Source organism: Marmota flaviventris, chromosome 2 (assembly GCF_047511675.1).
Source record: "Marmota flaviventris isolate mMarFla1 chromosome 2, mMarFla1.hap1, whole genome shotgun sequence".
Taxonomy (NCBI): Eukaryota; Metazoa; Chordata; class Mammalia; order Rodentia; family Sciuridae; genus Marmota; species Marmota flaviventris.
Window position 1 is genome coordinate 541,333 of NC_092499.1, and position 72,089 is coordinate 613,421.

Here is a 72,089-nt window from a genome sequence, read left to right on the forward strand (position 1 = left end):
AGCTGAGTGAGATATTGGGGAGAAAGGGGATCCCTTGGCAAAGACCCAGGATAAAGCATGGACTGTGGGAACTGCAGGTCTGCTCTGCCACTGGCCTCAGGAACCTGAAGACACACTGTGTCCAGCGACATTGTGACCCCACCTTGGTGTGGGTTGCCTATAAGCCTGAGAAGCCCCAGGACACCTGGCATCTGGGAGGCAGCGTGGAGCCTGCCTGGGTTTCCAGCCCCTGTGGCTGCATTGCAGGGTCACAGAGAGGGACACCTGGGCTTTGTCCCTGCTCACGTCAGTGCCCACCATCCTGAGTCCAGCTCCAGCCTGGGTGAGGATGAGCAGTGGAAATGTTTATATACAGGTGGTCTAAGGTGCTCCTGGTTCATCTCAGAATATTAAATCACTGGGAGTATTTTAAAAATATGTGCTGGTTGAGAGCTAGGCACTGATTTTAGATATGAAATTTGGAAGTGCGTAAAATCCATAGTACTAAATTTTGTAACAATGCTTGTCACTTCTATTTCTATCATTAATAATTTCATGTTTTTATTTTTTATTATTTTATTTGTGCATGGTAAAAATAAATTTTTGTGGTTTTTTGATGTAATTATAGATGCATACATAATTTTATAGCAGAGCAATATTTCCTCTGTATCTTGTATATCTTAAACTTCTCTACCTGTCATCATCTCCTCGATTTATCATATATGTTTTGTCATACTAAATACAAATACAACGAGTTTCCTTTGTTGTATGGCTATGATGTCCTTATAACTACCTAACTAATAATTGTACACTGTACAAATTGTTGGTGTCTTAATTCACAAAAACCTATTGCTTCTGCATTCAGATAGCATTTTCTGAGGAGTTAATTTTCCCCAGTGGTTTGGTTTCTGTCTCCTTTTCCTCAGGACACTTTAGAACTTGCTCTTGGGGTCTCACTCAGCTCCTTCCAGCCCCAGATAGATGCAGGATCACTTTACCTAAACATGATGCCCCTCATTTGCAGACACACTATATTTGATAGCTTAAGCTTGCTTTTCTGAGTATAATATTTGGTCTTATATAAATTAGACATATGACTTGGGACATTAATACATTTTAAAGGACCTGGAAAAGTACTGATGTCTTGTATGCTGTTGTCTTTCTCATGTGAGTGTGCTTGATCACCAACAAAACTACGAATGTCAGCATCTCTCTCCATCAGACAACAGCTGGCCATTCCTGCTGTATTTTCATACTTACACTGAAACCTAGCTCTAGTGAGGCAGAGGACAGCACTCTGACACAGGGGTGCCAGGCGTCATGATGGGTCCCAGGCTGTGCACACCCAGCTGTCCATCACCTGTCCCTCCTGGGTGTGGGGAGCCACCAGCTGCTCTGCCCCAGTCACTGTGAAGCACAGCCTGGCTGTGGGCCACAGGTGCCCTGTGAGCTGCAGAGCCCCAGGACAGGGCCCTCTCTGCACGTGGCCCTCACCACCCACCCTCACCCTCACCCTCTCTGCACCTTCCCATCTCCAGGGGCCACTTTCCTCTCTCTTTCCAGGACCTGCTGCAGTAGCTTCCCCACATGAGTGATGGTGTGGTGATGGTCTCCCTCTGCTTGACCCATTTCAGCTAGGTCCATGGGCTCCAGGGCCATGCCCAGGGACAGCAGAGACAGGATGCCATTCTTGTTAAATAACTTTATTCTTCACCTGTGGACAGCATATTTTCCACATCTCATTTAAAGGACAACATGGTGATCATGAAAAGGTCCTCAAAACACATGGAACTTTAGTTCAGGACAGGCCTCATGAACTCCACTTCCCACCTGATGTGCACACTGGGCAGAGGTCCTGTCCCCAAGCCTCAGGCTGACCCACACCATGTGTTTGCTCATCTCAGGCCACACTGCACAGGGTGGGCAGCCTGACTGCTGCTCTCCACACTGGCCCTGCAGCTGGCAGACCACCACTGCTGGGCCTTAAACGTCATGCTCCCAGGCTCCACTACCATGGCAAATGGGGACGTTAGGGGCCACACCTACAAAGCTCTTCCAGAACCGAGGCCTACCCAGGGCATTCCCTGGAATGTAGGTGGAGATGAAACACCTCCACACTCTGGCACCCTGTGTGCTGCAGGGTGAGCTTCATGGGTGCTGACAGGTTAGCTCCTTGGTGACTACCTCAGGTCCCAGATCAGAGTTGGCACAGACCAACCCTTTACCCAGCCCCAGGGCTGCATCCACCACTTTAGATGTTCACTATGATCACCTCAGACCCCAGAACCTGTGAGGCTGAGTCCAGTCTGTGCTGCTCTGAGCAGCTCCTGAGGGTTCACAAGGAGAGAGCTGTGCTGCAGCAGGTTCTGGAGACCAGGGTGCAAACACCCAGGTGTTGCTCCTGACCAGGGCTCCTGAGGCTGCAGCACCACATGGCAGGAGGCAGGAGGCAAAGAGAGGCAGATGGGGCTGGACTTCTGAGTGGTGCTGGGGTCCCACTGGGGCTCAGGGTGCCAGGAAGGCTCTACCAGCCCTGGGGGAACCCAGGTGACCAGGACCAGGGAGTCAGCTGTCCTCTACATTCTGGGACCATGTGGATATGTGAAGAGTGACAGGGCAGCAGTACTGAGGACATGTGGCTGTGATTACAGGAAGATTCCAAGACACTTGATCCAGACAGAGAGTCCCTGCTTCCCCTGGTTCTTCAGGGCACAGGAGGAGGATGGGAGGTCTGGATCACAGATGATAAATTAGACCAAGCCCATGGAGACACTGGCTGGTCCTTCACAAGAGTTGGATATATGTGGCCACCTGTGGACACAGCTCATGACAACTAAAAATCAGGACAGAGCCTGGGTTTCTCCCTGCCTACACTTGTGCCCTGTGCCCATGACAGATGGCAGCAGCATGTGTACCTGAGGGCTCTGTGCCAACTGGATGCTCCTGAGCTGAAGGAGGCCCTCACAGCGAGGCACAGCCTTCCCCCTGCAGGGAGCCTCTGAGGCCCTCAGCTGGATGCCTCCCTGGAGAGCAGGTGGCAGCAGAGGGGAGAAGACACACAGCACATTTCCAATGCAGGACGGTTCTGAGCACCTCACCAGGTGTGTGCACCTGGGAGCTGGAGGAGGGTCAGGGCAGCAGTCGTGTCCAGGGTGAGAGCAAAAGACCAGATACTTGGTCACTCTTGCCACACATGAGCTGTTGGACACAGTGAACCAGCACTCAGGCTTCTGTGTATGATTTTACACTTGCATCAGGGTGTTAACACTTATAAAACCATCATATGATTTTGTGTTTATATTAAATAAATTAAGATTAAGTTCAATAAGATCATAGCAGAAGCAATTGTACCTTCCTGAATTCTCCTCTGTCCACCATGCTGCCCCATTACCCTCTGATCTGCTCTCTGTGCTGCTCTACCTGGGCCTCCACCCAGAGCTGCTATATAGCAGGAGCACATGCAAATAGGGCCTCCCTCTGCTCATGAAAACCAGCCCACCTGACCCTGCAGCTCTGCACAGGAGCCCAGCCCTGGTCTCCCAGCTCAGCCCACTCAGTGATCAGGACTGAACACAGCTGCTCACCATGGACAGTGTGCTCAGCTGGGTTTTCCTGGTGGCTGTTTTCAAAGGTAATGAATGGAGAACCAGAGATCCTGAGTATGTGAGTGGACAGGAGTGAGAGGAAGAGTGGATGAGTGCCAGTGTCCTGACCAGGCTGCCTCTGTGTTTGCAGGTGTCCAGTGTGAGGTGCAGCTGGTGGAGTCTGGGGGAGGCCTGGTGCAGCCTGGGGCTTCCCTGCAACTCTCCTGTGCAGCCTCTGGATTCACCTTCAGTAGCTATGGGATGAGCTGGGTCCGCCAGGCTCCAGGGAAGGGGCTGGAGTGGATTGCAGTTATATGGTATGATGCAAGTCAGAAATACTATGCTGACTCTGTGAAGGGCCGATTCACCATCTCCAGAGACAACTCCAAGAACATGCTGTACCTGCAAATGAGCAGTCTGAGAGCTGAGGACACAGCCACCTATTACTGTGCTACAGACACAGTGAGGGGACCTCCATGTGAGCCCAGACACAAACCTCCTGCAGGGTGCTGAGGGCCAGCAGAGGGCGCTCATCACACAGGGAGCTCAGGGTCACCCAGGAGCAGGAGCAGAGCTGGGGGGCGGGGAGGGCTGGATTCCTGCATCTGGGGGCCTCTTCATAAACCAGCTTCCCCAGGGATCTCTGTGGACTTCTTGTCTCTACTATTCCATGATGTCTCTGAAAGTAAAATTCTTTGTTTTCATGATGTATTTTTCCCTTTTTTCTTCATGTCTCACACATAATATTGGGTTTATTTTAACATAATTTCATAATCTTACATTATAATATACTGCATTTTTCTTTGTAGTACTTCTTGCCCTCCTCTTTACCTTCACATTTTCCTTCTATTGTGCTGATCTTACTTCTGTTTGTTTAAAGTTTTTCTTTACACTGGTGACAACTATTTACATGAAATTTACTGCAGTGTGTTCATAACTGCACATGGACTGTTTGGGTAAATTTCCCTCCACCTTCCTCCTTTCCCTCCCTTCTAATTCACCCTCCATTTCCTTCCTCTACCCCTCTGCTATCCATTCTATTTTGATGTCCCTCTTTTCCCTTATTTTGCTGTATCCTCCATGTTTAAGAGAAAGCCTCAGCCCTTGATTCTCTGAGTCTGAGTTATTCCATTTCCCATGAGGTTTTCAATACTGATGATTTACCAGAAATATTCCCAATTAATTCCTCCTTATGGAAATACTATGCTCTCTATATAAACCATATTTTCTCTATCCATTAGTCTGGTGATGGGTATCTGGGCTGGTTCCATCACTTGGTTGCTGTGGGTTTGCTTCAGTAAACATCACTGTGGCTGTGTCACTACAGAATGCTTAGTTTTATCCTTTGTATCTGTAGCAAATTGTGGAAAACCTGAGTCATATGTTGGTGTAGTAGTCAGCTTGTTTGCTGTTGTGATAAAAATTTCTAGCCAGAAAAATTTTAGGGGAAGAAAAGTTTATTGGAGGGCTCACAGTGTCAGAGGTCTCAGTGCATGGACAGCAGGCTCCATTCCTCAGATCTCAAGGTGAGGATGAACATCATGGTGGAAGACTGTGGAGGAGGGAAGCTGCTCACATGATGATCAGGAAGCAGAGAGAGACCCTCACCAGATACAAATATATACCCCAAAGCCAACCCCCGTGCCCCACCTCCTCCAGCCTCACCTGCCCACCTTCAGTCACCACCCAGTTAATCCATTACAGGGAATTAATTCACTGATGAGTTAACATTCACTTAAACCAATCATTTCAACTCTGAACAAAATCAACAAAATGAGACATAAAATAGAAGGAATTGTGAGAGACACTTCTGAAGTTGAGAAGATTATTGGAAATATTTGAAAATGTATCCTCCAGTAAACTAGAAAAAATTCAAAATAGAGACAAAATTCTAAACTCTTGTGACCTACAGAAATGGACACACAAGAGTATACAAATCTAAATGAGAAAAATATCAAAGAATGAAGGAGACCAGGCATTAAAGTCATTTGAAGACAGAAAAGCCCAGGATCAGTGGATTATGAGTTGAAAAGATCTAAGGCAAAATTCCTCATATTACTATATAAGAAGGAAAAAGAGAAAACACTGAAAAGACATTCTATAAAGCTAGTATCCACTTAATGTCCAATCAAGAACAGGCACATCCAGGAAAGCCAGCAAACCTAACCCTATCCTTAACCCTAATCCTAACCCTAACACTAGTGGAACCATAAAATCTTGATCAGAATAGTAATGCAGGACACAGCCTCAGTGAGGGAGGAGCTGGACATACATCAGGTAGGGCCATATGAAGCATAGACTCGCTGGAGCTCACTAGCTCACACCCAGCACAGGTCACGTAAGAAAGAATCATATGAAAGGCCCAAGGTCCCCGGGTGAAGAGCTGATATAATTAAAAATGTCTCTACTTTCACCTATCTGGAAGAACAGTAATATAAATCAGATGATTTGCTAGGAATAGGAAACTTCACTCAGGTGCTCACCTGGATTTGCATGTGCTGAAAACATGGAGACCAGCAGGTCTTACCTGAGCCACCCCAGGACCAGGAGGTGGGTGCTGCAGGCTCAGTGTTTGCAGGGAGTTCATGGTCAACACCACAGGGAACAAGGAGAGGAGCCACATGTCTTATTAGTGTGCTGTGCTCACTCAGTTAGGCAGGAGGTCAATTCCTGAACCTCATCAGGAAGTCAGCAACTACACCTGCCCTCTCAGTGACCCCACCTCACTAAAGACAGTGTCCACTGTTCTCTCCAAATGCTGGGCTGTGGGCAAGGCAGGTCTCACTGCAGGGATGCTGCACAGGGAAGGGGACTGGGCCTCCTCCCTCACCCAGCCTGCCCTGCATGCCATCCTGTCTGCTGTCAGCCTGGCTCTGCTGCTCTGGGGGACTCAGGGGCTCTCAGCCTCAGGCTGCAGCTGAGAGCTGCCTCTGCTCCCAGGACTCTCCCCTGGCCCAGCACCTCCATCCTGTCCTCTCCTGGTGGAGACCAGAGGGCAGGACAGGTGAGGGGAAGAGCTCAGGGCAGATTCCCACCCACTGCTGTCCACAGGCATTGGCTGGACAGTCAGGAGGACAAGGAGGGCAGAGGGTGGGGAGGGCAGTGGGCACACAGCAGGAAGCTCCTCCCCTCCTGAGACCCTGCTCCCTCCTCTCCTGCTCAGTCTACAGCCCCCAAATCTCACAGAGATGAAAGAGAAGAACTAGTCCTGAGAACAAAGGGGGGCTCTTCTCCTGGATGTGGGGATCCCCATCCTCAGCCCTGGGCTCTGTTCAGTCATCACTGAGGGCTTCTCCTTCAGGGCTGGGAGGTGAACCTGGGCCTCTTGCATGCTGGGCATGTTCCTGCCACTCTGACACCCTCCCAGGAGCAGGGAGGAAGGGCTTGGAGGAGGCAGGGCTGGGCTCAGGAGGGTGGGCTCCCCCTCTGACAGCCTTCCAGCACCCCTGAAACCACCTGCTCTCCTCTCACAGGTAAAGCTCCACTTGGGTTCAAGACAGGGACACATCTCAGGTGCACAGAGGACCTGGGCAGCCTGACCTCAGCCTCTCCAGATATCAGAAGAGCCTCACCCCCATGCAAATTCCTCCTGCTGCTCTGGGTTCAAAGGCCCTCTGGGCTGTGGGAGCTCCCAGCTCTCTGCTCAGACAGGGCTGAGGTCTCTGGGAAGACAGGTGTGGTCCAGAAGATGAGGCTGCTGGGTTTTGTCCTGTGCCTGGTCACAGCTCCCCAAGGTGAGTGTCCCCAGTATCAGACCTGGGTCCATGGGAAGGTTGTGGCTGCAGGTGACTGACAGGGTATGACTGTCCTTGTCCCCAGGTGTCCTATGCCAGCTGCAGCTGCAGGAGTCAGGACCTGGCCTGGTGAAGCCCTCACAGACTGTGTCCCTCACCTGTGCTGTCTCTGGATTCTCCATCACAACCAGTGGTTACAGCTGGGATTGGATCCGTCAGCCCCCAGGGAAGGGGCTGGAGTGGTTAGCACAAATTGATTATGATGGTGATACTTACTACAGCCCATCCCTCAAGAGCCGAGTGTCCATCTCCAGAGACACGTCCAAGAGCCAGTTCTCCCTGCAGCTGAGCTCCCTGAACACCCATGACACGGCCACCTATTACTGTGCCAGAGCCACAGTGAGGGGACCTCAGTGTGAGCCCACACACAAACCTCCTGCAGGGCGCCCAGGGCCAGCAGGGGGCGCTCAGCACACAGGAGCTCAGTTCAGCCCAGGAGCAGGTGCAGAGGGAGGTGGGGTCCCTTCACCTCAGTCACTTTACTCTCTCTCTAGGCAGCTCCTTCTGGGGCGCGACCTTCCGTATAGTCTTCTGGAGATGCCCGTGTCTCAGGACATGACAAACTTTTATGTTCTTCCATCAAGTTTTCCATAATGAAGAAAGGCTCAAATATAAGTTTTGTGATGAGGACATTTGTTACCATAGTGTCTGCAACCTGGTGCCATTTATGCAAATCTGTGACATTTCATTTCCCCTCTACATCACATTGATCTTCAGGGTCTCCCTTACAACAGCTAACTATTCCATTATTTTATTATGTTGTCCCCATTATTGCATCACTATTCATTTTATTTCTATTTGTCCTTTTTTATTTGTAACTTTTGCATTCTTTTTGACAAAATCATAGAAGCATGAAACATAAGTTGTCTAATTCAGGCCCCAATATGTCCCTTTATCCCCACTCTCCCACTCTCCTGTCACCTCCCCTCAACTCTACTGATCTTTCTGCAATTTAATGATAGATTTTTTTATTAGTGTTTTCTGGATATACTGAGGGGGGTCATCACTTACCTGTACTAATATGTAAATAAGAAAGACTGATAAGATTCATTCCACTGCTCTTCCTTTATGCTCTCCCTCCTCCCTTTCCCAAAATGAAAACCAAAATGTGCTGGGGACATGGTTCTGGACTCGTGATCAGTCCCCAGGAAAAAGTCAAACAAGAGCAGGACACACATGCTTTGGTTTTATGTCAATAAACTAGGTTCCCAGAGTAGAGCAAGTGCTTCCTACAGAGGTACATTTGGGACTTCACTGGGTGGTGTTATCTTGCTTTAAAATCTACTACCAATTTTCCTTCCTGTGTCATATAAATATGACTCTTCTCCATTGTCTCAGCTCTCCATCACACCCACAATTATCATCTGTGGTGAGCCATTCTAATTAGACCTTGGTCGCCATTACAAGATGGCGCTGGCTCCACTGTGGTCTGTAACAAACAACTCCTTATTTGGGAGAGTTGGCGCATGGTTTTTCACCACCCTATGAGAAAGCTCCACGTGGCAGCTTTGCATTGGGGCTTGAGATGTTTTATTAAGGCTGGGAGGGGCATCCGAGGGTTAGAAGAAGAAATATCAAGGACCTGAATAAACTGCTGAAAGAAGATTCCTGAGTTGCGTCTTCCTTGCGGGCAAGGGGTCGCGACAATCATCTGTTAATTCCCTGATTATTTCTGCTACTTGGTATTGAATCCAGAAGGACTTTACAATGAGCTACATCCTGAGGTCCCTCACAAGGGACTCTGCTTTTGAAACATGGTCTTGCTAAGAAACCCAGCTGGCCTCACACCTGCAATCCTCCTGCCTCAAATCCTGAGGAGCTGTGATCAGAGGGGTGCCTGGTCATGCCTGGAAAAGAATTATATTATTAAGAACTACAAGGTTTTTAACCTATAATCAACACAATGATATCCCACCTGAAAACTGAGGATTTCATCTGAGGCTTTTAGTCTTGTCTCCTTTGCCCCATTGACATCTTGGTACTTGCTCTGAGGGCCTTGCTCAGGTCCTGCCTCTGCCTTGGTGGATGCTGGCATCACTTTGCATAAACAGGACACCTGGCATTTGCACAGACTCTGTATTTGACTGCTTAAGCATGCTTTCTGGTTATTAAATTTACACTTAGTTATGTAAATTAGATTTTGGGGATCCACATATGAATATGTTTTAAAGGACATGAATACACAATGATTTGTTGTGTGTCCTTGTCTTTCACACCTGTTGGTGTTTTATGATCAACTAATAGCATCAGCATCTCTCTCCATCTGACAACAGCTGGCCAATCCAGCTGTATTTTCACACTTACACTGAAACCCAGCTCTAGTGAGGCAGAGGACAGCACCCTGACACAGGGTGCCAGGCGCCATGATGGGTCCCAGGCTGTGCACACCCAGCTGTCCATCACCTGTCCCTCCTGGGTGTGGGGAGCCACCAGCTGCTCTGCCCCAGTCACTGTGAAGCACAGCCTGGCTGTGGGCCACAGGTGCCCTGTGAGCTGCAGAGCCCCAGGACAGGGCCCTCTCTGCACGTGGCCCTCACAACCCACCGTTACCCTCGCCCTCCCTGCACCTTCCCATCTCCAGGGGCCACTGTCCTCTCCCTTTCCAGGACCTGATGCAATAGCTTCCCCACATGAGGGATGGTGTGGTGATGGTCTCCCTCTGCCTGAACCATTTCAGCTAGGGCCATGTGTTCCAGGGATATGCCCAGGGCCAACAGGGAAAGGATGCCACTCTTGTTGGCTACATCTTGTCCATACTTTATAGATAGCACTTTGAATTTGTTCAGGTAACCCCCAGGGACACGGTCACTGACTGATTCTTGGTGGCTGAGTGGAAACTGCTCGGGACCTGCTCCCTGTCCTGGTGCACCTGATACTCACTGGGCCCCTCTGGTGCTTCCCTGTGCTGCATTTCTGTTGGCTTCTGTCTCTCAGTTTCCATCTCCAGCTTCTGCTAACTTCCTGATCCTGGGGCCTGGGGACAGTTTCCTTGCAGATCTCTACATCGTAATCAAATAACTTTATGATCTTTGTGGTACCAGGTGGACCCCAGGGCCCTGTGCAAGCTGAAGCCTGCTCTACCTGTGGCCATAAACCAGGACTATAATTTCAGTTTGTAAAACCAGTTGCACATTTTGAGGAGGCAGGAGCAGAGGTCTGGGTGCCTGAGCATGGCCTGTTGGTCAGCTCAGGACACGTGGTCCACCCATCACCCAACACTCTCCCTCCTGGGAGGAGAGCCCTCCTGATCCCTCCTGCTGGCTCTGCTGGGTCTGCAGGGTGAGTGTGCTGCCCACAGCTACCCTCTGGGTGAGGACAGACAAGTGCTCCTGTGTCAGCCATGGCCATGTGCCTCTTGTCTCAGCCCCTCCCTCTCCTGACCTTGCTCACCACCACAGCCACTGTCCAGCTCTGCCCCTGTGAGGCCAGCTTCTTACATGGACAGGAGACTGAGGCCAGGATGAGGCTGTCCTTCAGGCCTGGCCTTTTCTCCTAGCACTGTAACCTAAATTGGGTTCCTCAGCTGTGCACCCCTGTGGCAAGTGCCTGAGGCCATCAACACATGAAGAGGAGCTTTCCTTTGGCTCCTGACTTCCAGTGCTCTAGTCCATGAAGAGAGGAGTCCCCTGCATTCACACCTTTCTGAGTGTGTTGGGGGCAATGCAGAGAGCCAACTGTGGGGACAGCCACTCATCTAGTTTGAAAGACTCCAAAGGGAGGGAAGAAGAGACGGGGTCTGACAGTCCCCTGATAGGGCATAGCCACTGTTATTTAAAGATATTCAATGAGTCCTCATGTCCTAAGGGATCCTCACTCCCCCACAGCCCAAAGGGCTGAAGAACAACCTTAACACATGGAATTTTGAAGAACAATTATGCACACTTATCATTCTATCCCAGGACACAAAGCTCTCATGTCCATATCATAATGCAGGACACATTCAGTCCTCATCCTTGAGTCCCTAAAGGCACAAATACTTCAGCTTAGCTCAGAAGACCAGTGCAAAGACTCCAAAAGATTCAGGGAAACCCTACTGTGGGCCTTAAAATCAAACTTTTATGGAGGGCTCTCAGCAGCCCCACCAAACAGTCAAACTGGACATAGCTCCTGGCCTCCTGCTTAGTGAGCCTGGCCTGCAGCTTCCCGAGCAAGTGCTGCTCACTGCTGACTCCTCTGATCCAGGGGTCTCCTCAGCAACACTGGCTCCATCTCACAGCCCCATGCATCACCTGCCAGGCTTTCCAGCAGGGGCTCTGACCCCTGACCCCCATCTGACCTCTCAGCCCTTCCTTTCAAGTATTCATGTAAGCCTCCTGACCCTGTAGCTCTCACAGTCTTCCCCCTGCAAAGCCAGCATGGTGTGGCTGAGGACAAGGTCACCCTCAGCAGGGAGCAGGTCCTGGCCTCCCTTGAACCAGGGCTGGGAACCTCTGAGCCCCTTGCTGGCTGAACAGGGGAAACCATGCCCTGGGCAGTCCTGGGTCAGGAGCCCAGAGCTCTCTCCCACAGGCCCTGCCCTGGGGGGTCTTTCAGATCTTCATCTCTGCCTCTGAGCTGGGGAAGCTGGGCCTTGTTGATTCCTGGGATCCTGAAACCACCCTCCATCCTCTTGGTGCAAGGCCTGGGCTGCTCCCAGTGGAGCTGCTGGCCTCACCCTCCTGGCCACAGCTCCTGGGCAGCACCACAAGTGTGCTGCTCTCCTGGCCAAAGTGCAAAGCACCAGCTCTGCCTGCACTGCCCCTCTCTGCCCCTCCCTGTCCTGCACATGGCCTGATATCAGTCAGGGGGCCACATGCCAGGGCCTCACCTGTGCCCTTTACATTGTCCATTCCACAGACTGCTCCATCCTGAGTGAGCCCAGCTCCCACCAAGTGTGGTATCATCCATGAAATGGAACTCAGAGGACCTCACTATGTGTATCCACCATGGGGCAGTCATGTTCATGATAAGAGCAAAGCCCAAATACTCAACTTGGTCTTGCCAGATATGATCTGCTGGACACATTGAACCAACACACCTGTTTCTGTGTGTAATTTTACATTTAGACCATTGAATTAACAGTGAACCTTCCATCATATGATTTTTTTTGTATTTAGTAAATAAAGATAATGAAAAACAAGAGCAAATTGAAGAAATAATACCTTCCTGAATGCTCTTCTGTCCACCATGCTGCCCATGACACTCCCATCTGCTCTCAGAGCTGCTCTACCTGGGCCTCCACCCAGAGCTGCTATATAGCAGGAGGACATGCAAATAGGGCCTCCCTCTGCTCATGAAAACCAGCCCACCTGACCCTGCAGCTCTGCACAGGAGCCCAGCCCTGGACTCCCAGCTCAGCCCACTCAGTGATCAGGACTGAACACAGCTGCTCACCATGGAGAGTGTGCTCAGCTGGGTTTTCCTGGTGGCTGTTTTCAAAGGTAATGAATGGAGAACCAGAGATCCTGAGTGTGTGAGTGGACAGGAGTGAGAGGAAGAGTGGGTGAGTGACAGTGTCCTGACCAGGCTGCCTCTGTGTTTGCAGGTGTCCAGTGTGAGGTGCAGCTGGTGGAGTCTGGGGGAGGCCTGGTGCAGCCTGGGGCTTCCCTGCAACTCTCCTGTGCAGCCTCTGGATTCACCTTCAGTGATTACTACATGGACTGGTTCTGCCAGGCCCCTGGGAAGGGGCTGGAGTGTCATTGTTACCAAAATGGACCTGTAGATCAATGGTACAGAATAGAGGACATAGAGACTAACCCTCCCTCATAATTACAGTTATCTAATATTAGACAATGGCACAAAAACATACATTGGAGAAAAGACATTGTTTTCAACAAATGGTGCTTGGAAAACACTATGCAACAAAATGAAATTAAACCTCTATCTCTCACTACTCACAAAACTCCACTCAAAGTGTGTCAAGGACCTAGGAATTAACCCAGAGACAGTGCATCTAACAAAAGAAAAATTAGGCCCAAATCTCCCAAATTTCCATCATGTCTGATTAGGCCTCAACTTCCTTAATAAGATTCTTATAGTGCAAGAAGTAAAATCAAGAATCAATAAATAGGGGCTAGGGATGTGGCTCAAGCGGTAGCGCACTTGCCTGGCATGCGCGCTGCGCTGGTTCAATCCTCAATACAACATACAAATAAAGATGTTGTGTCTGCCGAAAGCTAAAAATAAATATTAAAAATTTCTCTCTCTCTCTCTCTCTCTCTCTCTCTCTCTCTCTCTCTCTCTCTCTCTCCCCCTCTTTAAAAAAAAAGAATCAATAAATGGGGTGGATTCAAACTAAAAATCTCCTTCCTACCAAAAGAAACAATCAGTGTGGTGAATAGTGAGCCTACATTTTGGGAGCAAATTTTTACCACACACATATCAGATAGAGCGCTAATCTCAAGGATATATGAAGAACCCAAAAATCTAAACACCAAAGAAACAAATAACCCAATCAATAAAGGGGCTCAGGAACTGAACAGACATTTCTCAGGAGAGGATATGCAATCAATCAACAAACATGGAAAAATGTTCCACATCTCTAGCTAGTAGAGAAATGCAAATCAAAACTACTCTAAGATTCATCTCACTCCAGTCAGAATGGCAGTTATCAAGAATAGAAACAACAATAAGTGTTGGAGAGCATGTGGGCAAAAGGCACACTCATACATTGCCGGTGGGACTGCAAATTGGTGCAGCCAATATGGAAAGCAGTATGGAGATTCCTTGGAAATCTAGGAATAGAACCACCATTTAACAGATATCCCTCTCCTCAGACTATATCTAAAGGATTTAAAAATGACATACTACAGAGACACAGCCACATCATTGTTTATAGCAGCACAATTCACAATAGCTAAATGGTGGAATCAACCTAGATACCCTTCAGTAGATAAATGGAAAAAGAAAATTATATATATATATATATATATATATATATATATATATATATATATATATATACACACACACACATACATATATATACATACATACATATACACAATGGAATATTATTTAGAATTAAAAAGAATAAAATCATAGCATTTGCAAGTAAATGGATGGAATTGGAGAATACAATGTTACATGAAGTTAGCCTATACCAAAATATCAAAAGTTGAATGTTTTCTATGATATAATGATGCTGATTCTTATTTGCATTGGGGGGAGTGGAGCATGGGAGGGACTGTAGATAGGACAATGGGTGGGAGGGGAAGTGAGGGGTATGGGGATAGAAAAGACAGTGAAATGAGATAGATATCATTATCCTAAGTACATGTATAAAGACATGAATGGTGTGACTATACTTTGGGAACAAAAAGAGATATGAAAAACTTGTGTTCTCTATCTGTAATATAAATTGTCATGCATTTCACTGTCATATATAGCAAATTAGAAGGAAAACAAATAAATAAAAGGTTTTCAACTGTCAAATCCCTGATTTAATTCATATAACTGAAGTCCAAATATTACACTCATAGAAGCAGGCATACACAGGGTGCAATGGCACACACCTGAACTCCCAGTGGCTCGGGAGGCTGAGGCAGGAGGATTGTAAATTCAAAGCCAGCCTCAGAAAAGGCAAGGCAATAAGAAACTCAATAAGTTCCTACCTCAAATAACATACAAATCAGTGGGGGATGTAGCTTAGTGCTCGGGAACCCCTGAAACCCACCCCTAGAAATAAAGCAGACCTAAGCAATCACACACAGACTGTGTGCAAGTGAGGGATCATGTCTAGGGAAAGAGATCCCAGCATCCAACTGGGCTCTGGAAGGAGCTGAGTGAGGCCCCCAGAGCAAGTCCTGAGGTTTCAGTGAAGCACAGGAGACAGAAACTAATCCACTGGGAAAGTAAACAATTGGGAAAATTCTGTTTATCAGTTGCAATATCATGTTTGTTCACTTATGAAAAGGTGTTGTACACAATATGATTATTAATTAGATATATAATGATATTAGAGACATAAGGCAAAGGAAAATTACTGTATTTGTATTTGGTATGAAGAAACATAATTATTTGAGAAGATTATGACAGAGAAATTTTATATAGAAAATTCAGGCAGAAAGAAATGACTTTTATAACATTTTGTTTATGCATTTTTATTTTTAATATGCCAAATAATTATATGTAATTTATCTGATCAAATAAAACATTAAACATATAGAAGTCTTGTTGACATAAAGTGGACATAAATAAATGGTGGTGGAATGAGATGGATGTCATTATCCTAAGTACATGTATAAAGATATGAATGGTGTGACTGAGAATAAAACCAACCGTACAATATATCAATGAAAAAAAAAAGCTTTGTCATTTTAAAGATCAATAAAAAATCTTTGGTGAGACTAATCAAGAAAAAACACAGGCAAGAGGAAAAAAGTGGGTGTGGTAATCTAACTCAAAGCAAGCACCCGCAGCAGGCACAGGAAAGGGGCGAGAATCTACTTCACAGCCAGCAACCCCACAGCTGCAGGAGGGAGAGAGGCAGGACATTGTGCTGCTAGCCTTCATGTGCAGGAAGAGGTGGCCACAAATGTGCAGGTGCACCTTCTACTGACAGGCAAAGTTATATCCTTCCCTGAGTCCATGGCAACCGCCTCCTTATGAGGCAATGCCCAAGTCAGCAAGGGACTATGACAGTTCGAAAATGTCCAGGCCACCAGGCAGGCCCAAGCCATGGTCTCCCAGAAACTCATTCCAGGAGGCAGAGATCCTTTTGAAGATCAATAATTTGGCCCACAAAAGCATTGTGACCAGGTGTGGCTCTGTGCTCTGAGAGCCTGGGGAAGTCACCAGCCGGGGAGGATAAGAGATGAGAAGTGGGGTAAGGGAGTACAAACCTTCCCAGTCAACATGGCCCCCACCCCACAGCACCTTGCCACTGGGTATCCACAGGCATTTGCCTGGAGGGGGAGAGAGAGAGAGAGAGAGAGAGAGAGAGAGAGAGAGAGAGAGAGAGAATTTTTAAAAATATTTTATTTTTTAGTTTCGGTGGACACAACATCTTTTTATTTTTATTTTTATGTGGTGCTGAGGATCGAACCCACCACCCCGAGCATGCCAGGCAAGCATATTACCTCTTGAGCCACATCCCTAGCCCCCTGGTGGGACCATTTGCAGAGCAAATGCTGGAATCACTCTGTCTTGAACTTATTTGCCCTCAAGACTGGAAAGACCTAGACAGAGCAGCTCTTGAGCCCATGACATTTTTGAAGTGGAAGGCATTCTTCTATGATGATGTGAACAGCAGAGGTATCCTAACCACACCACAAATGTTAACCTCCCAGCTGAATGCTTGCAGGGAGAGGGAATCTACAGTTCCCCTGGGGTACAGGCCACAGGCCCACCAAAGTATTTCAATCAGGTGTGGCTCTGTGCTCTGAGAGCCTGGGGACATTACCAGCTGGGGCAGGTACTGTCTCTATACAGGGCTTAAGGCAGAGAGTCATGGAGGACTTTCCAGTTTATTGAGAGAATAAACAAGGTGTAGAAGGGAAGGTGTCTCATGAAGGACCTAGAACAGCCTTAGCCAAGGAGTTGATCTGGGATGGACTAAAGAAGGAACACAGAGCAGGAGTGGCACCAGCACATAATGGCACACTGGATGACTGGATTATGGTCACCCAGGATACAGGGACACAAGCAGCTCAAGCCTCTCTGCTGGCCTCAGCCATGGCAGTTACATGAAAGCAGGACTAAGGAGGCTTGCAGACAGCTAGTCAGCAATTGCAAGAAATGTGCACCTTTTCTCCCCATTGGCTCTTTACAACCTGCTGGAGTGAATCCCTGAGGGTTAACATATAGTGCATTATGGCAAATGGATGTCTCTCATTTATGCACCTGTGAAAATTTAAAATATATTTGTATAATCATTGATATCTATTCAGGCTGTATAATGGCCACAGCCTCCAGAGGAGAAATTTAAAAAAGGGGACATCATGTTTTGGAATCACAAATATGCCCATTTCTATTAGAGCTGACAATGGCCAGCCTGTACTAGCAAGACATTTCAGGCAGTTTGCAGTGATTGGCATATACAACACTTAACTGGGATCCCCTACAACTCTTAGGCTCAAGGCATCATAGAAAGAACACACAAGGAATTAAAGACCATGCTACCAAACAGAGGGAGAAGCTATACCAAGTCCCCTCATGATGCCTTGAAAAGAACCTTACTTGCTTCAAATTTTCTTTCAATGTCAAAATGTTCTACAGACACAGCAGCCTATAAACATGGGGCCCCCTTACGGGGCCCTCCCTCTACCTATGGTCTCATGGAAGGATCCAATAACAAGTGCATGGAATGGTCTGAGGTCCCTCCTAACCACGGGGGGAGGGTTTACATATGTTAACAGGAGCCTCACCCCAGCTGGTGCCTGCCAAAAAGTCAAGCCCTGCACACCCAGAACTACCAACCAAGGAGATGAAGAAACTAACGCTGGAGGAAAATCCTCATAGGCAAAGATCTCAACAACACAAGCAGGCCTCAAGTAAAGTAACTGGGGTGATCTTAAAAGTCTTGTTGACCAAGCCACTAGATTTGCCCTTTGCCCTTTGGCAATCACATCCATGGGCCTATGATGGTGGTCCTACTGTGTGCAATGCTTACTGCTAAGAGTGAAGCCTCCCATCAGGTAAATTGGGCCCTGCTCACTAGACCACCCTTTCTGGCTATTGCTAATTTGGACAGGCTTAACCCAATTAGGAGAGGGAGTGAGGGGTACAGGGGCCTTGACCAGGGAGAATGAAGGAGGGGTACAGGACCTGTGAGCAAGGAGAAGGAGGGAGGGGTACAGGGACCTGTGAACAGGGACAGGAAGGGAGAGGTACAGGTGGCTGTGAGCAGGGAGAGGGAAGGAAGGGTACAAGGGGGTGTGAGCAGGGAGAGGGAGGGAGGGGTACAGAGGGGTGTGAGCAGGGAGAGGGATGGAGAGGTACAGGGGGGCTGTGAGCAGGGAGAAGGAGGGCAGGGTACAGGGGCCTTGAGCAGGGAGAATGAAGGAGGGGTACAGGGCCTGTGAGCAGGGAGAGGCAGGGAGGTGTACAGGGGGTGTGAGCAGGGAGAGGGAGGGAGAGGTACAGGGGGGCTGTGAGCAGGGAGAGGAAGTGAGGGGTACAGGGACCTGTAAGCCAGGACAGGGAGGGAGGGGTACAGGGGGTTCTGAGCAGGGAGAGGGAGGGAGGGGTACAGGGATGTGTGAGCAGGGAGAGGGAGGGAGAGGTAGAGGGGGGGCTGTGAGCAGGGAGGGGGGTGAGGGATAAACAGGCCTTGAGCAGGGAGAATGAAGGAGAGGTACAGGGCCTGTGAGCAGGGAGAGGGAGAGAGGGGTACAGGGGGGTGTGAGCAGGAAGAGGGATGGAGAGGTACAGGGGGGCTATGAGCAGGGAGAGGGAATGAGGGGTTCAGGGGCTGTGAGCAGGGAGATGGAGGGAGGAGTACAGGGAGCTATGAGCAGGGAGAGGGAGGGAGGGGTGCAGGGGCTGTGAGCAGGGAGAGGGAGGAAGGGGTACAAGGGGCCTGTGATCAGGGAGAGGGAAGGAGGGTACAGGGGCCTGTGAGCTGGGCCAGGGAGGGAGGGGTACAGGGGCCTGTGAGCAGGGAGAATGAAGGAGGGTGTTGGGGTTTAAGTGTGCAGAGTTTAGCTCCTTCAGGCCTGATATTTTGCAAGAGCTGTGGCTGTGATTTAGGTCAGCTGAGGCAAACCTCAGCTAGGAGGAGGAAAAGTTCTCTTCCCCTTATTGGAAGTCACAAGTTCTGCATGGTTTGGCCAAGAGGAAGAAGCTTCCTGCATACTTATCCTGGGAACAGTACATTCTGAAGAAACAAATGTATCCTCAGAGGATTAGATAATGTCCACAAAGAACTTTAGGAGGGTACTTATCAAATAAGCAGGAACAATCTGAATTTAGCTCTGTGTATCCGCTGAGGCATGATATTTGGGCAATGTGGGCAACATGATATTGAAGAATTGTTTGCTTTGTTAGAAGAAGCATATAAAAGGAACTTGCAAATAAACCTCAGCATGCAGTCGCATTTGCTGCCTTTGCTCTGCATCCCCTGTGTCCTGGTTATTTCGCGACCCTTACCCAGGGACCCGAACGTTCTAGACGTTCACAATTGGTGCCTGAACAGGGACCCTACTGGATTGACAGGAAGGGTAAATTATTTTTCTTTATATTACAGGGTGATGGGACAATCTTCATCTTCTCCTTTTTTACGTATTCTTAGGCATTCACTTGCTGTCTACGCTATTAATATTTCTCATTCTGATATAGAGATGTGTCTTAAGGTGGTCAGGGAGTGGAATCCCTGGTTCCCGGAGGAAGGATCTATGGATGTGGATAATTGGAAATGGGTCCATCACAATGTTGAAAAGGCCATGAGGCAAGATGAAAAAATTCCAATTCGGTTTTGGTCTATCTGGTCTATTTTATATACAATGTTTAAAGCTATAGAGGAAAAAAAGTTGATTGGCAATTTACAAAAGGAGCTAACTCTCTCTATTCTAGATCTCCCTCTAGATATTAGTGAAAAAGAAGAGGTAATAAAAGATACACAACAATTGACTCATAATTCTTCACAAAATTCTGCTGATTTAATTGGTAATGCTACGGAAAAGAAAACGAAAATAAAAACGATGATTGATGATCGCTCCGTTTCGGAGCAATTCAAACTTGTTATGGAGGAGGTTCTGGGACATCTTAATAAATCAGAAGCTAAAGTGGACCCTAGGCCTTTATTGGGAACCAGGCCCTCTGCCCCTCCGGCCACCAATCCTTTTTTGGCAGCTTCTTTAAAGGCTGTCCAGGAGATGGACTCAGAACCTTCTGACGATGGTTCTGAACCTTCTGACGAAAACTCCTTTCTTTGCTTTTCCTATAATCAGGCCTGATCCAGCTAATGGAATGGCACAACCACCTCGGTATGAGGGGATTAATATTGATCATATTAGCATATTAAAAAAGGCAATGACAATGTACGGACCTCAATCCCATTATATAAAAGCATTGCTTCATGCTTTTGCTACTCATTACAATAATTTTGCTCCTGAGGATTGGAAGATTATGGGCCATGCTCTTCTACAGGAACCTGAATATCTTCAATGGCACATATGGTTTTTAGAAGGATGTGCCACTAAGGCTAGAGAAAATAGTAACAATCAAAACCCTGTTATTCGTGCCATAGGATACCCTATGTTATCTGGCACTGGTATGTATGATGACATTCAACATCAAATTAATATTCCTCCTGAGATTCATGAGCAATTGAAGGAAATAACTTTAGAAGCTTGGGACAAAATTAGATCTACTGGAGAACATTATGGCTCATGGACAAAAGTTTCACAAAAACCCAATGAACCTTATGTAGAATTTTTGTCTAGATTAAAATTGACAATTGAACGAACCATGGTAGGAGAGGCTACCAGGCAACAATTACTACGTTTGCTGGCTTATGAAAATGCTAATGAAGATTGTAAATGAGCCATTTTACCGATTAAAGATACAGAAAGAGGATATCATCAATTACTTGGGATATACAGTTACTAGACAAAGGATAATTCCTCAAAAACTACCAATTAGGAGAGATAATTTAAAAACACTTAATGATTTTCAAAAATTATTAGGGGATATTAATTGGTTATGACCTTCTTTGGGGATACCTACTTATCAATTAAGTCATCTGTTTTCATTGTTACAAGGAGATTATGCACTTAATAGCTCTCGTATAATTAATAAAGAAGCCTCTGATGAATTGACCTTTGTAGAACAACGCATTAAAAATGCATTCCTTCAGAGAATAGATTTACAAGCCCCTATTTCTCTATATCTTAAATACATTTCAATATCCTACTGCAGTTCTGGGACAGCATGAGCTTCCTTTAGAATGGATTTATACAAAACATAGATTCTCCAAAAATATTATGCCATATGCTGACCAGATCGCATTATTAATTGAACAAGGAAGACAAAAAAGTATAACTTTGACGGACAATGACATTTCTCACATAATTACCCCATTACCTAAAGACCAATGGACTTATTTAGTACAAATGACTGAAATGCTACAAATAGCGTTGGCTGGATATACCGGAGGTATTTCCTATCATTTCCCCAAGGGCAAATTATGGGACATGTTAAAACGTCAACAATTTGTAATCAATAATATTATTAGTGAATATCCTTTAGATAATGTTGTTACTGTGTTTACTGATGGATCAAAAACTAAAAGTGCTTATTGGACAGAGAATCAATATTGGGTTCAAATAACAAACTATCAATCTGTTCAACAAAATGAATTATTTACAATCATTCAAGTTTTAAATGATTTTGATAATCAAGACATTAACATTCTTACTGACTCTGCATACACGATGGGAGTAATTAAAAATATATTTACTGCAGTAGCCTATTCTAATAAACCTACTCTACAAAATCTTTTTCATACTTTACAAAAACTTTTACAAGCTCATAATGCTCGCATATTTATAGATCATATTAGATCGCACTCTAAGTTACCAGGATTTTTGACATATGGTAATGCTCAAGTAGACAAATTAGTGATGTTCAAAACTCCTCAAGAAGAACATAATTTGTTTCATTCTAATGCCGGACATTTACACATTAAATATAAGATTCCATATAAACAAGCAGAACAAATTATTAAAAATTGTCCAATTTGTCGACCTTTACATCTTAGGATTGTACCTTCTGGAGTAAATCCTAGAGGGATTCAACCTAATGAATTATGGCAAATGGATGTTACACATGTTCCCTTGTTTAGACGTTATTCTTGTGTTCATGTTACTATTGATACATACTCTAAATTTTTGTGGGCTACCGCTCAAATTGGAGAAACCACCCGTCATGTTATTCAACACTTAGTGGAAACATTTGCTATTATGAAAATTCCCACTATGATTAAAACTGATAATGGTCCGGCTTATACTAGTAAAAATTTTAAAGATTTTTGCAAATTATATGATATTGTTCATCTAACCGGAATAGAATATAATCCACAAGGACAAGCTTTAGTAGAACGTGTACATGCTACGCTTAAAACACAAATTAAAAAATTAAAAAGGAGGAAAATAACAGATTTAAATATTCACTTGTTTAGACATTTACAAAATCAACCTAAAGCACTGTTACATCAAGCCTTATTTATTTTAAATTTTCTTAATCTTCCACAAAGAGAAATATTGACAAGAGCAGAACGACATTTTGAGCAAAAAACCTTAGAAACAGTTCATGAACCAATTTGGATAAAAATTGCGGCAGATGCTGAATGGCAGCCAGGGATTTTACTTTATAGAGGAAAGGGCTATACTTATGTTTCAACAGAAAATGGACACCAGCAGTGGCTCCCAGGGCGATGGATCCAGACCCATCACAATCAGAATGGCACCAAGGGGGGTACCCTATCCACTACCCCAGCCAAGGAATCAAGATCCTGAGCTTGATGTTCCGGTGGCAGCAATGGCGCATCTTCATCTTGGGGCCCAATGCCGTCGACATCCTAATTTCTCTCCCTTACCTACGTGGGGTCAAATTAAAAAGCTGAGTGGGGAAAAGCAAAAAATGCTGCAACGAACAGGGAAGAATTGCACCCCAGAAAATTTATTTCTGGCCATGTGTGCCTTATTGACAGTGTCTTCTGCTTCTGAGGTACAAAATAATAATACTCACTATTGGGCCTATATTCCCAATCCACCTTTGCTGGAACCTGTTACTTGGGGAGACATGGATATTACCTTATATACTTCTCCTGCTCTTTTATCTCCCCCTTGGAACAATTTAACATATATGAATATTAATGATGGAACACCATTTAATTTCACTTATAAGAATAATAACAGTAAACCTATATGCTTGGGTGTTCCTCCTTGCTTGCAATTAGATTGGCAACATTGGATACTAGTTGGAAATTGGAGTAATAGTTCTCGAACACGTTTACAACACGTTGTCTGCATGGTCCATCAATATGACCTGGGATAATATAACTGAACAAAAATATCCTATGTTCCCCGAGTGCCCCGATTTTACTTATCAGGACTTGAGATATTCCCCTTTCATATGGCAGGAATGTTTAGGCAAATTTGGGAAGATATTTCAGAATATTATCATGTGGGGTCCTTACGGGATGTTCCTAAAAAATTGTTCAGAATGGAATATTACTGCTTGTGATTTATCTTCTACATACAGAATCCCGCCGAAAGAGAGATGAAATGAAACCATTCGGAACGACAAATTGATGGCCTGGGGTGATGGCGGAATTGCTGATCCACGCTTAGCTTCAGTGCAGTACCCTCATCATTTACAAACACATTTATGGAAAATTTCTGCTGCAACTAAACCTGTAATTTTGTCTAATGGCTCTTTCTCTGGGACTAGTCAATCTGCTGCTTCTTATAATTTTACTGTATTTAAAGAATATAATATAACCACATATGTACCCATGCCATACCTGTTCTTATTTGGAAATGTTACTTTTGATGAGGGAATTTTATGCTTTAATTGTAAATTGTATACCTATATTAATACATCTGTTTCCATTCCTTCTGGTTATTCCATTGTGCTGTTACAACAGCGCTCTCACATTTGGCTTCCTGTGAATTTACAAAGACCATGGTCCCAAGATCCTGTAAATACTTTGGTTCTGGAATTTTTTAGACAATTGTTAAAATGTACTAAACGGTTTGAGGGAGTTGTTGTTGCTGTAATTCTAAGTCTTATTGCAGTGACTACAGTTGCTACAGTTTCAGGTATAGCTTTACATACTTCTTTACAAACAAAACAGTTTGTTGAGGAATGGCATAAAGATTCGCATGAGTTATGGCTATCCCAGACTCAAATTGATTCTAGACTTCAAACTCAAATAGATATTTTAAAACAGACAGTTAATTGGTTAGGAAAAAAGATACTCACCTTAGAACAAGAAATTAAATTAAAATGTGACTGGAATTCAACTTCTTTCTGTATAACTAATGTACAATATAATCAAAGCTTACACAAATGGAGTATCATACAAAATTATCTCGATGGTAATGATACAGCTCAATTAATGATTGATTCTTTACAAAAGGATGTATTTGAAATTTTTGGAAAAGGGTTTCAACATGATGCTGCTGCACAAATAGCTGAATTGTTTTTAAAACAATTAGACGGATTAAATCCCAAAGGAATTGCTCAAAGTCTTACCCATACGGCTGGAGGAATAGGAATAGTGTTATGCTTAGTTATTATCCTGTTTATAATTATATATTGCATGTGCATAAGACCATCTCAAAACTCTATATTAACTTTGTGGAAAGCTGTTTTAGAAAAACAAAAGAAAAAGGAAGAAATTGTTGGGGTTTAAGTGTGCAGAGTTCAGCTCCCTCAGGCCTGACATTTTGCAAGAGCTGTGGCTGTGATTTAGGTCAGCTGAGGCAAACCTCAGCTAGGAGGAGGAAAAGTTCTCTTCCCCTTATCGGAAGTCACAAGTTCTGCATGGTTTGGCCAAGAGGAAGAAGCTTCCTGCATACTTATCCTGGGAACAGTACATTCTGAAGAAACAAATGCATCCTCAGAGGATTAGATAATGTCCACAAAGAACTTTAGGAGGGTACTTATCAAATAAGCAGGAACAATCTGAATTTAGCTCTGTGTATCCGCTGAGGCATGATATTTGGGCAATGTGGGCAACATGATATTGAAGAATTGTTTGCTTTGTTAGAAGAAGCATATAAAAGGAACTTGCAAATAAACCTCAGCATGCAGTCGCATTTACTGCCTTTGCTCTGCATCCCCTGTGTCCTGGTTATTTCATGACCCTTACCCAGGGACCCGAACACTCTAGATGTTCACAGGAGGGGTACAGGGGCTGTGAGCAGGGAGAGAGAGGGAGGGGTACAGGGACCAGTGAGGAGGGACAGGGAGTGAGGGGTACAGGGGTTGTGAGCAGGGAGAGGGATGGAGAGGTACAGGGGGGCTGTGATCAGGGAGAGAGAGAGTTTGGGGTACAGGGGCTGTGAGCAGGGATATGGAGAGAGGGGTTCAGGGGCTATGAACAGGGAGAAGTAGGGAGGGGTACAGGGGGATGAGAGCAGAGAGAGAGAGAGAGGGCGACAGGGACCTTTGTGTTGGGAGAGGGAGGGAGCGGTACATGGACCTGTGAGCCAGGACAGGGAGAGAGGGGTACTGGGATTTTGAGCTGGGAGAGGGAGAGAGGGGTACAGCGGTACATGGACCTGTGAGCAGGGACAGGGAGGGAAGGGTACAGGGACCTGTGAGCAGGGACAGGGAGGGAGGGTTAAAGGGCCTGTGAGCAGGGAGAGGGAGGGAGGGGTACAGGGCTTGTGAGCAGGGAGAGGGAGGGAGGGGTACAGGGTTCTCTGAGCAGGGACAGGGAGGGAGGGTTACAGGGGCTGTGAGCAGGGACTGGAAGGGAGGGGTACAGGGACCTCTGAGCAGGGACAGGGCAGGTGGGGTACAGGAGTCTGTGAGTAGGGAGAAGGAGGGAGGGGTACAGGGGGCCTGTGAGCAGGCATAGGGTGGGAGGGGTACTGGGGGCCTGTGAGCTGGGACAGGGAGGGAGGGATACAGAGGGGTGTGAGCAGGGACAGGGCGGGTGGGGTACAGGGGGCTGTGAGCAGGGACTGGTAGGGACGGATACAGGGGGGTGTGAGCAGGACAGGACAGGGAGCCAGGGTACATGAGGGTGTGAGTAGGGACAGGGAGGGAGGGGTACAGGGGAGTGTGAGCAGGGAGAGAGAGGGAGGGGTACAGGGGGGTGTGAGCAGGAAGAGGAATGGAGAGTTACATGGGGGCTCTGAGCAGGGAGAGGGTGTGAGGGGTACAGGGGCTGTGAGCAGGGAGATGGAGGGAGGGGTACAGGGACCTCTGAGCTGGGACAGGGAGGGTGGGGTACAGGGATCTGTGAGCCGGGACAGGGAGGGAGGGGTACAGGGGTTCTAGCAGGGAGAGGGAGGGAGGGGTACAGGGGGTGTGAGCAGGGAGAGGGAGTGAGGGGTACAGGGGCTCTGAGCAGGGAGAGGGAGGGAGGGGTACAGGGGGTGTGAGCAGGGAGAGGGAGTGAGGGGTACAGGGGATGTGAGCAGGGAGATGGAGGGAGGGGTACAGGGAGCTATGAACAGGGAGAAGGAGGGAGGGGTGGAGGGGCCTGTGAGCAGGGAGAGGCAGGGAGGGATACAGGGGCCTGTGAGCATGGAGAGGGAGGGTGGGGTACAGGGGGCTGTGAGCAGGACAGAGAGGGAGGGGTACAGGGACCAGTGAGCTGGGACAAGGAGGGTGGGGTACAGCGGGCTGTGAGCAGGGAGAGGGAAGGAGTGATACAGGGGGTTGTGAGTAGGGAGAGTGAGGGAAGGGTACTGGGGCCTGTGAATAGGAAGAATTAATAAGGGGTTCAGGTCCTATGAGCAGGGAGAGGGAGGGAGTGGTACAGGGACTTGTGAGCAGGGAGAGGGAGGGAGGGGTACAGGGGGCTGTGAGCAGGGAGAGGGAAGGAGGGGTACTGAGGGGTGTGAGCAGGGAGATGGAGGGAGGCATACAGGGCCTGTGAGCAGGGAGAATGAAGGAGGGGTTCAGGGCCTTTGAGCAGGGAGAGGGAGGGAGGGGTACAAGGACCTCTGAGCAGGGAGAGGGAGGGAGAGGTACAGGGGGCTGTGAGCAGGGAGAGGGAAGGAGGGGTACAGGGGGCTGTTAGCAGGGAGAGGGAGGGAAGTGTACAGGGCCTGTAGGCAGGGAGAATAAAGGAGGGGTACAGGGGCTGTGAGCAGGGAGAGGGAGGGAGGGATAAGGGGGCCTGTGAGCAGGGAGAGGGAGGGTGGGATACATGGGGCTGTCAGCAGGGAGAGGGAAGGAGGGGTACAGTGGGTTGTGAACAAGGAGAGGGAGAGAGGGGTACAGGGGCCAGTGAGCAGAGACAGGGAGTGAGGGGTCCAGGGACCTGTGACCAGAGACAGGGAGGGAATGGTACAGGGCCTGTGAGCAGGGAGAGGGAGGGAGGGGTACAGGGGGGTGGGATCAGGGAATGGGAGGGAGGGGAACAGGGACCTGTGAGCAGGGAGAGGGAAGGAGGGGTACAGGGGCTATGAGCAGGGACAGGAAGGGAGTGGTACAGGGGCATGGGATCAGGGACAGAGAGGGTGGGGTACATGAGGATGTGAGTAGGGAGAGGGAGGGAGGGGTACAGGGGGGTGTGAGCAGTGAGAGAGAGGGAGGGGTATAGGGACCTGTGAGCAGGGACAGGAAGGGAGTGGTACAGGGGTTGTGAGCAGGTAGAGTGAGGGAGGTGTACAGGGGTTATGATCAGGGAATGGGATGGAGGGGTATAGGGACCTGTGAGCAAGGACAGGGAGGAGGGGTACAGGGGCTGTGAGCAGGGACAGGAGGGAGGTGTACAGGGGGCTGTGAGCAGGGAGAGGGAGGGAGGGGTACAGGGAGGTGTGAGCAGGGAGAGGGAGGGAGGGGTACAGGGGGGTGTGAGCAGGGAGAGGGAGGGAGGGTTACTGGGGGGCTGTGAGCAGGGAGAGGGTAGGAGGGGTACTGAGGGCCTTGGGTCCTCAGGGGTGGGAAGATGCAGGAAGGAGCTTCTCAGGACCCTGCTGAGGATGGCCTGCCCTTCAGGATCCCAACCCCAGTTATGTGGACCAGAGCAGGAGGTGCTTTGAGCCCTGTGCAGGATCCAGAGTCACTCAGGAAAGGCTCAGGTGGAGGTTCAGGCTGCAGCTTGGGAAAGAAGTCAGCCTGTCACTCATGGGAGACGAAAGTTCTCCTGTGGGACCCTGAGGCCAAGCATGGGCTCATGAGGGACATGGAGTGCTGGGTGCAGGAGGAGGGAAGCTCAGGTCCCCAGGCTGCCTGATTTGGTAATGGAGGAGTGCTGAGCCTCTCAGGGAGAAGTCTGTCCCCAAGCAGACCCACAATCCGAACCCCACCTTGCCCCTGTGCCTCTCCCAGAAAGCAGCCTAAGGCGAGGTGACCTGAGGCTCTGGCAGACCCAGGGTGCTTCCCTGTCACAAGGCCCCTGGGCGACAACACCATCAGGAAGGATTTGGGATAGGGGGTATTCAGCTGAGCCCCAGAGGAGGCCACTCCTAGTCAGGAGACATGAGGAAGCAGTGCCACCACTCACAGACCCAAAGAGAGGAGGTCAGGGTCTCATGCTCCCTGGTCAGAGGGAGCCAGCTGGCCCACCAGGGGGCATGGTGTATGACCCCCGGGCCTAGGTCTGTGTCAGGGTCCAGCGAGTCACTCCAGCAGGTCTCCCACAGGGAGTATCACCTGGTGGGATCACCATAAGCACGCAGGCCATTGTGGCTCCCAAGGTGCCCCAGGGTCACCACAGCTTCTCTGGACAGCCAAGTGGGATGTGGGGCCAGCAGGCCGAGTGCAACACACCATCTCCAGCTGTCCCACAGGGAGGAAGGAGTGTCACCAGGAGGGTGAGTACTGGACACTGTCCATGTGACTGAGCCCTGCTCTGGTGGGGGAGCCCACACTATGCCAGCAGGGTGGCAACAGGACATCAGAGGAGTCACTGCAGGGGACACAGGCTCACACTGACTTGGCACAAGGCTCCTGCTCTGGGGGAGCAGACAGGGAGAGGGTAGTGCCAGGGAGACCTGGTTGAAGAGGCTCCCAAACCCAGGGATCCGAAGAGCTGAGCAGAGGGGAGGGGGTGAGGAGCCCCAGGGCCCAGGGAGCTGCAGAGCTGAACAGAGGGGAGGCAGGAAGGAGCCCTGGGGCCCAGGGAGCTGCAGAGTTGAGCAGAGGGGAGGGAGGGAGGAGCCTGGTGGACAGGATATCTGGAAGGCAGAGATGAGGGGCCAACTTTGGATGCAATTTCATGGCCCTGTTAATGTCCTGCACTTAGAAACAAAGTGTCACAGGGGCTTAAACCATTTTCACAGTCGGGTGGGATCTTCTCCCCCAGGCTTAGAGGGCAGAAGGCTGAGACCAGGGGTCACAGGACTTAGCTACCTCCCAGGCTGCAGGGTAGGCTCCAGGCATGTCTTGTCCAGCTACAGAGGGGAACTTTACAGATGGCGGGAGTGCCAAGGTGGCCCTTCAGCACTTAGCCAGTGCAGGGGAACATTGGGGCTGATGTAGGAAATGACCACAAACCAGCAGTTGAAAACCACAGGAACTTGTCCTCTGCCAGCCCTGGAGGGCAGAGGCCAAGACCAGGGGTCCCAGGCTGAGATCCCTGCATAGGCTCCAGGGAGGCTCCTCCTGCCTCTCCAGCTCCTGGGACTCCAGGTGGCCCTGGGCTGGTGGCCCCTCACTGCAGTCTCTGCCTCCGCATCCAGGTGCTACTCCTCTGTGCCTGTGTCCCCTTCTCTGTCTCTAGTGAGGACACTGTGATTGCATAGGGCCACCCTTGCCCAGGATGGTTTCATCTTGAGATCATTACCTAATTATATCTGCAGAGACCCTAAATGCAAAAGAAGCCCTATCCCGAGGTCCCAGTGCACTTGGGGTGCTATTCAGCCCACTGGGTTTGGACATGGGGACGCATCCCAGGTGGGAAACAGGGGTGTATGGGCAAGCCCTTGTGGGATGCCTGATAGACTTCCAAGCAGGGTGTTAGGCAGAAATCTATTCTGGGAGCTGGTGTGTGCTCATCTACAAACGGGGGAGTCATCAGCAGGTCGGAGTAGGTGCAGAAGGAGGCTGCCCTGAGAATCCAGGCAGGGCCTGGGGAAGGGCTAGCATTTGGCAGGTGGAGGAGGAGCATTCTGGAGGTAGGACAGCTGGACCAAGGGACGTGGAGAAGGGTGAGTGCCTGACGTCCTGTTGTGGGGTCACGGGGACATGACAACTGGTTTGGTGCCAGGGCCCCTGGAATGTGGGAGCAAAGGGCGTGTGGGGCTCTGTGCCCCCATGGTGTGTCTCAGGGAGAGCTAGGTCTTGGCTGTATGGAGGCCACTACCCTGTCTGCAGCGGGAGGAACCCTTGGTGTGGGCCTGCAAGAGAGCAGCACCTCCTGCCAAAATCCTCTCCTTGGGGAGTACCCTGGCAATCCTGCTGGCAGAAAGCGGTGGTGGCAGGAGAGGCGCAGGGTCCCTGGCACCACTGTACTCATTGGAGTGGCACGTGGGCAGAGGCCGCTGAAGGAGCCTACAGGAGGCTGAGGGAGTGATCCCCAGACCATCTCAGAGGGCAGAGGAAGACGCGGGGAGGGGGCTCTGGTGCCTGTGAACGTTTGGGTGCCATGGCCAGGTGTGGGAGGCCAGGTCGGGTCAGCAAGTGAAGCTCGGAGATCAGCAGTCCGTTCTTTACAGGATGCCTGTGAGTAGAGCCCTGCCCACCGCCCCCTTTGCCTGCCCAGGGCTCCCCGTGCCTCCCCAGCGCCCCCTCTAGGCCTGCCGGGCCAAGACTCTGCTCCCTGTGAGCCTGCCTGGGTGAGCCCTGTGGACTCCCAATTGCAAGAGGGCGCTCTTCTGCAGTAGGAGAGGAGCACAGTGTCCCGCTGCCCAGGGCAGCGCCTGTGCGAGGTGAGATCCCAGGAGGGCTGGGGAGCCAAATGGTCCGCCCTAAGGGGAAGTCTCAGGGATGCCTGGTGGGGCTCTGGCCACGACCTCGGAGGCTCTCTATGGAAGCAAGGTTCTAAGGGCTGCTGCTTCTCCTACTGTAATGCAGAGTGCACAGGGGCAACTCCTGCAACTGCTACCTTGGCTCTGCAGGACAGAACAAGTGACATGCCACCGCCTAGGGCTCTGTTGGTTTGGTGAAACAGAGGGAGGGATGAGGGAGGGGAGGGCGGAAGACAGTTGCCGCCCCCAGTTGGTGGAGCCTTCAGCCTGAGTGCAGTGGAGTCCCAAGGAGCTGAGGGAGCAGGACAGGATGAAGGCTGAGGAGCATGTGAGCCGCCCCAGTATGCGAGCCCTGGGCTGCTGGGCCTCCTGCTGCTATCCAGGAAGGGCCCTGTGAACTGAGTCCCACCAAGGGCAGGCGTGGCACAGCAACCCAATTAACAGGAGCATTGCAAAGTGAGCCCTTCTGGGGGAGGTCTCCTGGGCAGAGAGGCCAGGGTATGTGCTTGGGAGCCAGCCACCTGCAGATCGCACCCCACCCCAGCCTCTGAGCCGGGCCCACCTGGACAGTGGCTCAGCTTAGCAGCCCCTGCTTCCCAGGCTGTAGCTGGGGGTCCTGGAAGGTGGGGGAGTGGTGGGCACACTGTGCCACCAGAAGGAAAAGGCACAGGGATTCCTGGAACCTTGCCAGGGGGTGCCTCTTCAAGTGACGGGGCACCTGCACGTTCTGTTGACCTCTCGGGTCATGCAGAGTGCCAGGTGGCAGAGGAGCCAGGAGGGGCACGGGCTTGGCTGGGTCCCTCTCTGCATCGCCATGTCTGCCTGGGTGAGGCTTCATGAGCAGAAGAGGCTGTCCTTGAGACCACAGGATGTGTCACACATCTGGGAGCGCCCAGCCTGCACGGTCCAGCAGCCCTCACCCGATGACCAGGAGAATGGGACAGGGAACAGGGCACTCACAGCCCTGTCGTCCTCCCAGGCCATGGCGTCCCCCAGGATTGAGGCTGTCATCAGGGAGAGGTACAGGATGGGGGAGTGTCCCGTGTGGGAAGAGGAGACAGGCAGCTGGTGTATGTGGACATCAACGCCAGGACTGTGTGCCGGTGGAACCCAACTCTGGGGAGGTGTAGACCATAGGCCTGAGTAAGTGGACCTGGGGGCTGCAGATGGTGGGCCTGAGGAAGTGGGCCTGGGGCTACACACTGTGGGCCACAGTAAGTATGGGTCTGGGGGCTGGAGACGTTGGGCCAGAGTAAGTGGGCCTGAGGGATGCAGACAGTGGGCCTGAGGAAGTAGGTCTGGGACCAGCAGACAGTGGACCTGGAGAAGTGGGTCTGGGGGCTGCAGACTGTGGGTCAGAGGAAGTGGGCCTGAGGGCTGCAGAGGGTGGGTCTGAGGAAGTGGGCCTGGGGGCTGCAGATGGTGGGTCAGAAGTAGGCCTGAGGGCTGCAGACGGTGGGCCTGAGGAAGTGGGTCTGGGGGCTGCAGACGGTGGGCCAGAGGAAGTGGGTCTGGGGGCTGCAGACGGTGGGCCAGAGGAAGTGGGTCTGGGGGCTGCAGACGGAGGGCCAGAGGAAGTGGGTCTGGGGGCTGCAGACGGAGGGCCAGAGGAAGTGGGTCTGGGGGCTGCAGATGGTGGGCCAGAGGAAGTGGGTCTGGGGGCTGCAGAACATGGGCCTGAGGAAGTGTGGGTCCCCTAGAGCTCCAGTTGTTCCTGGGGAGGGAGCTGTGAGACCATCATATGTGCCCGGGGCCCCGTGTCCCCTGAGGTCCTGGGGCTCGTTTAGCTATGAAGCTGTCCTGCCTGCCCATGGCCCATGTCCCCTGAGGTCCTAGGGCTTCTTGGTACCTTTGTCATAGGTGTCCAGCATCACTCATGGCCTGAGGGTTGCAGGGGCCCAGCTGGGGCACCTGGTTGCTCAGCACCTGGCTGCCTGCTCTGGAGCCCCTGGAGTGTGGGCTGTCACACCCTGGGCACAGGACAGACCGTGGGGGTGGGAAGTCCTGGTGTACAGGATGGACCAAAGATGGGCTCGCTGTCCTCCAGACAAAGTCCTGGAAACACTGACATCCTCCTGGCAGCTGTGTGGAGCCCGCGCCTGGCTCTGACCCCGGGTTGTGCCACACACGCACCTGTCCTGACTCAGGAGCCAGGGTGGGGGTGACTGTGCTTTTTCCAGGCTCATGTGTGTGCGTGGACCCACACACCTGGGTGGTATCTGTGTGTCTGCAACCCTCAGGCCTCAAGTGATGCTGGACACCTATGACAAAGGTACCAAAAAGCCCTAGGACCATAGGGGCTTGCACACCTATGTGGCTGATGACCCCTGTAGGCTCACACACCTGTGTGGCTGATGACCTCTATGGGATCACACACCTGGGAGGTACCTGTGTGTCTGTGGGGCTTGCACACCTGTGTGGCTGACGACCCTTGTGGGCCTTCTGAGGAGCAGAAGCAGCACTCTGGGAGCGTCCCCCACTCACCCTCACCCTCCCCAAGGGCAAGTGCCACTGTCCCCCTTGCAGATCAGGGCTGGCCCCAAAGTCTGTGTCTGGCCTCAGGCACCCTCCTGTGGAGCCTACCCCAGGCCCAAAGGTCCTACCTGAGGGCTCAGGGGCACCCGCGGCTCTCACACTGGCACTGACTTGAGGAGAGGCCAGTGCTCTCCGCTCCTGCAGTCCTGGTGGCCCTGCAGGCAGGCTCAGCAGCCTCCAGTCCCATCTGGAGGCCCTGTGGTGGCCGTTGTGGGGAGGGGGGCGCAGAGAGGTGGTCCACCAGGCCCAGCAGGACTGGTCCTGTGCTGAGACGTGCTCTGTGCCCTGACAGTGCCTCCTAGCAGAAGCCCCATGGGTGGGGTGGCACTGTCTCCTGGAGAAGCAGCAGCTGGGCCACCCTGCTGTCCTGTATCCTCTGTCCTCCCAGGAGACCCTGGTGGCTGTGTGGCTCTGTGCAGAGAGGGCATCTACGTGGTGGCTTCTGGTACCTGCCTTGGCCTCCTGGACTGGGAGACGGGGCAGGTGGAGTGGGCGGCCTGGCTGGACCATGACAAGCCCCACAACAGGTTCAACGATGGGAAGGTGGACCCCACTGGGAAGTTTGAGGCAGGTGGGCTGCTGAAAGGACTGGCTGTGGCCCGGTTTGCCGAAGGTGGCCCAGGCCACCTGGAGAGCCTCTCGTCATGGCGGGTGCTGGCTCAGTGGGGACCTCAGGAGCTCTCCCCAGGCTACTGGCAAGCAGCACCCGAGGTTATGCAGGTGCTGGGCAGCCCACAGATTCCCTCCTGCTCCAAAGCCCACGGCTTTCATGTAATTCTTCCTGGGTCCCTGCCCAGAGAGGACCCTGGGAGGGTCGAAGCCGCCAGGGTGGAGCAGAGGCCAGGGCTGCTGGCCAGAGGCCATTCGCGTGCAGCTGAGGGCCCTGCACCTCTGCCTGAGCAGGCCTCTTCCCAGGTGGAACATCTCTGGGGTCCCCCCTTCGCCCAGCACAGAGGCTCATTCACAGGTGCTGCCTGAGGGCCATCCTCCCTGCTGTCCCCCAACTGAGGGTGACCACAGCTCTCTGCACAGCAGGTCTGTGTGGGGTGGACAAGGCAGGTTGGGGTGCTGCCCACCGACCTTCCACTCTCTCCAGGCACCATGCCAGAGGCGTCTGCTCCAGGAGTGTGGGAGCCGGGGCAGGGCTCCCTGTATACACTCTACGCTGACCGCTCTGTGATCAGACAGCTGGACCAGCTGGGCATCCCAACAGGCTGGACTGGTCCCTAGACCACCGCACTCTCTACCACGTGGACAGCCTGGTCTACTGTGTGCCAGCCTATGACTACAACTTGCAGACAGGAGGCCTGGGTAGGGGCCTCCCTGGCCAGTCCTCCACGTGCTCCCCAGGCGAAGGCCTCCGTGGCCAGCCCCCCACACCCTCCCTCAGGTATGGGCCTCCGTGGCCAGCCCCCCACACCCTCCCTCAGGTATGGGCCTCCGTGGCCAGCCCCCCACACCCTCCCTGGGGGGGCCTTTGTGGCCAGTCCCCTGACATCCTCCCGAGTCCCCTCCTGGGGTCCCAGATGCACCACCAGGTCTGTAACTCCCTCCCATGGTTGAGGACATGCAACATGACCTCCTGGTCTGGGCTGTGAGGGGCCATGTGCCTCTGTCCTGCCGCAGCAAACCCATGGCTGGTGTGCCAGCTGGAGCCAGAGCAAGGAATGCCAGATGGGCTGTGCATGGACACCACGGGGACACTTTGGGTGGCCTGCATTGACAGAGGCAGGGTGATCCGCATGGAATCCCGAGACAGGTGTGTGCACAGGGCAGTCAGTCAAGGAGGGGCCATGGGGTGCTCTGTGCTATGGTGTTCAGGGTCTGGGAGTGGGAAGGCAGCACCACATGCTTGTCCAGCTACAGGGCGACCTGTGCAGATGGCGGGAGTGCCAGGGTGGCCCCTCAGCACTTGGCCAGTGTAGGGAACACTGGGGCTGATGTAGAAAATGACCACAAACCAGCGATGTAAACCACAGGACCTTGTCCTGTCCCACCCTGGAGGGTGGAGGCTGAACCAGGGTCCCAGGTTGAGCTCCCTGCACAGGCTCCAGGGAGGCTCCTCCTGCATCTCCCAGCTCCTGGGCTCCAGGTGGCCCTGGCTGGTGGCCCCTCAGTCCAGTCTCTTTCTCCACGGGGCTCCTCCTCCTTCACTGGCTGAGGAACCCCACCTTCCAATGCAGCTCCAGCCAGGCCTCCGTGCCTGGGGTTGGGCCAGGCTCAGCTCTGGCAGGGCACTCCCCACCTGACCACTGTTCACAGCTGACAATAAATGTGGCCACCTCAATGTCATCTCTGCAGCTGCTGCCCTGGGATGTGCCCCCCCCAGGAGTGCTCCATGCTCTAGTGTCACCCATCTTCAGGGTCTGTGTCCCCTCTTCTGTCTCTTGGGAGGACACGGCCATTGCATGAGGGCCACCTGACCCAGGAGGAGCCCATCTCAGGACCCTTCACTAATGACCTCTGCAGAGACCCTGTTACCACACCAGGTCCCCCTCACAGGTTCTGGGGTGCAAATGTGGACAGGACTCACCTCTTACAATGGTGTCCAGCTCCCTCCAGGAGCCTGGCCTCTCCAGCTCCTGGGCTCCAGGTGGCCCTGCTGACCCCTGCAGTCTATGAGTCAGGGCAGAGCTGGGGATCAAGTGCTGCAGGTGCCAGGGAGAACCAGTAGGCCCAGGGCCCCACTGGGGAGTGGGCACAGTCAGGCCACCTGGGGTCCTACAGCAGGCGGGTGGCTGGGCTTCAGGGACGTACCTGAGCTTTACTCACAGGGACGCGGCTGTGCACCCTGGAGATGCCAGTGTTCAGGGTGACCTCCTGCTGCTTCCAGGGTGGGGGGGCTGACTACCCCGACTTGTGTGTGACCTCTGCAGCGGACAGCCTGAGTCCAGAGCAGCTGTTGCGGGAGTTGTAGGCAGGACACGTCTTCAAGGTCAGTGGGGTCTCCCTGCCAGGGTCAGCTTGGCTCCCGGCCACGTCTGCTCAGCCAGGTGTAACGCATCTTGATCTCGGAGACTGGAGCAGACTTGGCAGCATCCATGGGGATATCTGTCCACCTGGAAAACAGCCCTCCCGAGGCCCCACGTGCCCTGCTGTGCACAGAGACATTTACAGGAGGTTTAGGAAGCTGGCGTGGCTGGCACTGCCGTGGCTGGGGCTGCCGGGAGACTCAGCCGCACCCAGGGACTCACCTCCACCCTCTCCTCCTGCAGGTCCTGGGCCTGGGGGTGAGAGGCCTTGCATCCTGCCACTTCACTGGCTGAGGAACCCCACCTTCCAATGCAGCTCACACCAGGCCTCCGTCCCTGGGGTCGGGCCAGGCTCAGCTCTGGTGGGGTGCTCCCCGCCTGACCGCTGTTCACAGCTGACAATAAATACGGCCACCTCAATGTCATCTCTGCAGCTGCTGCCCTGGGATGTGGCAGGACTGCCCCATGCTATGTCCAGTGTCACCCAACTTCAGCTTGTAATGCCCCCGTGTGTTCTCCAAGGTCCCCACGGGTCACCTGCAGTCCCCAGAACATGTGGTCGACACTGGCATCTCTGAAGTTGGCCTCTCTGCCTCCACTTGGTGCTGGGTCACTGAGAGCAGGAACCTGAGCATGGGCTGTAGCTGTGCTGGACGTGCACAAGTCCATCTGCTAGGGATCGAGCCAGACATCAGGTGCCTTCACAGCACTGGGCGCCCAGTGCCTTTACTTCCAAACAGTCTATTTACCCCTGAAAGGCACCTGCCCACTGCCTGTGTCTCGATGGCCTGCTATGGATAGGACCTGCCCACGGAGTCCACACTGAGTGACCCTCTGTATCGGCTTCTCTCACTGAGACCCATGTCTCAAAGTCTGTCCCACTTGCAGCATGTGTCAGAGCTGCAGTCCTTTTCAGGGCTGAGTAATATTCCACCATGTTGATGGACTCGTCCTGTTCCCCCATTCCTCCTCAGTGGACACGTGGGTCACTTCTCCCTTCTGACCCTTGTGCATGGTGCTGCTGTGAATATTCACACACAAGTTTTCATTCCAGCGTTTGTTTCTGGGTCTTCAGGGACGTACCTAGGCTGGAGGTGCTGGTGGAATGGGAACTCCCTGCATAACAGTGTGAGGCCCCTGCACACTGTCCCTCCACAGGGGGCTCCACGCTGCCCTCCCACATACACATGCTAAGAGTGATGAAGAACTTTGAGTCCCCGACTCCAGAGGGCTCAGCACAGAGCTCCTGGAGGTCCCCACACAGGTGGCCTGCAGGTGCAGACGGCGCCGGGAGTCTCTGTCCTGGGGTCCCCGTGGTCATGGTGGCAGAGTGCAGCTTGTCCTGTGGGTAGGGGTGGGCAGTGCTGTGACCAGGAAGGGCTGACCTGGGACTTGAGCCTCCATCTGGGAGTGAGGCCTGTGTGGAGTTGGTCCTGGCCAAGTGGTCAGTCCTGGAGAGGGGTGGCTGGCCTGGGAAGAGGGAGAGACCTGGTCTCAGGTGCAGTCCCTGATACAGGGTGCTGAGGGGCCAGGCGGGGACCTTAGGAAGGCCAAGCAGGGGCCCAGGAAGTGGGCATCCTCCTGATGACCACCACGGTCTGCTCAGGGGCTGGGAGTCCAGGAGGCAACTGGGCTTTGCCTTGTCTACGTTGGAAAGCCCTGGTGTCCACTGTCTATGTGGTGCTGGTTTATGCCACACAGAATGCTGGAAAGGACATCTGTAAGACAGTGGATGCCTGCGCTGCTCCAGGCCAGGGGGCGGGGTGCCAGGTCCTCACTGGAGTCTCCCTCCTGCCTGCCCTGGCTGCGCAGTCTCTGTGCCTGCCTGAACAGACGGTCAGCCAGGAGAGTGGTCACCTGGGCCAGCACTCACCTCTCTGGGAGTGTCCACAGCTTGCCAGCTGCCTGCCCCAGGTCTGCAGGGACCCCTTCTATATATGGATATCATATTAGAACCAAAAACCACAGAGCAGCTATTATATCAGTTTTCAATGCTATATTATGTTTAACATTTGATACAAAAGGCCACAGAGTAGCCATATCAGTTTTTGATATTATAGGATGGACATAATAATAGTATTAATCACAACAGGGCAGCTATTATGTTACTTTTAGATGCAACAATATAGATATCATATTAGCTGTGAAGGCCACAGGGCAAATACTATATCAGTTTTATTTTTTAATTTTTTTGATATCAAAAATTGAACTCAGGAGAACTCGACTACTGAGCTACATCCCCTGCCCTATTTTATATTTTAGTTAGAGATAGGGTCTCACTGAGTTACTTAGCACCTCACTTTTGCTGAGGCTGGCTTTGTACTCACAATCCTCCTGTCTCAGCATCCTGAGCCACTGGGATTATAGGCATGTGTCACTGCACCTGGCCCTAGATCAGTTTTAGATCCTATATTATGGACATCATATTCATATCAGAGGCTACAGAGAAGCTGTCATATCAATTTTAAATGCTATATTAGTCTTAAAGGACACAGGGCAGCCACTTTATCAGTTTCTGATGCTCTAGTATGGATATCATATTCAATACTAGTATTGAAGCCCATGGAGCAGGAAAGATATCACTTTTAGAAGTAACAATACGGATATTGCATTAGTATTATATTATTATAGGACAGCTATCTTATCAGTTTTAGATGCCAAACAGGTAATCACACTAGTACAAATTGCTTCAGATCAGCTATTATATTAGTATTAAGACCACAGGGGAGATATTATATCCATTTTAGATAATAGAGTATGCATATCTTATTTGTATTCAAGGCTACAGGGCAGCTATTATATCAGTTTTAGATGCTACACTAAGCAGTTTTAGATGTTATACTAATATGATATATCAGTATTAAAGGCATCATGGCAACTATTTGTTTTAGGCGCTGTAGTATGTATATTATTTAGTATTAAAACCACAGTACAGCCATTATATTAATTCAGATGCTACAGTATGATACTATATTAATATTAAAGGTCACAGGGCAGATATTTTATCAGTTTAAGATGACATAATATGAATATCATATTAGTATTATATATTATATTATTAAAGGCCACAGGGCAGCTCTTATATTAGGATGGATATTTTATTAGTTTTAAAGATCTTGGGGAAAGCCATTATATCAGTTTTAGATGTTCTAGCATGGATATCATATTAGTATTAAATGCCCAGGTCAACAATTATGTCACTTTTAGATGTTTAAGTATGCATAACATATTACTATTAAAGTCAACAAGGCAATTGATATATTAATTTCAATAGTATAGCATGAATATCATTAGTTTAATGGCTTCAAAGCAGATATTTTACTAGATTAATGTACTATAATATAAATATCATGCTAATATTAAAGGCCACAGAGCATCTGTTTATCCCTTTTAGATTCTATATCATGTATATTAAATATTAAAATCCACCAGAGAGTTATTATATTGGTTTCACAGGCTGTAGAAAAGGTATCACATTCATATTAAAGGTCATGTCTATTATATTGGTTTTAGAGGCCATAACATAGATATCATATTAGTATTAAAAGCTAAGGAGAGCTATTGTATTAGTTTTAGATGCCATAATATGGATATCACATTAGTTTTAAAGGCCACAGCCCAGCTACTATATTCATTTTAGATACTATAGTTTAGATATCATATTAGTATTAAAAGCCTCTAAAGCTTCTAATATCTGTTTTTGATGCTATAATATGAAAATCATATTAATAGTAAATGCCATAGAGCAGCTATTTTATCAGTTTTCATGCCATAAATATGGAGATCATATCAGTAACAAAGGTCACAGGACAGCTATCATATTAGATTTAGAGGTCATAATATGGATGACATATTAATAGTGAAACCTATATGGAAGCTATTATATTAGATTGCATGCTATCACAAGGTTATTATATTAATATAAAAAGACAGAGGGAAGCCATAGGATGGATATAATATCTGTATTGGAAGGCCACAGGACAACTTTTATATTAATTTCAGGGACCATAATTTTTATATCATATTAATGTTAAAGGCCATGGGGCAGGGGCTGGGGTTGTGACTCAGTTGTAGAGCACTTGCCTGGCATGCATAAGGCAATGGATTTGATCCTCAGTACCACACTAAAATAAATAATTAAATACAGGTATTGTGTTCATCTATGACTTTAAAAAATATTTTTAAAAGGCCACAGGGTAGGCTGGGGTTGTGGCTTGGTGTAGAGTGCTTGCCTAGCATGTGTGAGGCATTTGGTTTGATCCTCAGCACCACATAAAAATAAACAATATGGGCTGGGGTTATGGCTCAGCAACAGAGCACTTAGCACATGTGAGGCCTTGGGTTTGATCCTCAGCACCACATAAAAATAAATAAATAAATGTGTAAATATATAAAATAAAGGTATTATGTCCACCTACAACTAAAAAAAAAATTAAAAGGACACAGGGCATGTATTATATTAGTTTTAGATGCTAAATTATGGATATTATGTTAATATTAAAGATCACAGTTCACCTATTTTATTAGTTTTAAATGTTGTACTAATGATATTAGTATTAAAGACCACAGGACAACTATTATAATATTTTAAGTACCAGAGAGCATAACAGGTTAGTATTGAAGGCCACAGGAAGCTATTATATTAGTTTTAGAGTCCACAGTATGGATATTACATTAGTATGTAAGGCCATAGTGCCACTAAAATATCAGTTTCTGATGCTGTATTATGGATTTTTGTTACAATTAAAGGCCACAGTACAGTTATTATATTAATTTTAGAGGCTATAGTACAAAGACCACATTTGAATTACAAAGCACAGGTCAGCTATTATATTAGCACTAGGTGCTATAGTATGAACATCATTAAGTATTAGAGGCAAAGGTACATGAATTAGTTTAAGATGCTATATATTGATATTATATTAATATTAAAGAACACAGGAGATCTATTAGATGAGACAGTATGTATGTTACATTAGTATGAAAGGCTATGAGACAGCTACTATATTAGATTGGGATGTTTTGCTATGGATATCATATTACTGTAAAAGACCAAAAAGCAGTTATTATATTAGTATTAAATGCTATAGTGTGCATACTATATTAGTATTAGAGACCAAAGGTCAGCTATTACATGTTTTAGATATACATTAAAATCTCTTGTAGATAGACTCATGCTTATAGTCCTAAAATCAATTATGGTGAAGATTTCTGGAGAAACTTAGTTAAGATTTTCTGTGGAGGAGGGGGTGCCCTACAGAAGATTCCTTTAGTAGTACAGTCACACTAAGGTAACTTCTGACCAGCAATTAACCCTAGTGCCCACATTAACATGAGACTGACTTGAAGATGAAGCCCCCTAAATAGGATGGCCACCATGACAGTTCTGGAGAGGACCAACTAAGGTCAAAAACTCTACTGCCCAATGTGAAGGAGGAGTTGAACACCTGATTGGCAAAGTACAGAGGTGGTCCCCAGTTCTCCTGGTAAACATCAAACACTAATGAAGTTTAGGGACAGCCAAGAGATGAGAGAGAGAGAGAGAGAGAGAGAGAGAGAGAGAGAGAGAGAAACACTAGAGAGAACACTTAGGTGAACAATAAGTTTGCAAAAGATGACAACAATATAGTAAGTAAGTGACATTTCTGAATACTTGAACAAAAGCATAGACTTACAAAAGTAGTCTTTACATTATCTGAGGAAAGTACTAAGAATCAACCCTGAAGAAGTAAGCAGTTGGCCTTTTGAATGCAATAGAACACAAATGAAGAAAATCAAAGGTTGATGAAGAATCTGGGTTTTAGAATTTAAAGAATTAAATGTAAAGGAAATACCTAAAAAGCCAATTACATGGGCAAGTCATTAGAAGACATGAAGAATCTTAAACAACTTCTAGAATAGGTCAAAGTCCAGGAACACAGTTGAGTTGAGGCTGGCTGAGCATCCTTGGGAAGGACAGTTTTGTCATGAGAGGAGGTGGTGAAGGGCTACACTGTAACCTGTAAGAGATTATTGTCAAGGGTTACACAAGGGGCTGAGAAAGGAGGTGGTAGAGAAATATACAGCAGATGAGGGCAGATAGTGAAGGAAAACACAGGAGTTGAGAGGTGTTGGTGGAGGGCTACAGAGGATGGGATGAGAAGAGATGGTGGAGTGCTACAAAGAAGCTGTGAGAGGACATGGTCAAGGGCTACACATGAGCCCTTGAGAGGAGGTGACAAGAGAGTACATAGGAGGGGATAAAAGGAAGTGGTGGAGGGCTAAATTGTGAGATGAGAGGAGAAGATGGAGGGCTACACAGAAATCTGTGAGAGGAGGTGGTGGAGGGTTACACAGGTAGAGATGAAAGGTGCTGGTGGAGTGTTACACAGGAGGAGATAGGAGGAGAAGGTTGAGTGCTACACAGGGTCAGTAAAAGCAGACAGTGGAGGGCACACCAGAAGCCATATGGGATGTGATACAGGGCTACACAGGAATTGATAAGTGGTGTAGGGTCACAGAGTGGGTCATAAGAAGTGGTGGTCAATGTTAACACAGTATGAAGGATAGTATCCCAGGGATGCTGAATTCTAAGGAATTCTTGGTTTGACCCTTATTCTGACCCCTCTTATCTATTCATAACTCTAAAACACTAACACTACTTCCTATCTCCTAGCTTTTACCTCACCCTAGAAACCCTAAATATAAGCCCACAAACCATGTGCTTCTGTTTAACATCTATTCTGTAAACAACCCCTACCTACTCTGTACTCAACATCTGACCACACTCCAGACCACAAATTTGCTCAGGCTCAACTCCATCCATAATACCCACCCTAACCATAATGTTCACCACATAATTTTGGTTTTCTGATTTTGATCTTGAGAAGGGGCTAGGCTTCAGCCTGGCTGACCTTGAGAAGAAGATGGTTTCAGTGTGGATGACATTTGAAGGTAGGCCTCATTCCTCCATCCAGGGCTGGTTGGCCACATCTGCTCTATTCTTGTAATGCATTCTTCTGGAGCAGGTTGGAGAGATCCTGTTTGCCTGAATGTGATTTTGACCTGAAACAATCAAGCTACTTTTCCCACAGTTATTGTGAATATTGCACCTGAGTGTCACACCAGTCTTGAACTGGGACATCTTTATATCCTATTAATGATATTAAAACAGGCTCTGAGCATTCAGATGGCTTCTATGGGGCACATGCTGGTAAGTGGGAACAATCCCAAACCCCACTCCCAGCTCCTCTACCACCTTTACCATATCTAAGACAAAGAAGAAGGGATTTCAGTCCTTGACAGGGTGTTCTCAACAGGGACAGTGTTCTCTGAGGCAGATGTTGCTTCTGGGGATGAGATACTGTCCCAGGAGCAGCTGAAGTGTTATGAAGCAGGGTGAGGGGGCATTTACAAGGTATAGTATAAATGTCATATTAGTATTCAAGGCCTACATGGCAGCTATTATATTAATTTTACAAGATGTAGTAGGATATTATATTAGAATAAAACGCAGTTGTTATTTCTGTTTCAAGACCACATTATTAATATTATATTAATATTAAATACACAGAACACCTATTATATTAGCTTTAGTTGCTATAGTATGGATATTACAGTAGTATTATAGACCACCATGCAGGTATTATACTGGTTTTGGATGCTATAGTATTAACATCATCTTAGTATTTAATGTCACAGGGCTGCTATTATATTAGTGTTAGATACTATGGCATGATATTAATGTTAAAGGCCATAGGGAAGCTATTATTTAAGTTTTAAATACTATAGTATGGATATCACATTAGTATTCATTGCCACAGGGCAGCTATTATATTAGTTTCAGATGGAGTGCTATGGATATAATGTTAGTGTTAGAGACCACAAGTCAGCTTTTATATTAGTTTTAGATGGCATGTTTAAATATTGTAATAGTATTGGAGGCCAAGGGCATATATTACATTAGTTTTAAGATGTAATAATATGGCATCACTTCTTCCCCAGCTCATGGCCGGGTTGGTGGGGTCCCACAAGGCTCACATGCATATCAAGAAGTGCTATTTCTGTTCAGGGTCCACCTACCCTGTCATGGCATGATGTTCACCTTCAATTATTGCAAGGTATTCAGATTCTGTAAATCCAATGTACTAAGAACTTTAAAATAAAGCATAATCCTCACAAGGCCAGGTGGACTAAAGCATTCAGGAAAGCAGCTGGTCAAGAGCCTACAGTGGATAATTCATTTGAATTTGAAAAATGTAGAAATGAACCTGTCAAATGCCAGCAAGAACTACGGAATAAAACTATTAATGCAATGAAGAGAGTTGAAGAGATAAAACAGAAACGCCAAGCTAAATTTATAATGAATATATTGAAAAAAAATAGAGCTACAGAAAGTTCAGGACATTAAAAAAGTCAAGCAAAACTTCCATCTTATCTGAGCCCCTCTTGCAGGCAAAGGAAAGAAGTTGGAAAAAAAATGATACAGCAGTTACAATAGGATGTGGACATGTGGACATGTTTCTTATAAATCTTCTCTCTGTAACCATTTCTATATGTACATTTGAAAATCTCCTTTGGAGACTTAGAATTTAATTCTAAAGTATTGATTTTTATATAAAGTCATTGAAGTGAAAGATGATTACAAATAATTTTCTTCTACATTGCTATCTGCAAAGCATCAGTTTATGGTTGTTACATTGTACCTCACTGTAACATCTTCACTGATAGATGTGCTTATATAAATCATGAAAATTATGTTTATAAATGCACAAGTGGATTGTGGGCAGAATAATGGCACTAGGCATCATTTATGTAATAACTAAATACAAAAATTTATGGCCAGTGATATATAAAATAATTGTTTTTGCAATTAAAAAAAGATGCAGGGGCTGGGGTTGTAACTCAGTTGTATAGTGCTTGCCTAGCATGTGTGAGGCATTAGGTTTGATTCTCAGCACTGCATATAAATAGATAAAGTAAAGGTCCACTGACAACCAAAAAAATTTTTTTTAAAGATACATAATATAAATATTACATTAGGTTAAAGGCAACAGGGAATATTCTTATTATTTTTATTTGCTAATGTATGGACATTACATTAATATTAAAGATGATTAAAGACCCTAGAAAGCCTCTTCTTTATTAGTTAAGGTACTATATTATGAATATGACATTAGCATTCAAGGCCACATTGCAGTTTTTATATTAGCTTAAGATTCTGTAGTATGAATATCATTTTACTATAAAAAGCTACAGGGAGTTATCATATTAATTTTGGACAATATAACTTGGATATTATATTAATGTTAAATGCAACACGGCAGATATTATGTTATTTTAGGTGCCATAGCATGGATATTACAGAAATATTAAAGGCCACAGAGAAGTTACTATGTTTATTTTAGATGCTCTTATATGGCTATTAAATTAATATCAAAGGTCACAAAGCAACTAAAGTACTAATTTTAGATGCTATGTTATGAATATTTTGTTACATTAGAAGCCATAGGATAGGTATTACATCAGTTTTAGATGTTATAATTTGGACATTATATTAGTTATAAAAGTGACAGGGCCATACAGTGCTATAATTTACAATTCTATAATTTGTGTACTGTACTATAATATTATATTGATAGCCAAGTGGCAGTTATTTATTAGTTTTACATGCCATAAGATAGATAGCCTATTAATATAAAGCCACATGGCAGCTATTATATTAATATTAGGTGGTACAATGTGAATATCACAATAGTACTAAAGGTCATAGAATGAATGAATATATATATATATATATACATATATATATATATATATATATATATATATATATATATGCCATAGCATTTAATATTAAAATACACAGTTTTAGTTTATTAAAATATTAATTTTAGATGTTGTCTATGGACGACACAATAACATTAATGTCCACTGGCTGGCTATTCTATTTTATTTGAATGCTATATTATAAATATCATATTAGTTTTAATTGCCCCAGGGCAATTATTATATTAGTTTCAGATGCTATAGTTTTGAGATCTCATTAGTATTAAAGGCACCTATTTATTTAAGATATCCCATGCTATGGGGCTAGAATTGTGGTTCAGTGGTAGAACGCTTGCCTAGCACGTGCGAGGCCCTGTGTTCAATCCTCAGCACCACATAAAAATAAATAAATAAAATAAAGGTATTGTGTCCAACTACAACTAAAAAATAAATTAAAAAAATATATCATGCTATGGATATTATAATAGTTTTAAAGGCCAAAGTTCAGCTATTGTATTAGTTTTAGATGCTATATGTGGATATCATGTTAGCATGAAAAGTGAAATTAAAGCAATTACATTGGTTCTGGAGGCTACACTATGGATATTATATTAATGTTAGAGCCTTCAGGATAGATATGGTTAATATAATACACAGGGAGATGAGAAAGGAGGTGGTAGAGGAATATACAGGAAATGAGAACAATTGGTGAAGGAAAACACTGGAGTTGAGAGGCCTGTTTTATACGCCACAGTAGGGATATTGTTTTAATAATAAAAGACAGTTATATTAATTTTTGTTACTATAATATCTACATCATATTAATATTAAAGGCCACAGGACAGTTATTACATTAGTATTAGATGCTATATTAAAGATGTTACATCAGTATAAAAGACACAGGACATTAATATATCAGTTTCTTTTTGCTACTGTATGGATAGCATGTTAGTATTAAATGTCATAGGGCAGCTATTATATTTGTTTTAGATGCTATAGTATGGATGTTATATTAAAATTAAAATCCTCAAAGCAATATCATATTAGTTGTGGATTGTACAGTATGGATATTATAGTAGTGTTTAAGGCTACAGGGCACAAACTGTATTAGTTTTAGAATCTATAATATAGGGAATATATTAATTATAGTCACCAGAGTGCAGCTATTATCTCTTTTTTTTTTAGTTTTAGAAGCTACAGTATTGATATGAATATTAAAGGCCACAAGGCTGCTATTGTATTAATTTTAGATGATATAGATGACTATTATATTAGAAATGAAGTCCGCAGTCAGCTGTCTCAGATGCAATAATATGGATATTATAGTAATGTTCAAGGACACAGGATAGCTATTACATGAGTATCAGAAATACACTATGGATATTATGTTACTGTTAAAGACCACAGGGAAGTTTTTAGTTTTAAGATACAAAACTGTAGATTTTGAGTATTAACACCACAGAACATCTATTATATTATTATTAGATAGTACAGTATGGAATTCATATAAGTATTAAAGGCCAGAAGTATTAGTTTTACACATTATAATATAGATATTATGTTTGGGTTAAAGGGAAGCTTTATACTAGTGTTAGACACTATAGTATAGTTATTATTAAATTAACACTGAAGGTCATAGGGTAGTTACTGAATTAATGTAAAATGGCATGTATATTACATCAGTAATGAACCAAACAAAGTTCAGCTATTATTTTAGTTTTAGAAGCTATAGTATGATATCTTAGTAATATTAAATGCCATAGGACAGCTATTGTATTAGTATTAGATATTATACTAATAATGTTATATTAATATTAAAAGCCACAGGGAATTAATATATCAGTTTTCAATGCTATCAATATGGATGTCATGTTAGTTAAACATCACAGATCAGCTATTATATTAGTGTTCAGTGCAATAATATGGTATTGTATTAAAATTAAAGGCCATACAGCATCTATTACATTAGTTTTAGGATATATATATATTTGTACCAGGGATTGAATTGAATCCAGGGGTACCTAACCACTGAGCAACATCCCCAGCTCTTTTTTATATTTTATTTAGAGATGAGGTCTTGCTGAGTTGCTAAGTGCCTCACTAAGTTGCTGTGGCTGGCTTGAACTCATGATTCTCCTGCCTCAGCCTCCTGAGTTGCTGGGATTACAGGCATACACCACTGCACTTGGCTAGAATCTATATTACTGATATTATATCAATTATAAATGCCACAGGGCAACCATTATATTAGTGTTGGATGCCATAATACAAATAACATGTCAATATTAAAGGGCACAGGGCATACATTATATTAGTTTTAGATTAGTTTTATTATTAAAGGCCATAGGACAAATATTTTATCAGTTCTAAATGTTATATTTTGGCTATTATATTAATATAAATGGCTACAGGGCAGCTATTCTTTTAGATGCTATAGAATGGATAATATATTAGTAATAAAGGATACAGGGAAGCTATTACACTAGTTTTAGAGTACACAGTAGGGATGTCATATTAATATTAAGACCACAGAGCAACATTATATTAGTTTTAAATATGTACTATGGATATCATCATATTAGTATTAAATACCTCAGTGCAGCTCTGAAACCAATTTTCAATTCTATAGTCTAGAAATCATATTAATATTAAAGATCACATCTATTATCACATTTCCATGCTCTAACATAAATATCATATCAGTAATAAAGACCACAGGGACTACTCTTATATTTTAGAGGTCACAGTATGAATATTTTAAACTATTATATTAGGATTTGAGGCCAGAGTATGGATATTAGATAAATATCAAAGGCCACAGGGGACATATGTTATTAATTTTAGGTGCCATAATATGTATATCAGATTAGAATTAAAAGCCAAAAGGCAGCTATTATATCAGTTTAAGACGTGTTGGTATGATTTTACATTAATAATAAAGGTCACAAGGCAATTATTAAATTACTTTTAGATGCTATAGTATGAATATTATAATAATATTAAAGGCCACAGGGTAGCTATTATATTAATTTTAGATCACATAGCATAAATATCTTATTAGTATTAGAGACCACAAGCCAAATATTATTTTAGTTTTAGATGCTATAATTTGGATATCATATTAGAATTAAACAGCCTCAGGTCCATTGTTATTTCAGATTTGAAGGCCACAACATTGATATTATATTAATATTTAAGGCTGCAGAGCAATTGCTATATTAAGTGTGTATGGTACAGTACAGATATCCTATTAGTGCTACAGGCCAGCGACACAGCTTCCCAGCTGCCAAGCCATGCAGCTGGCCCTCTGGTCTCTGTTGAGAAGCAGCAGCCAAGCAGCAGAGCAAAGCAGAGGAACAACAACCTGGGCAGGCTGGAACACAGGTGCCAAGCATGGCCACAGCCTCAAAGAGTCTGCCAAGCTGGCACTGGGGGTCTGAGGTGGGGTGGATCACTGCCACAAGCAGGCCATGGTGCACTGACCTGCCATCCCAAGATGACACTGAACTGTCATTACAGAGGAGCAGGGAGATAAAGGAAGGAGGACAAACCTGAAAGAAATTCAGTGCTAACAAATAGTGTTAGTGCATTTCCAAACCCTAATTAGCATAATGTTTGGACTAACAGCATTGGTACTTTTTTCAAATGCTGATTAGCATAAGTTTGGACCCATAGTGTGGACCCAAGTGCTGTATAAACCTAGACTGGCACAATCAGATGGCAACCCTTTTCAGGGCTCCTCTTGCACTGCTCATACTGTGGGGAGTCCTGTTTCTATGCTCGTGTGAATAAATCCTATTCTCACACTCACACATCCTGGTCTGTGGATTTTATTCTTCAAATTCATGAGACAAGAACTCAGAAAGAAGAAGAAACTAACAGTGAGCTGCTGGGGTCTGCTGTGTCACTGGAGGGTATGGCCCACCATTAGAGCTGCAACACTTCTCAGCTGCAGAGGGCTGGAGCTTGTGCAGACCCCTCTGCGAGTAGAAGGAAGAAACTCTATTTTAACAGGGCAGTAATTATATCAGTTTTAAGTGAAATCATGTAGATACTATATTAAATGCTGCAGTGCAGATATTATATTCATTTTAGATGCTATATTATGGATATCATATTAACAATAAATGCTACATAACCACTATTATATGAGAAGTAACAGATTATAGTATTAATATTACATTGATGTTAAGTGCCACAGAGCAGCTATAACATTAGCTTTAGAGCTATAGTATGGATATCATATTAGTGTTTAAGGCCTCAAAGGATCTATTATATTAGTATTGATGCTAAATAAAGTAATAAAGTAATAAAGGCCATAGGACACATATTACATTACTTTAAAATGCTTTAATATGTATATTACATTAAAGAATTCAGGACACATTTTATATTAGTTTTAGATGTTATAGGATGCATATTACTCTATATTAAAGGCCACAGGGCATGTATTATACGTTTTTTATTATTTTTTAGTTTTTAGTTTTAGGTGGACACAATATCTTTATTTTATTTTTATGTGGTGCTGAGAATTGAACCCAGTGTCTCATGCAGGTTAGGAGAGCACGCTACCACTTGGGCCACATCCCCAGCCCGTATTATATGTTTAAGGTGATATAACTAGTATTAAATGCCACAGTGCAATTATCATATTAACTTGAGATGCTATAGTATGGATATCATTTTACTACAAAAGGCCACAGGACAGTTATTATATTAGTTTTGAATGATATAGCAAGGATATTAATATTAACAGCTACAAGGCCACTATTATATTAATATTAGATACTATCATATAGATATCATGATAGTATTAAAGACTCATGCAGCATTATATTAGGTTTAGATGCCATAATACAAATATTACATAAATATAAATGGCTGTAGCACAACTATTATATTTAGATATGAGTATCAAAGGTCACAGAACAACTATCATGTCAGTTTTATAGGCTATACTACATATATTAGTAGTAAAAGCCACAGGGCAGATGCTGTACTTTGTATATTTTATTAGTAAAGAAGGCACAGGAAAGCTATTGTGTTAGTTTTTTATGCTGAAGTACTGGTATTACATTAATATTAAAGACAGGGGAAGTTATTTTGTTATATTTAGATGGTATAGTAAGGATATCATGTTAGTATTAAAAGCCACAGGGCAGCCATTATATTAATTTTAGATGATAAATATGGATATTACATTAACATTTAAAGGCCATAGGGCAGCTAATATATTACTTTTAGATTCTATAACATGAAATATTATATTAATATTAAAGGCCATAGGATAGCTAATATGCTAGTCTCAGATGCTACAATAAGGACAGTCCATCCATTACAGGTAAAAGTGCCCCTATTATTTACTTCTAAATGCTCTTGTACAATATCACAGTAATATTAAAGTCCAGAGGAGAAGTATCATGTTAGCTTTAGATATCATATTGTGGATATCATATCAGTATTAATTGACACAGGGCAAGTATTATATTAGTTTCAGATGCTATAGTATTGAAATCTCATTAGTATTAAAGGCTACAGCATGCTTATTTATTAATTTTTATTTTAGTATTAGAGATTGGGCATGGGATGCTTAACCACTAAGCCACAATACCAGCCCTTTTAAAAATTATTTTTAATATGTATTTTTTAGTTGTGGGTGGATATAATATCTCTATTTTACTTTTAAGTGGTGCTGAGGATCAAACCCAGTTCCTCACATGTGCCAGGTGAGCATGCTACCACTGAGCCCCAGCCCCAGCCCTTTATTTTTATTTTGAGTCAGGGTCTTGCTAAGTTGCTTAGGGCTTTGCTAAGTTGTTGAGGCTGGCTTTGAATTTGTGATGCTTCTGCCTTAGCCTCCCAAGTCACTGAGATGACAGGTATGTGTCTCTGCACCCAGCTATTTATTTAATTTGAGATGTCATGCTATGAATATTATAATATTTTAAAGGCAACAGGAAAGCTATTGTATTAGTTTTAGATACTATATTATAGACATCGTATTAGCATGAAAGGCAACATTTAAGATATTACTAGTTTCAGAGGCCACATTACATTACATTAATGTTAAAGGCCACAGGATATGTATTACTTTTCCAGGCTACACTATTGATATTATTAATAATAAAGGAAACAGGAAAGTTATTGTATTAATTTTAGTTGCTACAATATCTATATAATATTAACATTTAAGGACACAAGGTAGTAGTATATCTGCATTAGATACTGTATTAATGATGTTATATTAACAGTAAAAGATGAAGGGCACTGATATATTGATTTTTCAATGCTATTGTACAGATATCATGTTAATATTAAAGGTCAGCTATTATATTACTTTTAGATGCTATAGTATGGACATTATATTAAAATTAAATATCAAAGAGTACCTATAATATTAGTTTTAAAATCTATAATGCTGATATTATATTAATCATAAATGTCACAGAGCGGCTATAATATTAGTATAGGATGCTATAGCATAAATATTTTATTAAAAATAAATGTCACAGGAAAGCTATTATATTGGTTTTAAATCTATAATAATGATATTAATTATAAATGTCACAGAGCTGGCCAGCTTACCTCCCAGTGGTTGCAGGGTGTTCCTCAGGCAGGGACTCGGACGGGGGCGCAGGGGGAATATCGGTGGGACCTCCAAATGAAAGACCCTCCGACTCCCTGTCCAAGGAAAAGCACACGAGACACTGGCTGCAAAAGCAAGAGGTGATTTATTGATACACAGGCGCCTGCGGGTGCTCAGCAAGACCTCAGCCGGGGCTTCGGCGAACTGGTACACCGGGCTTTGGGGCACAGATCTTTTATAGGGTAAAGGAGCAGGTTTCGCGCGCGCGGTAAGCAACAGGTTTCTTACTGGTCTTTTTGAACCTAGCATATAGGTTACCTAAAAGGCAAGGTTGTTTTTCACTGTATGTTCCTGGAAACCACATGAAAACCACTTGTTTTTCACTGTATGTTTCCGTTTGCTCAACCGTGCCGGTTCTTTCCCAACCATCCTGTTCTTTCCTAATCGGTTACACTTAACTGATTATCTGAAAAACACATCTGACGCCTGTGCCGGTGCAAAAGCAAGCCCTGATGATTTTGTAACTGGGCCTAAAGTTATTGGGCTGGGGTCTCTCAGTACAATTATTATATTAGCTTTGAATACTATAGTATGGCTATCATATTCATATCAAAGGTCAAAGTGCAGCTGAACACAAAATTAGTCAGGCAGTCAGTAAAGATAGGTAGATTGAGTCAGATCAGATCAAGGAGGCCAATTACAGTTAGTCCCAGATGTTGGAGAGGGATTGAAATGCTAATGCCTTCAGAGCCCTTCCTCCACCCTTATCAAGATAATCTGCCCCTGCTCCAACTTGTTGCTAAGGTAACCTGCCCAGGAATTGTCCTTCCCTAGAGGGAGTTGTAAAAGTTGCTAGTTTATTCACCCTGGGCCCCCTTCCTGCCAAAATGCTCCACTTTGGCCCCTCCAGCCCATCTGCTTCTCACATTTTGGCCATCCCACTGAGCATCTCCTGGGCCTAGTCATGTATGCAAGAAGGAAAGAGATAAAGGGAAGACAGCAAAAGAACAAAAGAAGCCTAAGACATATAAAAAGGCTCTTGGTAATAGAGAGGTGGGAGGGAAAGGGAGGGAGAAGGGGAATTGCATGAAGATGGAAGGAGACCCTCATCATTACAGGTGAGGAAAAAGAAAAAAAAAGAAGTGTGTCACATTAGATTGGGTAGAGAGAAGTGATGGGAGGGGAGGGGGGAAGAAAGTGTAGCAGAATAAAATAGACATTATTATTGCTGTATGTATATATTTGACTGCATGACCAATGGGATTCTGCAACCTGTACACTGAGAAAAATGAGAAATTATACCCCATCTGATTCAAATGTATGATATGTCAAGATCATTATATTGTCATGTGAAACTAATTAAAACAAATTAAAAAAAAAAAAGAAAAGAAAGAAAGAAAAAAAAAGGCTCTTGGGATTCCAGGATACCAGCTATGGCCCCTTTCTCCCTCCAAGGAGAAGTCTGTTATCCCCTTTTAAATAAATCCTGTTTTATATGCTTGCTTTGGTGTGCTTCTCTAATGTTATATGTCAACATGTTAAGAAGCAGAACTCGTTACTGGTATTACAGCCATTTGATCAATTTTAAATGTTGTAATATAGATACCATATTAGTATTAAAGGCCAAAGGTAAAAATTATACCGCTTTTAGTTGCTTGAGTATGAATATCACATTAGTATTAAAGTCAACAGGGCAGTTAATATATTAATTTTAGATAAGATTATAGGAATATCATATTAGTTACTAGCCATAAAGCAGATATTATATTAGTTTAAAGTGCAATAGTATGGATATGATGTTCATATTAAATGCCACAGGGCATCTATTTATCTGTTTTAGATGCTATAATATGGACAATAAATAAATATGAAAATTGACCAGGAAATTATTATATTGGTCATAGAAATATATACAGGTCATAGAAAGAATGGTATATTAATATTAAAAGTCACACTACATCTATTGCATTGGTTTTAGAGGCTATAATATACATATCATATTAGTATTAAACACTACAGGGCAGCTATTATATTAGTTTTAGATGCTATAGTATGTATATCACATTATTATTCAGGGCCACAGTACAGCTATTACATTAATTTTAGATACTATACTTTAGATATCTTATCAGTGTTAAGGGCCACAGAGCAGCTATTATGCCAGTTTTAAAAGGATTTAGTATAGATATTACACTTACATTATAGATCATAATGCAGCTATTATATTAGTTTATAATGCCAAAACACAAATATAATATTAATATCAAAGTCCATAGAATAGTTATGAAATTAGTTTCAAATGCTATACTATGGGTATTATATTAAAACTAAAGGTCAAGGGCAGATAAAATATTAGTATATGATTCTGTGGTATACATGTTATAACATCTATTAGTATTAAGGACCAAAGTTTACCCATTATATTAGTTTAAGATGTTATTTTATTAATATTGCATTAACTCAAAGTCCAGATGTCAGCTATCATATTAGTTTTTATGCTATTCTATGGACATAATATAAATATATGAGAGGCCACATGTCAGCTATTACATTAGCTTGAGATAGCAAAATATGAATATTACATCGATGTTACAGGCCAAAGGGCAGTTATTTTAGCAGTTTTAGGTACTAATATGTGAATAGTACACTAGTGTTAAAGGCTACAGGATATATATCATATTAGCTTAGGATGCTATAATATGGATATTAATTAATATAAAAGGTCACAAGGCAGCTATTATATTTATTTTAGATGCTATATTATGAATATTATAGTACTATAAAGATCACACTTGGATATTTTATTAGTATTAGATGTGAGATATATATATTAGCTTTAGATAAAATAGTATGGATATTATATTAGTGCTGAAAGCCACAGGGAAGCTATTACTTTAGGATGCTAGAGCATGAATATTTCCATAGTAGTAAAGGACATATGCCAGATATTATATTAGTTATAGATGTTAGAGTGTGGACATCATTTGGTTTTAGAGACCACAAGGCAGCAGTTATAATAGTGTTAGTGTCTATAACTTCTATATGATATCAGTTTTTAAGGCCAGAGGGCATATATTTTATCAATTTTAGATATTACATTAATATAAAAGGCCACAAGGCAACTATTGTTTTAGTTTGAGATTCTATAGGATGGATATTATGTTAGTAACAAAAGACATAGGGAATCTAACTAATAAGTTTTAGAGGACTCGGTAGGGACATCATATTAATATTAAAGGCCACAGAGCAACTATTACATCAGTTTTAGATGATAAAATATGGATCTCATATTAGTATTAAAGATCTCAGGATAGCTATATCATTTTTGATGCTATAATGTGAAAAATCATGTTAATATTAAAAGATACACCATAGCTATTATATCAATTTTAGATGCTGCTATGGATATTACATGAATATAAAAGGCTACAATGCAGCTGTCCTTTTAGTTTTCGATGCTACAGGGTAGATATTATATTGGTTACAAAAGACATAGGAAAGCTATTAAGCAAGTTTTAGAGGACTCAGTAAGGGATATCCTATTGATATTAAATGCCACAGGGCAGCTATTATAATAGTTTTAGTATGGACTTACATTAATATAATAATCAAGGCCACAGGACAGATATTATATGATTTTAAGATGGCATAGTATAGGGCTGGGGTTGTGGCTCAGAGGTAGAACAATTGCCTATCATGCATGAGGCACTGGGTTTGATCCTCAACAGCACGTAAAAATAAAATAAAAACATTATGTCCAACTATAACTAAAATTTTTTTTAAAAAAAGATAGCATAGTATAAATGCTATTTTAATATTAAAGGACAACGGGAAGCTATTATATTAGTATCAAATGCTATAATATGAATATCACATTAGTATTTAAGATCAAGGACGTATTATATTAGTTTAAGATGCTTTAGAGTGGATATTATGTTAGATTAAAGACCATGGGTTACATTTTATGTTAGTTTTAGATTCTAGCATAAATATTGTATTAATGTTAAAGGTACAGAATATCTATTACATCAGTTTAAGATGCAATAATATGAATACTACATTATTACTAATTACCAGAGGGCAGCTATTATATTAGCTTGAGATGCTAGAGTATGGATATCATTTTACTAAAAAAGCCTACAGGGCAATTATTACATTTTGGATGATATAGCATGGATATTTTACTACTAGTAACAGATACAAAAACAACTATTATATTAATATTAGATGCTGCCTTATGAATTTCATAATAGTATTAAAGACTCAGGACAGCTATTATATGAGTTTTAGATGCTTATAGTACAAATATTATATCATATTAAAGGCCAAAGCACAGCTATTATTATTTATTTCAAATAGTGTATTATGAATATTAGTATCAAAGTCTACATGGTAACTATCATATTAGTTTTAGATGCTATACTTTGTATATTTTCTTAGTGGTAAAGTCCAGTAAAGGCAGACATTATGTTAGTTTTATTTACTGCACTATGCATACCATTAGTATTGAAGGCCACAGAGAAGATATTGCATCACTTTCAGATGCTATTATATGGATATAAGTATTAAAGTCCATAAGAAAGCCATTATATTAGTTTTTGGCTCTATATTAGGAATATTATATTGATATGAAAGCCAAAGGATAGTTGTTATTTTAGATGCTATCTTGTAGATATTATTTTAGTACTAAAGGACACAGAGCAGCTATTATATATTTGAAACTAAGAGTACAATATGTTTATTATATTAATATTAAAGAACCCAGACAGCTATTATATTAGGTTTAGATGCTATACTATGGATAGCATATTATATTAAAGGCCATAAGATATCTAGTATACTAGTGTCAGATCATATGTGATTATTACTAAGGGCACAGGACATGTATTAATATAACATCAATATTATATTAATTATTATGATATTAATATTTAAGGTCACAAGGCACCTATTATATTAGTTAGAGATGGTGCCATATAATTATTACATTGATATTAAGAAATGCAGGGCATCTATTATTAGCTTGAGACGTGATAGAATAGATATGCTATTATAAAAAACTATAGGCAGCTAATATATTAGTACAGAATTCTATAGTGTAGATAGTACATCTATATTAAAGGTCACAGGGCAGCTATTGTATCAGTTTTAGAGTCTATAATATGGATATCACAGTAGTGATATATATGGATATTACTTTAATGTTAAAGGACACAGGGAATTTATATTAGATTATTATTATTAAGTTAGATTACATAAGACAGTATATATTCATTGGTATTAAAGGCGACAGGAGAGCTATTCTGTAAGATTGAGAGGCTATAGTATGAATATCATAGTACTGTAAAAGACTACAAGGAGCTATTACTTTAGTATCAGATGTTATAGTTTGGATATCATATAAATATACAGGTCACATGGCAACTATTATATAAATTTTAAATTCTATATTAATGATACTAGAGTATTTTTTAAAACCACATGGCAGTTATTATATTTTAGATATTATATGTTGGATATCATTAGTATGAAAGATTACAAGAAAGTTAATATATTAGTATATGATGCTGTAGCATGGATATCACATCAACATTAAAGGCTGCAGGGCAGCTATTATATTTATTTAAGTGCTGTATTAGTGATAGTTTATTAATATTAAAGTTCACAAATCAGCCATTATATTAGAATCAGATGCTACAATATAGTTATCACATTAATAATAATGCCACATGGTAGGTACTATATTTATTTAATATGCTATAGTATTGATATTACATTGATAATGAAGGCAATAGTGCAGCTATTATATTAGCTTTACATGCAATAGCATGCACATGATATTAGCACTAAAAGACACAGGGCAGTTATTAAACTAGTTTTAGAGGCTGTGCTATGGATATATTTAGAATATTATAGGCCAAAATACAGTTATTCTATTATCTTTAGAATGCATATTATAATAATACTAAAGGCCATAGAAGAGCTCTTCTGTTTTAGATGCTATAGTACAGATATTACATTGTTATTAAAGACCACAGGAGAGTCACTTTGTTATATTTATTTATTTATATAAATATAATATTTTTTATATATATGCCAAAGCACAGCTATTATATTTGTTTCAAGTAGTGTATTATGAATATTAGTATCAAAGTCTACATGGTAACTACATGTTTTAGACGCTATAGTATATATATTACATTGTTATTAAAGACCACAGGAGAGTCATATATAAATAAAAATATATATAAATATATATATTTATATGGATGTCATTAGATAAGGGGAATTAGTCATATTTTGTTAATTTTATTACTTTTAGATGCCATAGTACAAATATCATTTTAGTATTCAATGTCACAGGGCAGCTATTATAATAGTTTTAGACTGTATAATATGGAGATCATATTAGCATTAAAGGTCATAGGACAGAAATTTTATTAGTTTTAGAAGCTATAATATGAACGATATAGTATGGGTATTATATTATTATTAAAGGCCACAGGGTAGCTATTATATTAGTGGTGGACTGTATAGAATAGAGATCATGTTAGTATTAAAGGCATAGGACAGCACTTATATGTTTTAGAATCTATAATAGGATAAGATATTAATTATAATCACCACAAGTGTTAATGATTTGGATGTGAGGTGTCTCCCAATGTTCATGTGTGAGACAATGCAAGAAGGTTCAGAGAAGAAATTATGGGGCTATAAGAGCCTTAACTCAATCAGTAAATTAATCTCCTGATTGTCTTAATTGAGTGGTGACTGGAGGCAAGTGGGGTGTGACTGGAGGAGACGGGGCATTTGGGGTAAGCCTTTGACATATATATTTGTATCCAGCAAGTGGGGATCTATTGAGCTAGTGAGCTAGCTAGATATCTCCTTCCTGATCATCATGAGAGCTGCTTCCCTCTACCGCACTCTTTCACCATGATGTCCTGTTTCATCTTGAGCTCCAAGGAATGGAACCAGCAATAGATTGAGACCTCTGAAACCATGAGCCCTCAAATCACCTTCCTTCCTCTATAACTTTGCTGGTTGGGTCTTTTAGTCAGAGCAGTGAAGAATCTGAATAAAATAAATTAGTACCAAGAAGAGGAGTCACTGCTGTGACTAACTGCCGCAGTCTGGCTGGGCACAATCAGAAGCCACTTGTCAAAAGAAACTAACTTTATTTTTAGAACCAAACACGCCAAACAAACCAGCCTCTCGGGAAAAACCCTCAGAGCCTCAACTGCCACCACCGGCTTTTTACAAGCCTCTCTCTCCCCCCACTAGCTTCTTTCCACCTCCCACAATCCTCCTGCTCTTGAAGCCGATTGGCTGGGTCACGTGGGCAGAGCCAAAAAGTCCCCCAATGAGCAGCTCCATGGTCTGAAAGGGCAGGGAAACAGTCCAATGAGCATCACCGCAGAGGAGCCAATCAGCTAGATGTTGCTGGGGCCGAGGAGCCAATCAGCTAGATGTTGCTGGGGCCGCTGTGAGCCAATCATCAGCCGGCAGCTGGATTGCTGGCAGCTGGAAGTTTGCTGGGGCCCTTTCGGCTGTGGCTCTCAACATCTCCCCCTCTCTGTTTAAACAACAAGCATGTGGCTTAGGGACCGTGCCTGTTAGGCAGTCCAATTCAACATATGGTCCTTACCCGTCATCGGATGAACTGACCTCTAGGCGTCAGCCTCCTGTCTTAGGTTGGTACCACTGCAATTGGATCATACCCGTCACTGACTACCGGTCCAGCATACAGCTATACTTGTGGATAGGCCTTTGCACCAGTGGGGGGGTGAGGTTCTTTGCCTCACCTCTGTTGGCCCCCAAATTTTAGACCATCACTAGTAGAGGAGGATGCAAAATGCCATGACATTAAGCCAATTGAGGGCTCCTTTGAAAAATTGTACCACCAGTGACATCATCAGCAAAAATACCCCAACACTACCACAAGTCGCTGCACCAACAGATAGTTCAAAATGCATACAGGTGAGCTCACAATGTGTCCAGGCAAGTTCTGCAAGCAGTTCAGTGATGGCTATTGTAGAAGCTGTAGATTGGTTTTATCTTTGACTTCACCAGCACTGGGATGAAGATAGGAATTCTGGCAATAATGGCTAAAGAAAAAATTATGTAACATTACAGAAGGCACTAAAAGAAAACAATTTTCTTAACAATTTACATTGTCTTTAAGAGAATTATTAAATATAATGAAAAGGAAAGGTGAAAGTAAACAAACAGATCTGTTAACCTTCTTTTTTGTTTACATATTAAAACAATCCTCAACAGTTGTTTACCCAATTTAAATTAAACCACATAAATCACGTGAAAAAAAAAATATTTGGATCCATATTATCATGAGCGCTCATCATATATGATATATGGACATACGTACATATAACACAAAACACAAGTGTGCACACATAATAAAATACATACAACACATAACATTATAGTAAAGGCCTTATAACTTTTTACAGGTGAAATCTCCATTGCAATGTTTAAAAACTCTATAGTCAAAAAATAGAACTGATCAGCAAAACATTAACCTAGGTCTGTATGAGCTCAAAAAACAAAATAGAACTTCATGATATGGCAAAGGGCAATAATAAAATAGATATTGAAAAAAGCATCCTGGTTCTGTTGCAGATGTAAGAATAGCCAAACTGGAGTTTTGGATATCAGTTGTTATGGATTTGAGCCAAATCATCTTCTTTTTGGTCTGTAGAAATCGCTTTAGTTAATCTTTCTGGAATCCAAATCGGCTGCTGTTCTCCCTGTGGAAACACATAAACAGACCCCCGACTCCAGACAATCACTGGGTCAGGACCTTGGTTAATCTCTCTGGAATCCAAATCGGCTGCTGTTCTCCCTGTGGAAACACACAAACAGACCCCCGACTCCAGACAATTACTGGGTCAGGACCTTTCCATTGTCCTGTTAGAATATCCTTCCAAAGTACCTTGGGCTTATGTACATTTTTTGGACACATATGCCTTTCCGCAGCACTAAGTCCTGATGAATCCAAATTTAAAAAGTTTAGAGTAAAAAGGGTTATTTTAAGTTTATCTTTGGGGAATATATACCCCTTCCCAATTCCTTCTTTTTGCTTTAATAAGTACATTTTAATAGTTTGATGAGCTCTTTCAACTATGCCTTGTCCCTGTGGATTGTATGGGATTCCTGTTATATGAGTAATGGCAAATGATGAGGAAAATTGTTTAAAAGAGGTAGAAGTATAACCAGGGGCATTATCTGTTTTTAACTGTTTTGGAACACCCACAGTGGCAAAATTTTGTAAGCAATGAGCTATAACATCTTTAGTTTTTTCTCCGGCATGAAGGGAGCCCATCAAAAATCCAGAAGAAGTATCAACTGTAACATGCAAATATTTTAATTTTCCAAATTCTGGCAAGTGTGTGACGTCCATCTGCCAAATATGGTTAGGTATCAATCCTCTAGGATTGACTCCAAGATTAACTTGTGGTAAAAAGGTCACACAATTTTGACATTGTTTTATTATTTGTCTAGCTTGTTCCTTAGTTATTTTAAAATGCTTTTGTAAAGTATTAGCATTGACATGGAACTTTTTATGAAAATTTATAGCTTCTTCTAGTGTAGAGAAAATATGTATGTCATGTGTAGTTTTATCTGCTAAATCATTGCCCAAACTAAGGGCTCCAGGCAATCCTGTATGTGCCCTGATATGTCCTATAAAGAATGGATCTTTTCTGTCCCAGATTAGACTTTGTATAGTGGAAAGTAAAGAGAAAACAGTAGAAGAAGAGGAAATCCTACCAGCATCTTCAAGAGATACTATAGCATTAACTACATACTGACTATCAGAAAATAAATTAAATACAGAATCTTTAAACATCACAAAAGCTTGTAAAACTGCATTAAGCTCTACCTTTTGAGCTGATTGTTTGGGTACTAAAAATGTAAAAGTTTGATCAGGGGTAACTACTGCTGCTGTACCATTATTTGACCCATCAGTGAATATATTTGGAGCATTCATGATAGGTATTTTTCTTGTCATTTTTGGAAAAACTACAGGATGCAATGACCAAAAAGACAATAAAGGATTAGATGGTAAGTGGTTATCAAATGAAACATTAGATTTGCACATGATTATTGCCCAAGTATTTAACTCATTAGCTAACTCATCAATTTGATTCATAGTATATGGAGTAATAATTTTATTGGGAGAAATTCCAAACACTCCCTTTGCTGCTTTTATTCCTTTGAGTATTAATTGTCCTACAGCCTCAGGATACCTAGTAAGAATAGTGTTAGGAGAATAAGATAAATGTATCCATAATAATGGACCTTCTTGCCAAAATACTCCTGTAGGAATATTTTTTGTTGGTAGTACAATAAATAATAAAGGCAAACTTATATCAATTCTATCCAAATGCATATTTTCCATATATGTTTCAATGATTTTTAATGCCTTTCCTGCTTCAGGCGTTAACATTCGGGGTGAATTTGGATCTGATGGACCTTTTAGGATATCAAATAAAGGTCCCAACTCTCCTGTTGGTATACCTAAATAAGGCCTTATCCAATTTATGTCTCCTAATAACTTTTGAAAGTCATTAAGTGATTTGAGTTGATCTACTCGTATTTGAATTTTTGGTGGACGGACCATGGTTGAGGATAATAGAACTCCTAAATAATTAATTGGAAATTTTAATTGTACTTTATCTATTGCTATCTCTAGATTATAATTTTTTAATAAGTTTGTAAGTGTGGCATAACATTCTAGCAATGTGTTTTTATCTTTGTGTGCTAATAATACATCATCCATATAGTGAAATATTTGTAGTTCAGGATTTTGATTTCTAAGTGGCTGGATTGCTTTGTTAACATAAATTTGACACATAGTTGGGCTGTTAGCCATCCCTTGAGGGAGTACTTTCCATTCATATCTCTGATCAGGACCTTCATGATTCAGTGCAGGGATAGTAAATGCAAAACGTGGACTATCCTCAGGATGAATTGGAATTGAAAAAAAACAATCTTTAATATCTATAACTAAAACATACCATGTTTTTGGCAAAGCAGACAACTGAGGAATCCCTGATTGAGCAGGTCCCATAATAACCATCTCATTATTAATGGCTCTTAAATCTTGCAATAATCTCCATTTACCAGATTTCTTTTTGATGACAAAAATGGGAGTATTATGGGGAGATACAGAAGGTTGTATATGTCCTTCCGCTAATTGTTGTTTGACCAGGTCATGGGCTGCTTGTATCTTTTCTTTAGTCAGGGGCCACTGAGGAACCCATACTGGTCTTTCTGATTTCCAAGTAATTTTTATTGTCTCAGTGGCCCTTTCTGAAAATCCAACCCATGTCTGTCTGTTCCTTGATCTATTTGTATTGGTGCTGCTATACCTTGTTCTTGTTTTTCTAATCTTTTTTCCTTTCCTAAAACCTTGTCTAGTCATAATAGTGGGTGCATTTTGGTTGATGTTATTTGTTAATGTCAAACCTAATTGATCTAGGACATCTCGTCCCCATAAATTTACGGGAAGATGATCCAATACATATGGCTGTATAGTTCCTTCACATCCTTCAGGATCCTTCCAATCTAATACCATTGCACTTCTATGGGGATTAGTCGCCACTCCTAGGCCTCGAAGCGTTTGAGTGGCTTGTTGTAATGGCCAATGTTTTGGCCATTCTTGACGAGAGATGATGCTAAGGTCTGCACCTGTATCCAGTAGCCCATTAAATTCATGTCCTTGAATATTTAGTTTTAGCATGGGGCGAGAATCTAAATTTAAAGAAAGCATAGCCCAATCTACACCTGTGGAACCTAATCCCTTGGAACCTCTTTCTACAGTACGACTGGAAAATTTATCATGTAGGCTGGGTATTATTAGTAACTGTGCTATTCTATCTCCTGGTGAAATTACTGATATACCCTCTGGAGAACTGGCTATAATTTTTATTTCACCTTCATAATCGGGATCAATTACCCCAGGACTTATCATAAGTCCTTTTAGAGTAGAAGAGCTGCGTCCCAATAATAAGCCTACTGTTCCTTTGGGAAGAGGTCCTTTCACCCCTGTGGGAATGATTTGAACTCCCATCTCTGGAGTTAGTACTGCTCTGGCGGAGGCGCAGATGTCCAACCCTGCGCTCCCTCTGGTTTGTCTGATGAGGGATCTGATGGACAATGTGTCCTGGGCACTACCCTGATGGGGTTGCTGGGTTCCTCCAGTGCTCCGTATATTTGTGGTTTTGGGCCCCGGAGCATTGGGCCCCCTTGTCCATTTTTTGGCAATGGAGCCTGATGCCTTTCTCCACGATATCGTGGATAAACACCTGGTCCTTGTTCATTTTTTGATAATGGAGTACCCTCTATGGTGGTTTGAGAACGGCATTCATTAGCCCAATGTCTCCCTCTACGGCATCGTGGGCAAATACCTGGTATTCTACTCCTTGGATACCTAGTTTTGTTAAACCCTCCTCCAATGGGGCAATTCCTTTTAAAATGTCCTGTTTGTTCACAATTGTAGCATGTTCTTGGCCTGGCATCTAAAGCCTGTTTTACTGCAGCTGCCACAATTTGCCCTTGTTCATTAATGTCTCTGGCATCTAAAGCCTGTTTTAATGCAGCTGCCACGACTTGCTCTTGTTCATTAATGTCTCTACATAATTTAATATATGTGTTTAAATCTTCATGTTTCCATGGTCTAATGATATCTCTGCACCAACGATTCGCTTGCTCATAAGCCAGGTGTTTTAGTAATGGCATTGCTTGTTCTGTATTCCCAAAAACTCTGGTAGCTGTTTGAATAAGCCTATCTACAAATTCAGCATAAGGTTCATTAGCTCCTTGTATTACCTTAGATAATTGACCTTGTAAACCTCCATGTCCTTGTAAAGTCTTCCATGCCTTAATTGCATCTGCAGCAATTTGTGCGTATACGCCAGGATCATATGCAATTTGTTGCTGCTGATCCTCATAAGGTCCCTTTCCTAACAACATATCTAGATTTCTCTGAGGATAACCAGCTGCTGCATTTCGCCTAGCCGTCTCCTTGCAAAATTCCTCATTGGCAACCTTCCATAACAGGTATTGTCCTCCATTTAGCACAGCTTTACACATATTAGCCCAATCTGCTGGCGTCATGTTCAAGTTGTTAATGGATTCGACCATGCTTACAGTGAAGGGTGCTTGAGGACCATAGGTTGTTACAGCCTCTTTTAGCTGCTTCACTGTTTTGAAATTTAAAACTTGGTAAAATCGCTGCCCTCCTGCCTCAAATACAGGGCATGTTAATATTTGAGATCTTGTCTCAGGATCCCAACTATCAACTGCGGGGGTTGGGGACCTCCCAGCATATGGAGGTGGCCTTGTTAGTTGGACACTTACGTCCTCTGGTGATAGAAAGGTGTTAGTAGCAGTCTCCTGTAGAGGTGGTGCTGTTGGTTGGACACTTACACCCTCTCGTGATAGAAAGGTGTTAGTAGCAATCTCCTGTTGTAACTTTCCCCCTGATGGCTTTTTCTGTTTTACACTTTCTTTCTCTGTCTGACTAACTTGAGAGGCCTTCTCTTTTACTTGAATCTTTTCCTCTGTCTGACTAACTTGAGAGACCTTCTTTTTTACTTGAATCTTTTCCTCTGTCTGACTAACTTGAGAGACCTTCTCTTTTACTTGAATCATTATGTCTTCTCCTTCCTCTACCATTGTCTGAACTGAAGGCTTTGGACTAAGCAAGCAAGATACGAACGTCCACAATGGCAATGTGCCAACTGGCAGAGTCCCTGGGCTTTTCTTTTCTATTCTTTTTAAATCTTCACCATGATGGTTCCATTGTGATATATTTAACAACTCCTCTTTAAAAAGCCATGGGCTACATTTTTGTATTGTATCAACGTATGCCCTGACTGTTCTTGATTTTACTGAGATGCCTCCTTCCTCTAACAATTTACTTAACACTCTTTCAGTTTGTTTTTTACTAATTTCTGATCCCGTATTTCTACTATAATACAACCCAACAAGATGACACCAAACAAAACCGAGACAGAATGAAATAAAAAGGGAACAACAAAAAGTCATTATAGCCTTTCTATCCTCCTGACATGTGCATCCGTCCTTTCTCCCTATCTGTTCCTCAGACGTAAATAGTTTTTCCTCAGATGTGAGCGGTTTTTCTTCCGTCTCACTCATCTCCAGGGACAGGCAACTTAAAACAAAAGTGAAACAAAATAACAAAAGAAGAATCTTAAAATGGCTACCCATCCTCTCGCCCTGCCCTCAGGGGCGAGCAGTTTCACTTACCCTCAGTCGCTCCCCGTGCGAGCCACCAAATGCCGCAGTCTGGCTGGGCACAATCAGAAGCCACTTGTCAAAAGAAACTAACTTTATTTTTAGAACCAAACACGCCAAACAAACCAGCCTCTCGGGAAAAACCCTCAGAGCCTCAACTGCCACCACCGGCTTTTTACAAGCCTCTCTCTCCCCCCACTAGCTTCTTTCCACCTCCCACAATCCTCCTGCTCTTGAAGCCGATTGGCTGGGTCACGTGGGCAGAGCCAAAAAGTCCCCCAATGAGCAGCTCCGTGGTCTGAAAGGGCAGGGAAACAGTCCAATGAGCATCACCGCAGAGGAGCCAATCAGCTAGATGTTGCTGGGGCCGAGGAGCCAATCAGCTAGATGTTGCTGGGGCCGCTGTGAGCCAATCATCAGCCGGCAGCTGGATTGCTGGCAGCTGGAAGTTTGCTGGGGCCCCTTCGGCTGTGGCTCTCAACAACTAACCTCACCATATGGTTCAGAAGCTTTTGGAGCTCTTTTGAAATTGGTGCAAGAAATTTTGAGATGCTCAACAGTGCAAGCTGAAAATGGTTTAAACTGTTGTAAGCAGAACTTAGTGGCCAATTCTTGTGGGAGCTCAGAAGACCAGAATGCCAATGGGACCAAGAACAGTGAAGAAAGGGCTTGAGAGGGCTCAGAGGAGGATACTATTGGTAAGTGGACTAGAGGCCATTAATGTTATGTTCTGGCTGAGAAGTTGTCTGCATTTTGCTTATGTCATGAGACTTTCTGTGAGGCTGATTTTAAAAGTGATACCCATCTTAACCTGGCAGAAGAAATGTCTAGGCAGCACAGAATTCAGGAAGTGGCATGGGTATTGTTGGTGGCTTTTAGCCAAGTTTATTTTGACATTCAGAAGCAGAAAGCAGAACAAATTTGAAAAACATGAACTTGAAAGATGGGAATAAAACTGGGACCAAGGAAGTTGCAGTTTTTAAAGACTTTACCATTACTAATGAAATGCTAAAGACTTTGCCCAGAGACAATAAAAAAAGATGGCTTGAGGGCATCTCAGGAGCTAGCAAGACCACACCCAACTCAGGCCCAAGGGAGTAAAAGTGAAAATTCTCTTGGAGACCAATGGGGAATCCTTCTTCTTTTTTTTTTTTTTTTTTAAAGAGAGAGAGTGAGAGAGAGAGAGGGAGAGAGAGAATTTTAATATTTATTCTTTTAGTTTTCGGCAGACACACCATCTTTGTTTGTATGTGGTGCTGAGGATCGAACGCAGGCCACATGCATGCCAGGGAGCAAGCTACTGCTTGAGCCACATCCCCAGCCCTGGGGGATCCTTCTTGCACAAGGGGGCCTAGAAAGTTTTTTCAACATGCTTCCACCAGACACTCTGAGGCTGTTGCATCCAAGGTTCCTGAAGGCTTTACCACTTATTGCTTGGAATGGCAATAGACATTGGCACCAACCATGTGGTGCTGGTTCTTCAGGAATGCAGGATGCTGGAGTTAGGGGGTCATAGAGATTTCCACCAAGATTTCAAAGGAAGGCCTGGGAAACCAGGCAAAGTGCAGCAGGGTTGGAGTCCATGCAGGCAGCCCCTGAGAGGGCAAAGTGTGGAGGTGTGAGGAGGAAACCAAAGCTGCAGTGGAGACCCCCAAGATTAAGAAATGCCAGTAATGTGGGACACCATCCTAAGAAAGCTGCAGGAATCAAGTGGAGACAAGCCAACAGAAAGCCACTTGGCTACAAACCACAAGGCCACAGGGGCAGATCTACTCAAGCCCTTTGGAGAGAACATCATGATGCTATGTGCTCCAGATGCCAGTCACAGAACTACAGAACTTGTTTTCCCAGCTGGATTTCAGTCTTTGTTCTTATCCCTTCTTTCTATGCCCCTGTTTTTCTGAATGGAAATGTTTGCTCTGTACCATTATATATTGGATACTTGTAAATTGCTTTTAATTTTATGGGAGCTCAAAATGCAATATTGCCTTAACTTTGGACTTGAACTTTGAGCAATATTGGAACTATTGAAACTATGGGGACTCTTAGGAATGAATTAAGTATTCATGTATAAAACAATGCAAGAAGTTTCAGAGATTGGGTTGTAAGAGTCTTAACACAATCAGTAAATTAATCACCTGATGGGATTGATTGAGTGGTAACTGAAGGCCGGTGAGGTGTGGCTGAAGAAGTTGGGGCATTGGAAACATGTCTTTGGGGATATATTTGTATCTGGCAAGTGGAGATCTCTTTCTCTGTCTCTGATTTATGATCATCATGAGAGCTGCTTTCCTCCACCACACTCTTCGACCATGATGTCCTGCCTCATCCTGAAAGACAAGGAATGGATCCAGCTGTCTGTGGACTGAGAACTCTGAAACTGTGAGCCTCCAAATGAACCTTTCCTCTTCTACAATTGTGCTTTTAGTTACAGCAATGAAAAAAGCTGACTAAAACAAGGGGGCTCTATTTTGTTAGTCTTGGATATGACATGTAGAAGTCATATTAGTATCAAAGGCCACAGGGCAGCCATTATATAAGTTTATATGTCACAGTTTGTATATTCTATTAATATTAAAGGCTACATGGCAGATATTATGTTAAGTTTTAGAGGCCAAAAGTACGGATATTATGTTAATATTAAAGGCCACGGGCAGCTATTAGTTTTTTTATTCTATACTATGTATATCACATTAGTATTAAAAGTAGCCATTATATTAGTTTATAAGCCACAGTATGAATATTATATTAACATTAAAGCCATGTGGCAGCTATTATATTAGTTTTAGAGCAAAAGTATGGGTATTATGTTAATATTAAAGGTCTCAGGTCAATTGTTATATTAGTTTTAGAGATTAAAGAATGGCTTTAATATTGAAGTCCACAGTAGAGCTATTATATTAATTTTTGATGCCATAGTGTGGATAAAATATTAGTACTAAAGGCCACAGGGAAGATATAAAATTAGTTTTAGATGCAATACTATGGATATTCCTGTAACATAAAAAGTGACAGAGAAGCTATTGTATAAATTGTAGAAAGTATAGTATAAACATTATAATAATATTAAAGGCTAGAGGGCATCAAATCTATTAGTAACAGATTCTACACTATGGACATCAGATTAGTCTTTAGCACCACTGCATAGCTATTTTATTAGTTTTATGTGCTACATGTGGAAAATATGTTAGTATTAAGGCAATAAGACAACTATTATATTGGTATTACATGCTTCACTATGGATATCAAATTAATAATAAGGCCACAAATCAGCTACTACATTAATTTTAGATGCTATGTATTGATATTATTTAAGAGTTAAAAGCCACAGTGCAGCTATGATATCAGGTTTTGATACTGTGCTATGGATATAGTAACAAGGCACAAGGCAGTAATACATTAGTTGTATATGCTCTAGTATGGATATTATATTACTATTAAAGGCCATTGGACAAATATTATGTCAGATTTAGATGATACAGTATACATATTAGTTTTTGATGCTATGATACCTATTTATGATACTAATATCCTGTTAGCTTTAAAAGCCACAGTACAGATATTATATTAATTTTAGATACTAAATAAAAATGTTACATGAATATTAATATATTAGTATCAGATGCTACACTATGAATAGTACAAATAAAAGAAAAAGTGCAGCTATCATTTAGTTTTAGATATTCTAGCAGGATATCAAAGTAATATTAAAGGACACAGGATTAACTATTATATTAACTTTAGATACTATGTAATAAATATTATATTAGTATTACTTGCCACAGGTCAAGTATTATATTCATTTCAGATGCCATGGTATTAATATCAAATTCATGCCAAGGCCTCAGTGCAGCTATTGCATTAGTTGTAGATGCTATTTTATGGGCATCATATTAGCATGAAAGCAACATTGAAGCAATTAAATTGGTTCTGGAGGCCACACTGTGGATATCATATTAATGTTAAAGGCCATAGAAAATGTATTTGGATATTATGTTAATAATAAAGGAAAGAGGTCAGTGATTTAATTAGTTTTAGTTGCTATAGTATCTACATCATATTAACATGAAAGTTCACAGGGCAGCTATAATATCAGTATTAGATACTCTACTAAAGATGCTATATTAATGTTAAAAGCCACAGGGGACTAGTATATCAATTTTAATGCTATTGTATAGATATCATGTTGATATTAAAGATCATAGGGCAGCTATCATATTAGTTTTAGATACTATAGTATAGATATTATATTAAAATTAAAGGTCACAGGGCACTTGTTACATTAGCTTTAAAATCTATAATACCTATATTATATAAATTGTAAATGTCAAAGGAAAACTATGATATTAGTTGTGGATACTATGGTATGAATATGTTGGTACTAAAGGCCATGAGACAGCCATTATATTACATTATAGGCCACAGTGTATGTATTATATTAATATTAAGGGCCACATGGCTGCTACTATGTTAGTTTTGCAGGCCAAATAATGCATATTATATTAATATTAAATGCTACAGGACAGTTGTTATTTTAGTTTTATGGCTAAAGTATGGATATCATATTCATATTAGGGTTAGATGGCAACAGGCCATTTTTATATTGGTTTTAGAAGCTGTAATATGGATATCATATTAATATTAAAGGCCAAAGAACAGACAATCTATTAGCTATAGAAGCTATAATATAGATAATATAATAGTCTTTAAGGCTACAGGGCAGATATTTTATTAGTTCCAGCTGCCACAGTATTGATACTGTATTAGTATTGAAGGCAACTGAACAGCCATTATATTCATGTTAGTGCCATACTATGGATATCATATTAGTATAAAAGGCCACAGCACAGCACTCACATCAGTTTTATATGCTACAATATGAATATCATGTTAGTATTAAATGCCACAGGGCAGCTATTATATTAAATTTTGATGCTATAATTATAGATGTATTAGTAATGAAGGCCACAGAGCACCTATTATATCAGTTTTAGATGCTACAGTTTAGATACTGGATTAGTATTAAAAGGACACAAGGCAGCTATTATTTCAGTTTTAGAGGCCACCATATGGATATCATGTTAATA

At 43.7% G+C, this 72,089-nt stretch overlaps 2 long non-coding RNA genes and 1 pseudogene across 4 annotated transcripts; 2 read left to right on the forward strand and 1 right to left on the reverse strand.

Annotated features, from left to right (window-relative positions):
* The first annotated feature begins 6,795 nt into the window (after positions 1 to 6,795).
* On the forward strand, positions 6,796 to 7,688 carry LOC114081959 (uncharacterized). The gene is made up of 3 exons (XR_011705656.1): positions 6,796 to 6,873; positions 7,037 to 7,297; positions 7,383 to 7,688. It is a non-coding gene; the product is annotated as an uncharacterized lncRNA (long non-coding RNA).
* Positions 7,689 to 34,857: 27,169 nt separating this feature from the next.
* On the reverse strand, positions 34,858 to 53,338 carry LOC114082368 (uncharacterized). 3 transcript variants are annotated; one of them, XR_011706482.1, is made up of 4 exons: positions 52,719 to 53,338; positions 43,280 to 43,444; positions 42,221 to 42,385; positions 34,858 to 37,856 (listed from the first exon to the last, which is right to left on the reverse strand). It is a non-coding gene; the product is annotated as an uncharacterized lncRNA (long non-coding RNA). The 3 variants fall into 3 exon arrangements; XR_011706481.1 differs by having other exon boundaries at positions 43,280 to 43,447; XR_003580960.2 differs by lacking the exon at positions 52,719 to 53,338 and having other exon boundaries at positions 43,280 to 43,559.
* Positions 44,406 to 44,895, forward strand: LOC114082367 (probable ribosome biogenesis protein RLP24 pseudogene; annotated as a pseudogene).
* Positions 53,339 to 72,089: the final 18,751 nt, after the last annotated feature.